Raw genomic sequence first — 72,089 nt, forward strand, 5'->3', positions numbered from 1 at the left:
ACTTACACATGGTCAACAGGCTCTGGACAGCCCAGACACACCACTAGTAGAGAGGATTATTTGATCGGCTGACATGCATGAGCAACTTCTACAGTTTCCTTGTCCACCATTCAGATATAGGTGGTGCTTTCACTACAGCCTCCTGTTTCTTCCAGGCGAATAGGAAATTTGATGTCAGACCCAGCCACTGTCACGTTTGTTTGTAATGGTGTTATGAATAAAATACCTGAACTGCTATGGAATGGAAACATAGTTTTAGTAGCAAATCTAGGTTCTGCTTGGGATCTGACAATGGTCAATTTTGGGTATGGAGTCCTTGTGATAACAGCTTTAATCCTGCTTTTGCTGTGGAGCATCACTTTACCCCAACTGCACGTGTGATGATCTGGAGAGCCATTGCATACATCAGTCAGTCATCCATAGTAGTAATTCAAGAGACACTAACAGTTCAGCAATATGTGCAGGACATGTCTGTGGCCACATGTTGCTTCTCATGCAACATATAAAGGTTTTCCCAGGAAGGTCTCCATCAGAATGCAACACTTCCTTGGCCTATCCAGTCACCAGATTTCTTACCTATCCAGCCATTATGGAACCAGCTGGGATTCCAGTTTCAGCAACCTGTGGGTGCACGGGATCTACAGGTCCAGCTGTAGAATCTGTGGGAAAATTCATAGTTATTCCCAATAAAATTAGTTTTTCATGCTTATAGTGTATTAACTTACGTATACCACCATTACATTCGCACATACTGTAGAAGGTTTCATTTAATTCCAACAACTTCTTGGTGTAAGTTTTTTTTGTCAATTAGTGTAGTATGTCATCCTTATCCAATGTTATAGATAGCAATCCAAGTTTATAGAGTTATTTTTTTCAATACTGATCAAATAAGGCTTTTCTCCACATTAAGCACAGATATAGCAGCTCCCAACATGACTGCTGCAACACACTATACACACCTAAGCTATTTCTGTAGTAAGATGAAAAATATATCTTTGTACCATGACTCTCAATCTTTGTAGTAAGATGTTCATTCAAAGTGAATGTGGGCAACTACACTTCAGAACTAGTGTAGAGTACAGTGGCAGACATAGCTCACGGTCATATTGGCAAATGCTACATTTGTACATGTATACATAAGGCGTTATGACCATCTCAAACTTCCTATAGTATTGGCGATGTTTAACCTTCAAAAATCTAATCTTTCTTATACTGGAGTCCTGGGTTTGAATCCTGCCAAGGACAACATCTCTTAGGAGTATATATTGTCTCCCCATGTTTGCATGGGTTTTCTCCAGGTACTCTGGTTTCTTCCAACATCCCAAAGGTATACAGAGAGGGAATGTAGATAGTGAGCCTTATATGGGACAGTCATTGACAATATCTATAAAGTCCTGTGGGATACGATGGAGCTATATAAATAAGCAAAATAAATAAATAATAGTGTATGGCAGCCAAGTGAAAAAGTTGGGTAGGGCCAGCTCATGCAACTACTATTGGAACTTTTTTTTTTTTTTTAGACAGAAGGCCCAGTCCAAGTTTGTCCTATTTCTTGAATTGGTGGTGAGAACCTGTAGAGAACTCCCCTCTACAAAAACAAACAAACAAACTTGGAACAGGCAGAAAGGTTATGGAAATAATCTATATCTGACCAGTACATGACTTATGTTATACTTTTTAACAAAGGTGACCTGTTTATGAAGAAGGAGAGAACAATGAGCAGAATTATGTTTACACAACAACTGATGCTGGAAAAAAGAAGTTACACTGTCATCATGTAACTTATTGTGAAAGGTGAAAGAAGAATAAAGAAAGACCCTGTGAGAACACAACTATCACTGTTAGAGGGATGGTCTTTCAGGCAATATAATGGGGTAGATTTATTAAGATTGTTTTTTTTTTTTTATAAAGGTCCCAACTGATTTATGACCTCTCTTCATAAACCTGGCTTTTGCTCCAGAATGAAGATCTACACCAATAAGGAACTGACCTAGATTTCCATTATGACTCTACAATAGAGAAAACCACCTTGATTTAATATAATAATAATGATAATAATAAATTTTATTTATATAGCGCCAACATATTCCGCAGCACTGTACAATTTGTAGGGTTCAAATACAGACAGATACATTACAAAGAAAGTCATTTCACACAATGGGACTGAGGGCCCTGCTCGCAAGAGCTTACAATCTATGAGGTAGAGGGGGTGACACAAGAGGTAGCAGGGGCGGCATTGCTTATGCAGAGGTCAGACACTTTTGTAATAGAGGTTACTGTCATTACACAAACAAAACTTTATGAGCCATCACTAGTGGTGTCCTGTAACATGTGGATGGAGCTTGGACCTATAAAGTTAGCCTGAAAAGACATCATATCATGTGGGGAAATGTGGGAGCGGGGACAAAGGAGGGTTAAATTTTGGGAATTCTAATTATAGTACGGATATAAATATAAATATTTTGGGATAAGGCATCTAAGCCCACCCTGCTCTTCCACATTTGTACAATGTGGCAAGTGAGGCACAGAATGATAGCTGTGGTGCACGTTTGGTACAAGAAAGAGTATGTGTACTGAATGTGCACCACAAATATCACCCTTCTACACCAGAAAACTAGCATAGAGGGATTCATAACTTCCCATCATTGAGTCACAAAAACACTGCAAAGTCCCTTTAAAAATATGTACATATTTTTGCGCTCACTCCCATCACATCCTGTCTTTAACCCTTAAGTACTGACATGGTGTCTATCATACCCACTGTCATACACATATCATTATGGTAGACACCATGATAGTACTTAAAGGTTAATAAAACAAGTCATAGTTTTAGGTTCCTCAGGAATTGCATAGATCTGTACGAAGGTGTCACCAAAGTGCTTCATTACAGTGGAACTACTGATGGAATTTGCAGGGCGATGCATATCTGTAATTGCCAGTTGATTTTGGATTATTATATTTTTATACATTATAGTGCAATATATTTTTTACTTAGATGCACAAATTCATTCCATATAATATACTATATAAATGATGCCTGGTCATTTGTCCATCAACATGAATGTATCAGGAACATTTACTGCAGAAATACATGCTTCGTTCATAGCGTAAAGCAATATTCAGTGACAGTTAATGTAAAGTGCACTTTGTATACATAGAAATAGAAATAACTTTATGCTAATTAGCTTCCATTGCTACTGAGAGATTCCCATTTGATACTTTAAATGACAGAACAGTGTAATGTAAATTATCATTAGCGGTTTATTGTCTGTGATGGCTTAAAATCAGATCTCATTTTACTGTGCTTCACCATTATAGAGTCATTGATGAAAGCATATAGTTCACAATGTATAATATGCAAAAGAGTATGTACATGTACAGCTAAATATAAAAACAAGAACAACTAATTTTCTCTATCCATGAATATGAAACAGATGGATTAAACGCTGCAATACTTATGGAAGGTGAGCAAGATGGACTGTAATGACTAAACATGAATAATAAGGACTACTGGTACAGTGGGTGAAAATAACATAGATATAGTTCTAGGAATCTTCCCTTGTACGGTACTTAAGAAAATAAAGTATACTCATATGTTTAAATATATATATTGTCTTATTTAATATTCTTCAAGGCTAATCTCTATTGAAATGAACAGAACTCTCAGTATCTAAGTTTGTACTGTCAGATCCCATATACAGTCTATGTAGAATACAAAGGAAAGGGGAACAAGAGAGAGCATACAAGTGTCTGTATACTGGTTTATAGTTTGACATCAAAAGACTCTCAGCCCCCGTCATAACATTAATATGATAATAAAAATTAAGGAAAAGATCAACAATAAATGATAAAACTACCTCTCGTACTGGATCGTGTCTCGGTAAGAGTGACTATCACCAGACAGGTCTGTAAATGTAAAGGCCACTCATATTGACATTTACATTTATACAAGGCATTACTCCTAGCACACGGCTCCTGTCCAGTAGGGAGGGTTGTAATGATGGAAATATCTATCAGATCTTCACAAGAAACTGAAAACAGCTCTAGACTTCTTTGTTGTATCAAGTTTTGCATCTTTGGTAAAACACATTCAAAATTGCATCTAGATGCTTGGTGTAAATTCTGATAATACAAAAATTGGGCAGCAGGATAATATGATAAAGGGTCCCGTACTTTGTAATGTCTCGCTGTAAACTAGACTGATTAGTTAATATTAGAAAACAGCCATTATAAACTAAACTTTTTCATAATTTTTTTTAAATATACTTTATTGGCTCCTTTATGTGAAATCCTGCAATTCTCTATTCTTTCCCTGCTCCTCTATTGATAACTATTCCCTGCTTCTCATTGTGATGGGCTTGTGTGTAATGGAAGAAATGGTGAAGCTCTGATAGATATTTCCATCATTACGACTCTCAGGCACTATAAAACATAGAACTATGCTTCTTGTGTTGTATGAAAGTGGAGATTCTCACTTCAAGTTTAGTCCGACCTGTATTATTTCCATAGATGTTATCAGATGAAAACGCAGTTACACCACAATAAATAGATCAAGTAGGAATGTAATACACCCGTCAACTGGATTATACAAAAGAAAGAAATAAAATGCACTTTATTTATGTCTTTTTGTTGAAAACGCAGTTACCAATGGCATATTTATATGCAGTTGCTCTCAATCTCAACTATGTTTTCAACTAATGATAAATAAAAAGTTCACAGCCAGATGTGGGGCAGATGTGTTTCGAGACAGATACAACACAAATATTCCAAATTATTTGGGTTTTTAAATAATATCTTCACAAAAAAATGATATGAAGGAAAATATATATATAAAACCTAACTTTTATTGATAATGAATTAAAAAACTACACTAAATATATGGACGTCCATGAATCGACAGCACGAAAACAAACTGAAGGTATAGGCGTATGGGACAGTTGGTAATAACACATATATATATATATATATATGGAGAGGTGGTACCTATTCGTAACCAGCCAACTACCCCCTACAAACCAACTTCAATAACTACAAAAAAAGCCCCCCCAAACATAAGTCCCTTCTCAAGATGTTGAAGAGTGGGACTACAATTGGTGCGTTGCCTCAAAAACATGGTCAAAACCACTCACAATATACACCCAAGACGCGATTGTTAAACCACTCTGGTTTATACATGATTAACAGGTGTAGCTGATGTAATACAATGGCCAACTCCCAAACAATATATTGCAGAAACATATAAAGGGTGAATACATTCAGATTCATTTTGGGCAAGCTAAAATGGTCACCAGAACATACATTGGACAGGGAAATTACAGAGAAGACGTGTGTGACCTTTTTCACATTCAGCCATTTTGTGAAACTGAATTTATGGGACAAACATGTTATTCATCACTGCATGAAAAATGCTCCATTTTCTATTGAAAAAAGGAGCCAAGTTAAAATATAACTACAGAATAATGTTCCCTCATATTTTTCCATACCGTTCTGCCCCACACTCAGTCAGATGTGTCCTGTGGCCTGGTCCATCATAATATTCCAAATTATACTCATACTCACTCATATTGCCACAGCTACCACCACTCAGCCAGACATGTCCCGCAGCCAGGTCCATCATAGTCTAATATACCCTACTGTTGGTTCAGACTGTTGGCATAAAAAAAAGCAGTCATATTGAAAAAGTTCCCCACATCAAAAAAAAACAAAACATGCCATTGCATTTTTCAATGCCAATACCATATTGATGTCCCATAAAGGGATAATTTTTGATGGATTTTTTTTTTTTTTTTAAACTGTTCTTCATCATTTTGTAACTAAGCACAAAGCCACAAATATCTATCCAAAATAACAAGCCTGTAGCACGTACAAGGCATCCAAAACAGGCTATTGTTATATAAAACCATTATTTTTTGTAATATAACTGCAATTTGCTTATACAAAGCACAGGTAAGCATCTTTTGCCAAAAAAGGGTAACTGGAGCATACAGTGGTAGTACAGTGTATAGATAAACTAGAAGTTTGTTTCAACTGCTTACCAATGGTTTTTCCATAGGCTTTGCCTTAGAGAGATAGACATTGGCAAGATAGAGTCCTAGGAGCCCTGACAGTGTTGAGCACTATGTTTTAAGCCAATTTAACAATGGCTTTGTACCAAACTTATTATTTGCTCCTAAACAAATCTTCGGAGAGTCACCCATCTCTAATTAAAAAGGAGTTTGGATATTGTAAGATATACTGTACTGTACCCTTCCAATACATCTTACCATATCCAACCTCTCTTCATTATCTAACTATGCAAGCACGGTGACGTTTTTATCTAATAAGCTTTATGAAATGTATAAGTGTCTGATGCTGTTTGATCTTTCTAGTCTAACATTACACCACTTCTTAGTTGGCTTCAAATTTCTTGGCGGATTTTTAACGCATGGTGATACAACTTAGATTACCCCCCCTTTCCTATGAGACCATGCCCATTTTTCGGGAAACTAAAGAGTGTCTAAAGCACTTGATAAATGTGGTGCACACCACGTTATACAGTTTTTGCCATAAATTATGCCAGAATTCTGGCACATTTTCCTGTTTCTCATGTGAGGACAGGAAGTCAGTTTCTCGTTTCAATAGCCTGAGAGTCCATTTAAGCCTATGGACCCAGAAACTACATGATTTGTCATAACTGTACATAATGGATGTGCAGTAACTGGGAATATCCCTTTATTTGTCTCAGCAGAAACATATATACAAATGAGAATTTTCTGTCCATTTTTAGATGCATTCCACTCTGTTAGCGACTGACACTGATCATTGTACATGTATGTACAGAATATGAAATGCATATTGTGAACTCAGAAGTACAAGATGTGTCTACATTTTCTTCCTCCCTCCTTCTTGCCTTTGTTCTTCTACTCTAAGTGTTTGTACAGGAGTTCCCTGTTAGGAATGCATTGCATTCACTTTATCTGGTATGATATTACACATTGCAAATTTCCCATCTCTACACCTGCACAATGATAATGATTATAAACAATTTGTCAAGCACACAAGTGGCACTTTTTTCCCAAACAAATAGCAATATAAGCAATTAGTACAACTCCTATTTAAATCACTAATTGCTTTTAATGCTTCTGAAGAGGTACTAAATGGATTTACTAATACTTGCTCAAATTATATATTTGTTTTTTTACTCGTCTCAATCATTAGACCTTACAGATTAGAACAATTTGCATAGAAAATAGGCTGATACCCCTGCAGTTTACATATTTTAACCAAATTATTTTTCTGATTGCATAGCCTTTTATTATTTGGATAGCTTCTCTAATTGCCTAATATTGTGTACTATATGTGTGTACGGCATCCTCAAGTGCACTTGTATGTCTTCCTCCACCGTCAACATTCTACCCTATCATCAATTCACCACCTGCTGAAATACACAGTGAAGTGTGATGGAAATGTAAAAATAATACATAATAAATAATATATGACATTTTTAAATGAGCAAAATTCCATATTGGATAACACTTATTAATTTGCAATATCTGTCTTGTAACTTTGTTTTTGGTATATTGTTCACTTGAATTTTTCCTGAGGCCATTGAAAATTTGAAACTGAAATATATGATATGTTGGTCATTTTATTACCATTGTAAGAATTACCAAGGCAAAAAAGGTTTCGAAACAAATTGGTGGAGACAGCAACTTTTTACATGTGGCATTAAATCACATTTTCTTTCAATGAAGGTGACAGTGGTTAAAGTGTTTGTTTGGATTAATGGGAGACATCTTGTATCTAGGGATCTGGGGTAACTAGGCCATATTCACACAAACATAGAAAACGGCCATTTGACCATTTTTGTAATGGCCATCACTTGACTGTTTTTAGAACACATTAATTTCAATGTGTCCATTCGTATGACCTGTTTATGGTTCATTCAAAAATAGAACATGTCATTTTTTGTTTCTTTTCACAGGTCCTTCACACATTTGAGATTATTGATGGATCTGTGAAAATGGATGCCTCCCAGGTACAAAACAGCCATGAATAAAGTGGACTGTTAGTCCATTTTTCATGACCCTTTTTTTCAGTGTCCATATGAATGTTGCCTTAAGGGTTAACAATATTATCCATATACAACATTCCAGTGGAAACTGATAAAGTGCTTAAAATGTGTGTGTAATGTTTTGTTCCTTTATGTATATAGTCGTATTTCCTAACCTGTATGTTTACCCCTTAAGTGGGACTGCACCAATGTGACTGTACCAATGTATTCTAGCTTCCAAGTAGGAAGGTTGCAAGAGTGTGGAGCTAATGCTGAGTTACTAACACAGGAAATTTGGAGAAAATGGAGCTAAAGATAAGTGGAGCAAGGAGCTCAGAGTTTTGACGCTGCCTTAACACCTGATGGACAGGGCATCCTTACTTATAAAGTAAGAGACTGGCTCTTGTTGAGAGAGATTGAGGCTCAAACTTCTAGAACTCAACTGTCAGCCCAAAATCACAGTGGATCTCTGTTAGGACATGTCCAGGGGGAACACTACCACCACCAGGTACATTATAGACCCCCTTATCTCTTTACTAGCTAAGGAGGAGAACTGGAGGATTTGGTTGAGTGAACAAACCACTGTAACTACTACTTCTGCTTCCAGGCTCTGGGTGCCCTCCAACAAGTTGCTTGACATAGTGGTCCTTGATGCTGTTATACATATATAAATTGTTTATTTTTCTTGAAAAGTTGGTTATGTCTTGACACACATTACTACACATATCTAGCCATGAAGTAGGAAAAGAAGAACACATCTGTAAATGACCATACATTATCTTTGCCTAATCTGTTTTATCACCAAGTTTGGTGTTGTACAAAGAGTGAAAAGAAACATAATTATTACAGAATATGCAATAATGTTTTTAAGACTGCTATCTAGAAGAGACCCCTGTTGCTGAGAAAAATGGAAAGCAAAAGATGGCACTCAATATAACTAGGAATCCTTATTGTTTTTACTATTTTGGAGGTTGTGTAGGCTCATTGAGCCTGACATTGTATACATTGGCTGATCCTTTTGGAGTTTATTGTGGTTAGCACTGTACATGATGGAATTGATAACTAGCATTAGATATGTGTGACACAGAATAGTGGGAATCTACAGCTGTCACTGTCTATGGACAAAACAATGTCCTTCACTTTAATAGACGGAACTTTGGTAGTCATTCTTTAAATTGATTCTGACCAGGACTTATGGAGTATTATATGTCTCCACCTCTCATGATAATAACATGACTCTTCTGTCCAATGGGGAGGGGGTATATGAATACAGGTATGACAATTAAAAAAAACATTAAAAAAACAAGTTATCATAAAGGCAATCATAGATTAACACTGTCCAAGGGAAAACAACAGGTGTAAATATCTTACTCCTATACAAGAACTCTTCTTCATTATTCCTTAGATACAATGTACATCAGACTATACAAAAAATGAATATATACTGCATTTACTGATTTGATTTGATTTGATACTGTAGCTCAGTGAGTCTTAATCTGTGGTGATCCTGTTTGGTAAGATGCCAGATTTTGGAGGTACTGACAAACAAATTAAACCCTTAATAATGTATTATGTGGGATTTAAAATAATGGGTGGTTTGTGATATAAATTTCACTCTCCCATATTTCAAGAAAGGTCTGTTTGTGCTATTAAAGGGGTTGTCCCATGTCAAGGATCCCATCTATACTGCTAGTTTATGAAAATTTAAGCCTTTTTCAAAATATATTGCTTTAGAAATTCTGCTTTGTTTGCCTGCTATGTGAATTTATTCCTCCCATTGTTTACACAGCATTGCTATAACCACAGACCTATAGGACAAGTGATGTCATTTACTCAGTGCCAGCAGGACAATCCGTTCAGATAATTACAGTCTGCTGATAAAACCAAGTCTGTTATCTCTCTATGTAAACGCACAGATAACACTGAATCCATTCTGTACAAGAATCTGCATATTATCTGACCTGCAGAAGTGTTGTTTGTCCTGATCAGCAGAAGGGAGGAGGGGGGAAGAAAAATACAGGAAGTGAGAAGCAGACATTGCATATAGCTTGGCTGAAAGACTGAGATGGGAGAACCCCTTTAATAGATTAATAAATGCACCAGAATACCTTTAGCACTGTTTTGAGTGAATTCTGGGTTTCTCTGTGACCTCCTGGCATCTTCTCCATTTGTTTACATGGGCATCTTCATGTTTTGTGTTTTCCCACAACTACCATGATGCCTTGGGCTTTATTCAAAGCTGACTCACATCACCTCCCTTTCTCACTCAACTCACCTCCCTTTCTCCCTCCCCCTCCCTTTCTCACTCACACCCCCTCCCTATGGCCCTAACTATTCCACTCACTACTAGCCCTTCCGAACTAACTTAATGCTCTATTGCGCAAGCAGGACCAGCCAGCCCAGAAGAAGAGATGTATCATGCTAAGAAGGTTCGAAACAGAAGACAGGTAAGTATGATGGAGTGGAGGAGGGTGGGTTAGTATAGGTGAAGTTCCATTTTCCCCATCTGGCTTGGGCGGTCACATGACTACCCTGCCGATCTAGATAAATGAAAATTTTTGGTACACTAAGTAATTTAGATGTTAGGTGGAATGGGGGGACTGGGGATGGTTAGCTTAAATTAACATTGTCAATTTGTCCCAGACAACCCTTTTAAGGGCCCCTTCACATGGCTGATACGCTGGCTGCTTTAGAACGTGTAAACGTTCCGTAGCAGCGGCGTCTAAAGCAGATCGCATTGTTTTCTATGGGAGCCGGCAGACGCGCGCTCGCCATAGAAATGAATGGGCTGCTTTTTCCATTCATTTCTATGGGGAGCGCACGTATGCCAGCTCCCATAGAAAACAATGGGAACTGCTTTAGACGCCGCTGCTACGGAACATTTACACGTTCTAAAGCAGCCAGTGTATCAGCCATGTGAAGGGGCCCTAAGGGTGGTATCTCAATTAAAGTTCTGCATCTTCCCCAGGAACTGTTCAGCTAGTAGTATAATGCAAAATGTGTCTTGGGGGCTTCTTCCATTGCTGATCTATTGCATTATACCTTTTGGGACTACTGCATATGGAAGTGGCACAGTGTATTAGAATAGAATAATGTAGGACACCCTAATTCCAAAGCATATGAGGACCTCCTGAACACCACCTAGGGTCAGCCCACAGCACCACATGAGCTCCTCATGCTAGAAGAGTCAGGAAGACCAACTCCCTCACTTATCTTCCACAAATATGTGCCCCTGTCACAAGTGGCCTCCATCGATGTAAATAGCCTCTAAGAAGCTCTGGAGACAAGGAGACAGGAGGACAGTCCCGGCACTGACCTGAGCAGTGAGACAGATACAGGTTATAGTTCAGAGATCATACATTCTGAGACAAAGGTATACGGGAAAAGAAAACAAATGAAGCAAATTTTATACTTCATTATGCAGCCACCTGTCTGTCTAGACCAGTCTTCCTCAATATTTTCAGATTAGGGGCACACCAGGAAAAAAAACTTTCCTCGGAGTACCCCTGCCAAGTAATTTTTACTAAAGAACAGAAAACGTCGATTTTGATGTTATTAAGACATTTTTTGAATTTACAACTGAAACACATCAAGTAAATTTGCTTTGCATCTAAAATTACAAAATCTCACCAAACACAACAGAACTGCTTGCATTTTTCCAGTGCAGTTTTGGTGCAGATATACCGTAACTTGTAAATACTGTTTTAATTAAAAAAAAAAAAAAACTATATTTCACTTCAAACCACTCACACCCAGCACATATAAAAACTCACCTTTTAATTTCATCATCTTTCCCTAGGGGGCCCCTGAGGGGCATGTTTGTTCATGGTATAAGGAGATGTCTGTGATTCTCTTGGGCTTATCTGGTGCACCCCTCTTTCCTCATGTCTTTTAGCATAGTGATGCAGTTTTTCACTTTAACCCTTTACTATTATATGACTATGTGGTCTTGGTAATACAACTACTCTGTGTTTATATTGCATCTACACATACTGACACATTACCTTTTGTGATACATATTGTTTGTGGACCCTTTTATACATTACTTCCTTCCATGTATCATGCAATTTGGCAGCATTGGCTCCCTTCTTTGTCTTTTCCTTTCTAAATTATGTCTTTTGATGTGATTATATGTTTTTTATGTATTTTCAAATAAAACTTTTTCATAATTTTTATATATTTGGTGTTTCTGCTTTGGTAACGTTTTTCTCACACAGTGGAGGATGTAGAAAACTCCATATTGTTTTTTTCTTTTCTTTTAACGATTTGGGTCAGGTTATCCCCATTATGGATATAGCATTCATTTTCATTTGGTTAGATAAAAATATTTTTTTTAATATACCCAGTAGCCTCACAATACAATATTCTTAACAATGCTCTTCCCTGGGCCAATTTTGCAAGAAAGCACTCTCAACATGGTGACTCCTTACAGTACAGTACTATACTACATGCTCTGCACTGTTCTTTACATGTTTCTAGGTAAGCTGATGGAGTTTTCTCCATTTTATTTTCTGTTACACCCTGTATACAGTACAGAACCCTGAAGAAATTATTTTGCATATTATTTTGCATATTTTATATTCTGCAGTTCTTTTAGACATTTGCATATAAGGATTTGCTATTTCCTTATTAGTTATCTTATTGTCTTATAGCTTTAATTTTTTCCTTATTTCAGAATGACATTTCGGGAGCTTTGCTATCAATTACTAGTTTTACACTTCTGGTTCCAAATTACAATGTTCTTAACTTATAACACCCCGGAACCAATTAATCTTGTACCTTGAGGAGATACTACTGTATACCATCTGTGTATTATCTGTTCTCCCAGAATTACATATATGCCATTGTAGTCTTTATGTATTATAAAGCATGTAGGCATATTTGGAGCACAAGGACAAGTCCCATTGCTCTAAACATAAAACACATAGTAAGGTCAGACTATAAGACCTATTGTAACTAATAAGCAGACATTTCTTCTGTTTAATGTAACAACTATGTATTATCTATACTCCCAGAATTACATACATTCAATTGTAGTCCTTCAGTATTATTAATCACAAATCACTTCTGTTAATATACCATTCATGTATATTATCTGTACTCTCAGAATAACGTACATGCCATTGTAGTCTGTAAGTATAATAAAACATAAAATGTACGAATCTTTGGAGCACAAGGACAAGAAGACCCATTGTTATAAATCTTGTACAAAACACACAGCAAGGTCAAACTACAGGATCTATTATAACTAATAAGCGCAAATCACTTCTGTTTATACAGGATTTACTAAATAGGATTTGCTAAAGAGGAAAATAACACCAAGGGCAAGATCCTGATCATGTAAGTGTAGACCATATAACAGCAGCATATGGTTTATTATTATATTTTATGTTTGGCATCTTGGAGATGAACAATGTAGAGAAAACGTTGCCATTAAAACAGTTTTTTAAATCTGAAGATAGAAAGATAGAAAGATAGATAGATAGATAGATAGATAGATAGATAGATAGATAGATAGATATTAGAAGGACTGAGCAGAGTTGTATCGTATACCTCTTAGCATGGCTGTGAAGTGAAGAAAACAGAGAAGGGTGGAAGCATGGAAGGAAGGAAGGAAGGAAGGAAGGAAGGAAGGAAGGAAGGAAGGAAGGAAGGAAGGAAGGAAGGAAGGAAGGAAGGAAGGAAAGGAGGGAGGGAGGAAGGAAGGAAGGGTTGGAAGTAGAGAAGAGCGAGTAGTACTCGATCGAGTAGGTATTCGATCAAATACTACGGTATTCAAAATACTCCTACTTGATCGAGTACCACTCGCTATTCGAATGGAAAAGTTCGATGCAGAACCAGCATTGATTGGCCAAATGCTATACAGTTGGCCAATCAACGCTGGTTCTTCTCCTAACTTCAGAAGTCTTCTCCGTGCAGCTTCCCCGTGGCGTCTTCCGGCTCTGAATTCACTCTGCCAGGCATCGGGCCTGGGCAGAGCCGACTGCGCATGCCCGCATGTAGTGCGGACATGTGCAGTCGGCTCTGCCCAGGCCCGATGCCTGGCAGAGTGAATTCAGAGCCAGAAGACGCCTCGGGGACGCTGCATGGAGAAAACTTCTCGGAGGATCCAGCCCGACCCTCACTTGTGGACTTGGTAAGTATAATTTGATCGAATGTTGCCTACCCCTGAAAAGAGCATTTTCCCCCCATACACTATAATGGGGTTCGATATTTGATTTGAGTAGTCGAATATTGAGGGGCTACTCGAAATGAATATCGAATCTCGAACATTTTACTGTTCACTCATCTCTAGTTGAAAGGAATGGATGAAGGGAGGGAGGAAGGAAGGGATGAAGGGAAGAAGGAAGGGATGAAGGGAAGGAGGAAGGAAGGGATGAAGCGAGGAAGGAAGGGATGAAGGGAGAGAGGAAGGAAGAGAGGAAGGAAGGAAGGAAGGAAGGAAGGAAGGAGATAAGGAAGGAAGGAAGGAAGTGAGGGACGAATAGAGGAAGAAAGGAAGGGAGGAAGGAATGAGGATGGACTGAAGAAAAAAGCATGCTAATACAACTTGCAACTTTCAGACCCTAAATTCCTTTTTACTAGGTTAGCAGATAAATAATCGTTTGCTAGTTATCAACGTAATTCATTAGAAATGATTTCCTATATGAACTGTTATCCTAAACTCTATTAAATTCACCCATTGTTCATCATTATTTCCTTACCTCCCTATCCTATATCGTCTCTCTTTAGTGCCGCAGGCAATAATGAGCAACAGCCTAAGGTGTCCAAAAAATGTGCCACGTCTGCAGTTAGTCCAAAAGTCCTAAATTTTTGACTGTGAAAAGGTAGACTTTGATGTACATCTGCCTTTAAGTTAAGAACCACCGAATAAAATCCATCAATTCATATTATTAGAGTACTTGTATAAGTAACCTGACTGAGCCGTCACTGTCTGGTACAGTAGAAATCGGAATAGAAGACATAAAGGGGTCTGAATTAATTTCAGATTTTGTCTTTTAATGTTTGTAATTAAATTACATTGAGTAATTGTAAAGAATCGAGTTACATTATTCTTGTTAACAGCCAGTATGGTTTCCCATGAGAAAATATGAATGGGTGAAGAGAGCAAAGGCAGACAGAGTAACACATAACAGGCCAAGGTGAAAGGTGCAAATTAAATTAGTTTACCACAAAAGGGAAATGTTTTCACCTTCTGTTTGGATGTCATGGCAGTGAAGAAACAGTCTGGGGGATGAAAAATGGACACGTGAATTCACAGAAGCTGCCATAAAGCAGACTTATAGATTGCACCGAGAGCGTAAAGAACCAGAACAGTCATCAAAGCCTTCTCTCTTCGATATTGAACTAGAGCATGAAGTTAGCTAAATGCTGTATATGCTGTGCCAGAATGTTTCAGATGCAACCATCAAGGACAAGGCTTAATATAGTACATACTATACAGAAATATTCACTCTATATGGTTATTACTGTATATAATTTGCATATAATTGTGAATGTATCTGTTACATAAGGCCCTGCCTCCTTCCATTCTAAAAGATTTCCCTAATATTCAACAACTCCCGCTTCCTCTCATTGTATACCCTCATTTATTCCATGTAACTAATCTGGCCCCAGATGTCCTAGTAGCTGATATCAAATGACACTGACTAGTGATGTCATTTTGCTTTTGCTGTGACATCATCAGTATCTGATGCTTAGCTGATAAACCTAGTATACGACTAAGGCTAAGGTCCAATATTGTAGAAGAGCAGTCTTTTGTTGGAGATTTTGCTCATTGTTTTTTTTTTTTTAGCCAAACCCAAGATTGGCTGCAAAAGGCATGGAAAATATAAGGACGTGCGCATACCTCTCCCTTTAGCTCAATCCACTCCTTGCTTTGGCTCAAGAAAAAAAAAAAAAAAAAAAAAGCAGCTTTTCCACAATGTGGGGCCATAGGCTAAACTGTTTTTTTTTTTTTGTTTTGGCCTCATATATTTAAAAGGGTTTTGTCACTTATCCCCCTATCTGCAGGTAAGTACGACCCCAATGATAATAAGAACAGGGGTGTTTAGTGTTCCTGTTTTGTTTTAAACAGAGCGGTAGACAATTGTTGTATGTTCTTTATTTAGAATTTGGGTATTGTCTGGGCTGGTTTTGTCCATTACTTGTTACTTTATTTTGTTTGTTTTATCTCCATGTAGCCAGTTGGACTTTAGCCCACATCTATTCTTTATGGACATTTGACACCAGTTTCTCCTGGGGTCTGGCTTTTGTATCAGTTTCCAATCTGTGTCGTATTGGGCGGACCTCGTCCATTTGGACCCCGCGAGGCCATCTATTTTTTGATGTCTTATGCCCTTTCTTTGATCCTTTAATAAAGTTTTGTTGATTTAAAAAAACATAGCGGTAGACAGACAGGAGCATTCATTTCAATGGAGCTGCCTGGAAATAGCCAAAGTATAGTACTTGGCCCTACTCAGTGACCAGAAACTTTTTTTTTTAGAATAGAAGTCCCCCAATCCCCCTCTTGAGGCTATTGTCAATGGGGAGGTGGCTGCATATGAGTTCTCTATTCACTTCTATGAATGTTCTACAAATAAACAAGTAAGTATACTCGGCTACCTTCAGAATCCCTAAAGAAGTGAAAGGAGGAGGCCAAACATGCACACATGCATTTCTTTATTTACAATGGCTGTGAGGCTGGGATGAGAATACTTCCATTCTCTAGATGGGACTACCCTTTAACTAGAGTCTACCACCAAATATATTCAACTATTACTGCTGTGTTACAGAACCTATTACAATGAAAAAATAAACTGTAGGGCGGGTTCACATCTCTGTCCGGTCTCTGCTTTGTGGGTTTCCCTCTTCTGCCCATGACACTGGACAGAAAACAGAAACCTGGCAGTCAGTGTCCACCCGTGAGCGTCTTCTAGTCTCTGCGGCGAAACCGTTTTTTTTGTGACTTTGTGTCCTTTGTGTCCAGTTAAAAATACAGTTTCGCCGCGGAGAGGCAGAAGAAGCTCACAGGCGGACAAATGAATGAGTTTGAAAACTGACTGCTGTTTTCCATCTCCTGTCCAGTTTCTCAGGCATAAGATAGAAAACCACTAAGTGGAGACCGGGCGCAGGAGTGAACCCACCCTTAGGGTGCATTCAGACTACGTAACGCCGGGCGTGTATGAGAGCCGTACACGCCGGCATTACGGCAGACTGCCGAACACTTCCCATTCACTTCAATGGGAGCGCTCGTAACAGCGGCGTTTACGAGCGCTCCCATTGAAGTGAATGGGAAGTGTTCGGCAGTCTGCCGTAATGCCGGCGTGTACGGCTCTCATACACGCCCGGCGTTACGTAGTCTGAATGCACCCTTAAAGTGTTATGCAAATTGGTGCACTGGGTGGTGGGCCTTCAGCTCTTTGGAACACCGCTGTTGACTTTTAGACCCCTACTATCTCCTGCCGGTGCCACCCCATTCAGTGACAGTTAGTCCTCCTACTCCCACTGCTATGACATCACCCACCATACTCGAGCATCAATAACAGTGCTGAAGGCCCACCCCTAGTGCGCTAGTTGCTCAATTTGCATATGTATTCAGAGTAGTTTTTCTTCAAATCTACAAAAGTGACAGAAGCATGTTGTTTATTATTGTAATGTGGTAAGTAACATGGCGGTGACTATGAGTTGACTATGGTTGGGGGTCGTGACACATTCTTTTAATGTCTGGGAAAGTTTTTTTTGTTAACAAAACAATCATGTAATTCCTTGATTACTTATTGAATGGTTTCTATTACCTCATATATTGTATCATCATATTACAACCTGTTATCAATAATATTATTTACAATTCATATTCATGTTTATTCGTCCAGTTTGAGGAACCATTCAAGAAATTAAGCTTTAAAATGTATACATAAGAGAACACAGTTTTTCTTGATCTGTAGCAATCTTTAATGGGATACATACAGCTACTACATACTATACATGTACTAAAGGAAGACCATATGACATAGAGGCTTACCAGTAAATTAAATTTGGTAGAGGGCTGCAGGGTTTTCAAATTAGACTTGGAAGACTGCCCTATAGAGTTAGATGGTGTGAAATTGGAATATTCATTAAGAGTTCTGAATTATTTATAATGGTGCCAAAGAGAAGCTCAGATCTTGTTAGAGACTTTTTCTACGACCACATTTATCATATGTAACATTTAGTGCGCCCAAACCCTTTCCTTCATTTTCTGGATATACAAATCTACATACTTAAAACAGCAACAATGATATACAATGATCAAGAATAATTCTTCGAGTGGTGAAACATTTGAAGACATTTAACCTCTTAAAAAAGGTGTGAGTGTAGAGTGTGTAATAGAGATGAGCGAACAGTAAAATGTTTGAGGTTCAATATTCGTTTCGAGTAGCCCCTCAATATTCGACTACTCGAATCGAATATCGAACCCTATTATAGTCTATGAGGGGAAAATGCTCGTTTCAGGGGTAGGCAACGTTCGATCAAATTATACCTACCAAGTCCACGAGTGAGGATCTGCTGGATCCTCCGAGCAGTCTTCTCCTTGCAGCGTTCCCGCGGCGTCTTCCGGCTCTGAATTTACTCTGCCAGGCATCGGGCCTGGGCAGAGCCGACTGCACATGTCCGCACTACAAGCAGACATGCACAGTCGGCTCTGCCGAGGCCCGATGCCTGGCAGAGTGAATGAAGAGCCAGAAGACGCCGCGGGGAAGCTGCACGGAGAAGACTTCTAAAGGTAGGAGAAGAACCAGCGTTGATTGACCGACTGTATAGCATTCGGCCAATCAATGCTGGTTCTGCATCGAACTTTTCCATTCGACCAGCGAGTGGTACTCGATCGAGTACGAGTATTTCGAATACCGTAGCATTCGATCGAATACCTACTCGATCGAGTACTACTCGTTCATCTCTAGTGTGTAAGTGTATACCGAATATAGTGTATTTTCCCCTTGGTATGCACATGCAGTATATTAGGGAATTGAAAACACAGCATATCACAAATATACTTCCCCTATCAGATGCACCCATTTAAATCAAAATCATATTCCAGTCAGCAGACCAGAAGTAGCCTGTATTCTGCCTATGCCTGAGAAGGTCCTATAAAAGGTTTTGTGCTAGGTAGGTAATTGGTTGGTTAAAAAATTATATTCAGTAATACTATCGAATACAATGTGGAAGAGGTGGACACAGAGAGCTGAGCGCACCAGTACAAAGACTCTTATAGGATGTTTGTTTTCTAATATCTCAGCAAAGAGTGCCCCTCAATTATCAACAAAAGTTATATTTTAGTATTTTTTGGGCGCACCCACTTCACTTTTATTTCATCTCTGGTAGTCCCTTATCCAGTGTATAAACATATAATATGAACATAATTTGTTGTATAACAATTTGGCATATATAAAAACCAAGAAATAAGTTAAAAAAAAATAAATAAATAAAATTATAATTTTATAATAAAATAAATAATATAAAAAATAACAGTAAAACAAAAAGCAAGTTCTCTGAACTGAAGAAAATTATGGAAAGAAAAATCAAGCAGGAAAATGACTCTACTTTAACATTTGGTTGGGGAAATATAGTAGATGATTGTTGCTGTGTATGTGTAAGGAAAAAGTACTTGTCACATCAAGATAAATGGAGGAATTTAAAAGGCTTGATCACTTGAATGGCATGAGCGGCTTTCACTGAAGACGACCATCACCTTCTGACCTCTGGCTTCAGATTTGTCATTTCAGTACAAGCCAGAAGAGCAGAAAGAGAAAAGAAAACAAATCCCATTTTAATAAGAATTGGTTTCATGTAGCGATCACTATTTGTAAGCGTTTTCACTTTGAGAAGCATATATTGTCAGACATGCTATGGAGGTGACTGTACTTATTACCGCTGAACATGTACTTACAGTATTCGCTAGGAGGATTTTCATGATAAAAATGTTTAATGTTTAGAAAAATTATAGAAATGAGGTTTGCAAAAATGCCCTCTTGTGACACAAAGAATAATATCTCAATTTAGGTATATTGTACTCTATGATGTAAAGGAGCTGGAAAATATAGTAGAAAATATTTCATTTTATCTCTCGCCAGGATTTCTTATTGTGAGCCAGTTCAATTTCTTAGCCTGTCACATCCCTGTCAGATTCAATCACATGATTTACCTGAATTATGCAGATACTGATCAGTCGTGTCCTGATCCATTCATTGTTCTCACGTTGGGCAGCTGAATATTTTTAGTCTTCTCTTTTCTTATATTGTGTGATTTCAACACCACTAAGGTCAAGACCTCTTGACCTTGGGGCTTGACTTCTGCCAAAGCCATCTGACAAATCCCTCAAGTCACCACAATAGCTGGTTTGACTTTGGAGCCTCTGCCTTGGACATGTGAGAATTTCACAATCAGTATGTGTTCTCTGTTATGGTATAGCGTAATGCTATTATTTTGTTATAGTTTTGGCCGTTGTATATATTTTGGTTTGAATAAGGGATATACAGGCAAAAATTTCATAAGAACATTCAGTGGTTTACTTCCTTTCTGGTCAAATTTCTTGGAAAAATATGGCATAAACAGTTTTGTTTTATGCTTTGGGTGTAATCCCCTTCATTGCTTACCCCAGCTTTTGATTTTTAAGCTCTGTGTTGCCCTTCCATAGTACAAGTAAATTTTGGCACACTCAGCAATTTAATAGGTGCTATAAAGTAAGATAAAAGAGGCAAAAGATACTCCATATGTGTTATATGAGCGATGGGCAAACTGACTCGTACTGAACCAAGTTTGACCTGAATATTCCAAATTGTTAATTTTTGTGACTAAACTGAAGAAATGGAGATTAGTCCAGGGTGAGCTGAAATAGCTGCCTACACACCCTACTCTACAGACCCCAGAGTAGAATAGGTGGAGGCCCAGGGTAGGTGAGAAAAAAATATATATATCATACTCTCCGTCCTTTACCTCTTTTTCGTCTCCTTGTGGCGTCTGATGCTCTCCTAGTGACATCATGTGCCAAACGTCATCACTGAGGCCTGTGATTTTGGCCATCAGCGGTCACATGGACACACTGAATGTTATGATGTTATGATGCTCGGCATGCCCATTTTCACCAGTGAGGCTGGTAACCCCAGGTGCATGATGTCAAAGCAGAGGCCATGAGAGGCACTGGCCGCTGTGAGGAGGCTCAAAAAAGATAAGAGAAGGCAAGAATGAATGTTTTGTTTTTGTTTTTTCCTTACACCTCCCCTCATTCTCTCTTCAGACTCCAGAGTATAATAATATCCCTTTCACGTTGACATAAATTTGACTGTGTTTGCCTTGATGAGCTAGAAATTGGATGGATAGATAGATAGATAGATAGATAGATAGATAGATAGATAATTATTACTAGCCCTGAGGGAGTTCTACACTATGTTTTAAGCCAATTTAAGGTGTGGTTAATCAAGACCTTGTTCTACCCAAAACTAATCTTGGACCTGAATCTGAAACAAACAAATCCTGAGAGGTTCGCCTCTCTCTAACCTTTAGAATACCTTCTCTAAATGTTAAAGTTACAAGATCATAGTGACAGATTTACCCATGAAATGTCTCCTGTAATAGTCCATTTTTGTGCAGGCAGTTACAAGTGGTTTGCTGCTTGTAGGATAGGTTATCAATATAAGATCTGTAGGGATTTGATAGCCAAGACCCCTGGGTATCTACTGTTCAGGCACTCCATTAACCCTTACCGATGCCTTCATGCAATTATTTTAATAAATCAAAGAAGTTACGGATATTGTACAGTATATGTCTGAATGCAGCTATTCAGTGTTTTATTCAATAAGAATAATATCTTAATTATCTGAATTAAGGAATTATGGTAGAATTGCATAGTTACGCTAGGTTCACACCTGCGTTCTGGTCTCCATTCTGTGCTTTCCGTCTTCTGCATGCCAGAAGACGGAAAGCACAGACCGGGTCCGGCCGTGAGCTTTTATGCTCTCTGCCGCGAAACCAGATTTTTTAATCCGGACACAGAGTACTGCATGTCCGACTCTGTGTCTGGATTAAAAAACCTGGTTTCACAGCGGAGAGCGCAAAACGCTCACCGCAGCTCACGGCCGGACAGCTTTCTCACCCATTCAAATGAATGAGTGAGAAAGACTCCTGCAGGTTTCCGTATCCTGCTCTGTTTTATGCAGGAAACGGAAACCTGCAGAACGGACACCTGGGCGCAGATGTGAACGAGCCCTTACATAGTAGATGAGGTTGGATAAAGACACAGGTCCATCAAGTCTAACTCATAACCCTTCCAATGTCAGGCCAATGCCAGGGGAAAAAAATTATTTCCTGACTCCAATTTGACAATCAGTATAAAACCATGGGTCAACTTCTCCTTACCAAAATCTAAAACCCATAATATGTTTTCCACAGTCCAAAATTTTTCATTTTGCATACCAACCTTTTATGTTGTACAGTATCAAAAGACTTTGAACAATCCACATACACCACGTCTATCGCATTACCCATGTCCAGTCTTGAACTGACCTCCTCATAGAAGCTGATCAGATTAGTCTGACAGGACCGATTCCTCATAAACCCATGCTGATTTGGTGTTATAAGATTAGTTACATTGAGATACTCCAGGATAGCATCTCTTAGAAAGCCCTCAAATATCTTACCACAGAAGTCAAACTTACTGGCCTATAGTTTCCAGGCTCACTTTTAGACCCTTTTATGAAAATTGGCACCACATTTGCTATGCACCAATCCTGTGGAACAGACCCAGTCATTACTGAATCCTTAAATGTTAGATATAATGATCTGTTTATCACCGTGCATAATTCTCTCCTAACTTGTGTGTGTATACTATCTGGACCTGGCGCTTTGTCTATTTTAGTATTTTGAAGGTGGTGCTGCACTTCCACCTGGACTAAATAGCTGACATTTAATGGAGAATTTAAGTTACCCCTAATCATGTCATTGGTCATTGGATTTTCTTGTGTAAGAAGACATTTAAAAGATCTGCCTTTCCTCATCCTTCTCAACCATTACACCCACATTATTTTTGAGAGGGCCCACAGTGTCATTTTTTTTCTTATTATTTATGTATTTGAAGAATAATTTTGGATTAATCTTACTTCCCATGGCAATCTTTGCCTCCTTTATTTGTCTTTTACACAATTTTTTTTCCCTTTATAGTTTTTTAAATGCTGTGTAACTACATTCTGTTTTTTTATATCCAAATTAAAGAGGAATTCAACTTCAAAGTAGCTTAAACAATTTTATTCTGTTCAAACACACGTGATATGGTAGAGCAATAATTCATAAATGAAATTTCAGCCACAATACTGGCCTTTATCAGACTGGTAGTTTTCTATTTGTACCCCTTTAAGAGTTGCCTATGAGAACATGTAGGTATGTAGTCTGCATGGGGGTCCAACTTGCTGAGTATACTTACTCGGGTGTTTAGCAATTCTCAGATACACCAGAAGCTCATATTAGGGTACATATGTATTCAGGAAGATATGTATGTCGCTTGTAAAGCAACAGTAGGAGCTTGTTCCCTGGTGTCCAATGGAACACAGAGGGGCGCCACTGGAAATCGTTGGTGTCCCCTATCTAAAAAGTTTTGTAAGAAAAAAAATGAAATGTAACAATTATGAATAACATGCATGTCTACAATGCATGCAAAATGCAGCATAACGTAAGTCATACAGTGATACAATAACTAGAGTTCACCTGCAAATTGGATGTATCTGACATCTCAGGCCATATTTACATGTCTCCATGTTGAAAATCACAGACAGCATTCCACCCTGCTTATTTTTGGGTTGTGTGCTGTTTGTGGTTGATCTGTTTTTCATGTCCGTCCATCTGAAGAACGTCTTAAAAGAGTTCTACTAATGGATAACCCAAAATGAATAACTCAAAGGAGGCGACTTCTCTTTAGCAGTCATCATCAACTTCAGTGATAGAGATCTTTAGAACTGATAAGGGACAGTCCTAGGTCTAACAGATGTCTCCTGGGCTGTCCTGAATTTTCCTATTGTTAGGAATTATCTGAAAAACTCCATGCACAGGCAGTAATGAATTAGAATTCATAAGTAGAGATGAACGAACAGTAAAATGTTCGAGGTTTGATATTCGTTTCGAGCAGCCCCTCAATATTCGACTACTCGAATCGAATATCAAACCCTATTATAGTCTATGGGGGAAAAATGCTCGTTTCAGGGGTAGGCAACGTTCAATCAAATTATACTTACCAAGTCCACGAGTGAGGGTCGGGCTGGATCCTCCGAGAAGTCTTCTCCTTGCAGAGTCCCCGCAGCATCTTCCGGCTCTGAATTCACTCTGCCAGGCATCGGGAAGAAGGCTCCATTAGCCATCAATCAGAGTGAAGACAATACAATACAGAATTCTAGGATCAAGGACTGGCATCAACAGCCTGGCCACTGCTGCTTGATAGCAGAGGTGTTCTGAAACCTAGGAAGTGAGCTGCATAAACAGTCATATCCTTACCATGTTAAATGTCAGGCTGATCTGCTTAGAACTCCACAAAATAACCAGCTGCAGGGAAATTTTTACAGCCATAGGAAAGAAAAATTAGTTGTTTGTAGAACATACAGAGATGGTGTACTACTGAGCAACACACAAAGCTTTATGAGCGCTCTGCATACAATTCATTGAAAAGCCATGCTAAATCATGTGATCTACAGGTAGATAATGGAACTGCTGGGTCATATCAGAGAAGTTGTATTTATTATAGATACAGAGAAATAAAAAAATAAATGTACTGTTATGAAGGCACAATTTAAAAATAATAATAATAATAATAATAATAATAATATTTTTATTATGCATAATAATAATCCCATATTTAAGAATAATAAAGCAAAACAAAATATAGAAAAATCTCAGAGCCAAGACTCAATCAAAACTATACATCCCCGGTATGAAAAAAAAAAAAAAAAACTGAAATCAAGCGCCACTTCAAAACTACATTTTTCTACAATGTTATGCTTTTTTTTTTTCTTTTTAAAAAAGGTTCAATAGCACTGAGAATAAAAAAAAAATATAATTTGAAAAAGATATAAATATTCAACCTTGTGTAAAATAAAATATATGCATAGTACAGCAAGAAAAAAGTTATAGTTGGTGTGTACATAGAAAAACAGTCTCTGGTTATTGACAGTCTCTGGTCTTGAACTGGTTAACCTATACAGATTAATAACCAATGTAGTATCTGCTGTTTATTTCAGTATTTGTTAAATGAAAAGCTTTAGAAGGGAAACACAGATAGGAACTTTCCCATGTAAATTCACTAGACCACGTAGTCTTATTTGCTTATAAAATACTCCCTAAGGCCTAATACCCTGGTTACATTAAACTTCAGAGTTCCTTTCCAGTGCACGTGAATGCATTTTCTCAGCAAATGGAAGCCATGGGAACTCGCTAAAGTAAAAAGTTTAGCCCACTTGCACATATTATAGTTATTTTATCCAGCAGATTTTGTGGAATAAATGCACAAACACGTTGAAAGACTAGTGAAATATGAGTAGCTCCTCATCCATATCGCATACTCAGCTGTCACCACCATGTTACAGAGCACAGTGACAAATAATATTCCATTGTTATATATGCTACTTTTATAGATTGTTAACATAAACAACTCTGACGTCTTATGCAAATGAATCTGTTGGTGCACAGGAGGCGGGTCTTCAAGTCTAGAAGCTTGGTGCTCAAGTAGGATGAGTGATGTCATAGCAGTAGGATCAAATCCCAAAGTATTTGGTGAGATGGTAGTTGTCAGATTGGCAAAAGGAGTGCACCAAGAAGCTGAAGGCCAACCCCCAGTGCACCAACTTTCTCATCTGTATAGGTCTTCAAAGTTGATTTTGACCAAACCTATAGAAGTAACGTGCTTTTTGACACAATAAGGACAGCTGAATATGCTTGAGGAAGGCGATAAACTTTAAACTCTTTAAAATGTCTTGGCTAGTTCACTTTATTCATAGACCACACTATGCATTTAATAAACCTTAGAGAAATATACTGTAGAATATAAATAGTAATGACCTAAATGTGTTTGGGGGCAAACTACTGTGTTCTGAAGGTTTAGGACAGGCTCAGACTAGTCCACAAGCCTGACAGTGAATCCCATTTTCCTGGCTCACAGAGCTCTGAAGGTCCTGGTGTATAGCAAAAATCAGTCAGCAGGATCCTAAGAGGGCCCACTGGATGAAAACAGTCTGAAGTAAGGCCGGACAGTAGGCTAGAACCATAAAAATATGTATCCTAGACACTGCAGTCCAACACCGGTTTGGGCAATGTCCACAGATTGCAATTCTTTAAAATAATTTTAATTCCTATGTCAGTTGTTGGGGATTCAAACCCCTGAAGATCAATGACTGTAATATTTTTCCTCAGAGGTTCCCATATCTACTGTAATTCCTCATTATACTGTACATATAGTTCTACTGACAGCTTAAAGATGTACAATATATTAAAACAATGAATCCAAGCTAAGCCTTCAGGGAGGAGACTGGTGCTAGAGTATCTAAGAAAACTAATGTACTCAGAGAAGCTGAAGATGGAAAGATTATGTGGGAAGTATATGAAAATCATCCATATAGATGCTGGAAGCTATACATTGAGAAAATAGTTATAGTATAGGATAGACAGGATTTGATTTCAGTGTGTTTGCTTCAAAGGATACCTACTATGTGTTCAGACAATGACTAGGGAAGTACATGTATTGAATTACTAGCGTGAGGCATGGAGGGGACAAGACACCACTACCAGAAGACAACCAGGAACAAATATCAGATGCTGTGAGGGAGCCCAAAAGAGGGGAGGGAAAGATAGTATCACTGTTGATTATTCACACCTCCCATGCTTGATAATTCTGAACTGGGGTGTAATAAGTCCCCAAATTATAATAATGATTTGTGGGTAAGAAATCCCAAAAATGTAGCGCTGGAGTCCTAGGTTCAAATCCCACCAGGAACAACATCTGCAAGGAGTTTGTATGTTCTTCCCGTGTTTGCGTGGATTTCCTCCCATACTACAAAGACATACTGATTAGAGATCAGCGAGTAGTACTCGATCGAGTAGGTATTCGATCAAATACTACGGTATTCGAAATACTCGTACTCGATCGAGTACCACTCGCTATTCGAATGGAAAAGTTTGATGCAGAACCAGCATTGATTGGCCGAATGCTATGCAGTCGGCCAATCAACGCTAGTTCTTCTCCTACCTTTAGAAGTCTTCTCCGTGCAGCTTCCCCGCGGCGTCTTCCAGCTCTGAATTCACTCTGCCAGGCATCGGGCCTGGGCAGAGCCGACTGCGCATGTCCGCTTGTAGTGCGGGCATGCGCAGTTGGCTCTGCCCAGGCCCGATGCCTGGCAGAGTGAATTCAGAGCTGGAAGATGCCGCGGGGACGCTGCATGGAGAAGACTTCTCGGAGGATCCAGCCCGACCCTCACTCGTGGACTTGGTAAGTATAATTTGATCAAATGTTGCCTACCCCTGAAACGAGCATTTTCCCCCCGTAGACTATAATAGGGTTCGATATTCGATTCGAGTAGTTGAATATTGATTGGCTACGCGAAACGAATATCGAATATCGAACATTTTACTCTTCACTCATCTCTAATACTGATAGGAAAAAAAAATGTACATTGTGATCCCCATATGTGGTTCAAAATCTACATAAAAAAAAACATTATTTACTCCAGTGAGCAACTTTTTACTGTTTTACATCTCACTCACTATTTTTCTGACAAGTGGGCCTTGCAAATTTACTAAATTATTGCCAGAAACTAACATAAGTTATAGCTCAAATCTATGCCGGGTCGTACATGGTGTAGGTTTGTGTTTGTGGGTGCAATTTAGGGCCAGAGATGATAGCAATTATGTTCTGAAAGAAAAATCTGCATCAGCTCCATCACCTTTTAAGATGACAAAATCTGTAAGGAGGCGTTCACACTACCATTGGTGACTGTCAGTAGTGTCTAGATTTTAGGACTGGACACTAGTTGAACCGTCAGAAATCCGATTCAATTCAGTGGGATTTTATCTTGTTTTCCGCACACTGTCCGCACGAGTCATGCAGAGAGAAAAGTACCATAAGAACTACTTTTTTCTCCTCATGATTTTTTCAGACACCGCATGGAAAACACACAGACCCCGTTATAGTCCATGGGGTCTGTGTGCTTTCATTGCTCACTGCTTTTTAATGCATTCAGTATTCTGTTTAGGGGGTCCCCAAATAGACTTCCTGAACAGAATACCGAATGCAGATTGTCCTTTTTTTTTTTTTTCTTTTTTTTTTTTTTTTAACGGACACCTTCAGAATGGAATTCGAAGGTAGTGTGATCCCTCCCATCTCTGATTTGATTAGAAGTGAATAGTCTACATTCTGTCATCCATGGTCAATACTTTATGTTCTGTTGTGTTTTTCCTAAGTATTACACACTGTAGATATGTGTGAGTAGATCACTTATCTTTGAAGGTATGGATATGGAGAATGTTACAATTGTGAGTAAGATGCTGGAGAGTTACAGTTGCACAATTGTTTAAGAAAGTGAATAAACCCCAGACCGCTGCAAGGAAGAACACAGACTATCAGTTGGCGTTTAATATTAAAGGTATTATGTATCTTTCAAAAGTTTTCACCCAGCGATCCAGCCATGGTGCTCCCGCTGTCCTCATGGTCATGTTCTACTGGGGTCATTGTCTAGTGATGGGAGAGATGGAAGGCTACTCCTTGTAAAGAGCATTTTCCACTGCAGTTTTGCATCTCACAATTCACACCTGTACATACTGTACATACAGACGGATTCACCCTCAACTTAGCTCAGACTTTTTTAATGTTGACTCTATTTTCTCTTTATACCATTTCAATAAACCATCATAGCATATTAACAAAAAGCTTGAGAGGTCATAATTCACAACAACACCATTGGTGGCCACACATCAAATTTCACATTGTGACCCAAATTATTATTTTCTTGAAAAGCTAATCATCTCATGAGTGTCATCACTAAGATAGTTAGAGAGGATCTTTAAAACTCTTGGAAATGTTTAATTGATAACATTTACATTTCATTGTTTGCAATTTTTACTATGTTTATGTTCATGGAAAATCTCCTATAACATAAGGATACACTTTAAAAAATCCTTCCTCCAAAATTACACAAGGGGCTGCTAATATTTGTATCTATCGCATTGAGATCATTGAGCTCTAGGATTTAACCTTGAGTGTTAATGTGCAGGATTGCATCTCCGATGAGATGTTGGAGACAGTAATACATTATCCCAGAGGTAACAGCAGTTAAATACGGTTGACAAATGCTACATGTACTTGCTTATATAAATAACTATCCAGTGTTATTTTAACCTGAGCCTTGTGTCCATTTACTGAAACTTTGCGGCATAACAATCCTCTTGTTTCCATTTATCTCCGTTTATTGATGTCCCTTTTGGTGTCTGTACAGGCAATCAATTTCTCTGCCACTTTGGAAGCTAAAGGAAATGTTAAGTGAAGTTATGGGAGATAGTGTAATGCCTTGAATGTCAGCTTTCTCCTGAGCTAACTTTCCCAATCACATATTGGCACTGAATCTCATAAATCTTGTTGAGTGACCCCAATGAACTCTGCAGTTTAGACTTCACTAAAAATGTTCTTGCCTCTGGTTAGTTTTATCAGCCTTTCCACTGACAAGTAAAAAGTTCAACGAATGTACAAAGCAGATATACATATAATCACTCTTAACCAAATCGCACAAAGGCAAGGCAAGGCAAAGAGAGATATTGGCTGTCACTTTAGTATGCTGCTTAAGTGTCATTCCATCAATTATCACCATTTTTTAATGGCATGTGAAGAATGTAACTGTTGTGACAGAAAGGATCATTGCAATATGTAGAAGCTATAAAACAAAGATTCAGGGATAATAGGGAACGCAATGTCTATCTTTCCAGTATTATTAATAGTACAGTTGGAGTTGGACGTCTAAAATTTTGATAATATTAACCTTAAGAGATAGTCCCAGATAGGAGAAAAATGACCTTAGAAGATGTAATACCAATGACATAAGACTTTGTCTTCCACCACCTTTGGATCTGTCGGTGCCTAAAGTTTTCATAAGTTGTCATCAGATAGTCTCATCTTATCCCAAAGACCCTCATGCATCACCTACATTATTTCACTTGCTGGTATAGTGTCAATGTATGTCTATAGTATGTGGAAACCATAGTGTCTGGAGGAAACCCAGGCACAGAGGAAACATATTGTAAGTGTGCAAAAAGGTTAACCTTCTTAACTAACAACCCTACGCGGGGATCTGTCGTATGGGGAAAGTCCTTTACTGAATATTGAAAATACAACTATGTCAAAGGGAAAGGAAGAGTGCAAAAATAAATCAGAACTCTAACCAAAATGATTTCCTGCTGTTATATATATATGGAAGTGTACATGCTGGTGAAGTCTGTGATCCTTAACCCCCACCCATTACTATTGTGGAAGGGCTCAACAGAGTGCTCAAAGAGAGTGCAACAGCAATCTGATCAATGCCAAAACAAGTTTAACCCTTTTATTCTGGAAATCGATGATGGCCCTTTTGAGCAAAAATTTCATAAAGGGGGATTTATAAAGTTGTTTATGTCAGGTTTCTGGGGCACTCCCATTGAAATGAATGGAGTGATGCACACACTGCCCACCACTGCTACACCACTGCTACAGTCAAACAGGTCACCCATTTTCTTGATCACTGGGGGTTTAAGCAGTCATAACCCTTTGATGTTCAAGTTATCCTCCATCTTATAGATAGAGGATGACTTGCTTTCGGGGGGAAATCCTTTTAACATCCTAAGTGTGGATTGCCAGTCAGTATCACAATTCCAGTCCCATCCAATAAATAATGAAGTAGTGCATAATAAGCTACCGACACTATAACTATTAGATAATAAAGCAATAATTTCTGTGAGGGCTCCAATAAATACCATGTGGTACACACCATCACAATATGAACAAACAAGCTGACTGGGACCCCATGTATATTGCTACCTCCTAGTGCAGGTTCACCAGGGACAGTTTCAGATTTCTCCTTTTTGACAATAGGGAAACAAGCTCTGTAAAGCAAGGGCAGCACTGTTGTTGCTCCAAAGAGGTAAGTAACAATGCCCTTGTTGCATCAAAGAGCTCATTTACATACTTAAAAAAAACTGTCATAGCTTGGCAACAAACCCACCGATTCACAAGGGGAAAATGCCATTTGATTTAGATGGCCCTAACCTATCTATCTGCTTGATTCTGGTAGCAAGCTCCCATTAATCTGCCTAACTGTAACATCTCTGCCTGTTCGGGTCACTGCACCACCCTCTGCTCGCATGCTGCGGCGCAGGAGGCGTGTGCAGTTTGAGAATCTGCTTAAAGTTTTTAGTTGCACTGTGTGAACACGGCTCTAGTCCTTAATTGGATTTGCACCACACCCGTCTTCTGCCAAGGTTGCCTCTGTCCATTAAGTGGTTAATCTGGCCTTGCCCTGTGATTGACAGCTGCCTTTCTGTGAACTCCATGGGCGGGTTCTTCCTCCCTATTTAGCCTTGGTTCCCATTCACACCAGTGCTTGTTATTGCCGTGCGCATACCTGCTCTTACTGTCCCTGTTTGCTTATACTATTATACTTGACCTTTGGCTTTTCTCATTGACTATTCTCTTGACTCCGATTTGGCACTGCATTGCTCTCCTGTTACCGAACCCTGGCTACCTGACCTCCCTTTGTTGTTGTTCGTCTTGTCTGCGTTTTGTGTTTCACATATTCAGGGAGGGATTGTCCTCATGGTTGTCGCCTATTACCTAGGATAGGGCCTGGCAATAGGAAGGGAAAGCGGGGGGCTTCAGCTTAGGGCTCACTGTCTCTTGTGCCCCTCCCAGGGTTTAACAGTTCTGGGAATTGCTGTCTTAGCAATTCCCTTACATAATAACAAGCCCAAAAACCTACATCCATTGCTTCCCTACAGACAGCATGGATCCTATTCAGTGCTTTGCAGCCAAGTTGGAGGGACTGACAGGCCTGGTAGCTGAGCTTGCTAAACAGGTTCAGACCCTAACTGAGGCTGCTGCATCATCCCCAGCTGTTTTGGCACCTTACAAGGTCAAGATGTTACTCCCGGATCGTTTCTCAGGGGACCGTGACAAATTTGAGACGTTCAGGGAGTCTTGTCGCTTGTATTTTCGGATTAATCCACATGTGACTCAGGCCCAAATGGTGGGAGTGGTTATATCTCTGCTACAGGGGGATCCACAAGCTTGGGCCCTTAAACTCCCTCCTGATGCTGATGAGTGGTCTGATGTGGAAAAAATTTTTAAGTCCCTGGGCTCTATCTATGCTGAGCCAGACCACATTGCGCTTGCGGAATCTCAACTCCTCACCATGCGGCAGGGAAAACGCTCTGCAGAGGAGTATTGCGCAGAGTTCCGTAAGTACAGTGTAACTGCAGGTTGGTGTGAGTCAGCTCTAAAGGCTCACTTTAAAAAAGGTTTGTGTGACCGTGTTAAGGAGCTCTGGGTTGGTCACCCAGATCCCCCAACGCTTGAGAAAGCCATGACTTTGGCGGTCCGTATTGACCGCAAGATCCGAGAAAATTTAAAAGAGAGAGTAGGGTCTGTTGCCTCCAAGTTTTCTGTCTCTTCTTCTCTCTCCTCTGAAAAACCTACCTTTCTTCCCATCACTTCTGGTGAGGAACCCATGCAACTGGGAGCTGTGGACGCCAAGACACGACGAGAGCATCGTCTCAGGAATAACCTGTGCCTGTACTGTGGTTCCTCTGGTCATGTCATCCGAGACTGCTCTATCAGACCCTTGTCACCTGCACAAAGACTTCAGTGCCTGAGTGGTAATCAGAAGAACCACTCAGGCAACCAGGTATTTGGTGGGAATAACAATAAGATGATGTTATCTGTGCCTCTGTCCTCTGGGGACAGATCTGTTTCTGGCAAGGCCCTAGTTGACTCTGGGTCTGCAGCAAATTTTATTAAATATTCAGTTGTTGAATCTTTGGGCATTGAGCTTTTGCCACTTGATACACCTATGTCTGTTACTGGAGCGGATTCTACTCCACTGGCCAGGGGTAAAGTCAGGTTTAAAACCCCCTTGATCTCTTCGCAAGTGGGTTCTACACATTCAGAGGTCATAAGCATTTTTGTTATGGAGAATCTCTCTGCTGATGTTATTTTGGGGTTCCCCTGGCTGAAGCTCCATAACCCTATTTTGGATTGGGGTAAAAAGGAGTTGGTAAAGTGGGGAGATCAGTGCTCATCCCACTGTATTGCTTTACATTCTGTAGATTGTGTCAGTGAGGAGAAGGCCTCAGCTACTAAAAGTTGGGAGCGCTCCTCCGGTATTAAAACCTGGTGGTATCAGAAACGCCGGATGAATAAAAAATGTTTGCCTGGTTCTCAAGCGTCTGTGGTTCAAGCAGAACCAAAATACAAGGCAGGGAAAACTCAGAATCCCTCTAGAACTGGTTTGTCTGGTGAGGGTCCGGTGGCCCCTCATAAAAGGGGGGGTACTGTAACATCTCTGCCTGTTCGGGTCACTGCACCACCCTCTGCTCGCATGCTGCGGCGCAGGAGGCGTGTGCAGTTTGAGAATCTGCTTAAAGTTTTTAGTTGCACTGTGTGAACACGGCTCTAGTCCTTAATTGGATTTGCACCACACCCGTCTTCTGCCAAGGTTGCCTCTGTCCATTAAGTGGTTAATCTGGCCTTGCCCTGTGATTGACAGCTGCCTTTCTGTGAACTCCATGGGCGGGTTCTTCCTCCCTATTTAGCCTTGGTTCCCATTCACACCAGTGCTTGTTATTGCCGTGTGCATACCTGCTCTTACTGTCCCTGTTTGCTTATACTATTATACTTGACCTTTGGTTTTCTCATTGACTATTCTCTTGACTCCGATTTGGCACTGCATCGCTCTCCTGTTACCGAACCCTGGCTACCTGACCTCCCTTTGTTGTTGTTCGTCTTGTCTGCGTTTTGTGTTTCACATATTCAGGGAGGGATTGTCCTCGTGGTTGTCGCCTATTACCTAGGATAGGGCCTGGCAATAGGAAGGGAAAGCGGGGGGCTTCAGCTTAGGGCTCACTGTCTCTTGTGCCCCTCCCAGGGTTTAACAGTTCTGGGAATTGCTGTCTTAGCAATTCCCTTACACTAACTCTCTCATTTTGCCTTTGGGACCTTTTGTCCCCACAGCTCACCTCTCTCATTGCCCAGCAAATCCCTACTGACTGCCAGTCTGTCTGCCTTGTTCTGGCCATGATTGCTTACATAGCTTCTAAAAGGGCCAGTGCATGCCAATTTCTTCTTACTTCTGCCAATGCCAAGTGTCTGAGGCTTCATAAGCATTTTTGAGCAATTGTATCTGCTATATTATGTTTGTTCTTTCTCTATATGGTTCCAACCTGGCTTGTGTTGTTAACCTGTCTGCTACATGCCCTGACCTCAGCCTGTTCTCTGCTTATGATCATACTCTGTTGGCCTCTACTCATGCTCGGTCTGAATGAAATTCTTTCCTTCTTACTTATAATGAAAAAAACTAAAAGAAAGTTTACCTCATCCATCTGTTAACCATGACTAATGGAGACCTGGAGATTCCTAGTGAGAAAGTCTACACCCCCTTGTGGGCAATGAGGGTAAGGAATACACAATCCTTTATCTTCTGCTCCATAGTTCAGGCAAAATCGATTAGTGACCCAATAGGTCCATGTCTCTAGTTGAGCATCATTAAAATGGCCATATCAGGTCTTTTTTTCCAGACCTTGTCTTTTTTTTCATCTATTAAAAATAAAGCAAATAGGTTGAAAATAATGATTAGATTTTTTGTGCCATTTTCATTGATCTTATTGTTATTAATTTGACATATTGTTACAGTTAATGCAATATCAAATATGTATTTGTATTTTGTTAAGTGGTGTTTTCCAATGAATATTTAATAAAATATATTTGCAATAAAATACTTACTTTTGGAACTTTTTTTATAACATAAAAGATTTATTTTATTGATCATTTTTTTTTACTTTTGACTTGACTTTGGATTAGAAGGCACACATTCGTTTCTAGGACCTATTCTAAGGCTTTTGGTCCCCATATGCTTTGGTCTAACTTTTGGTCCCCGTACTCTTCTCTTCTATGGGATTTAGATCACTTTAAATAATTTTGTCTAAAGATAAATTGCCCCTAAAACTGCTTGATATAAATGGTCAAACGTCAATCTACTCATCTTGCTTTCATATAGAGTGTGTGTGTGTATATAATATATATATATATATATATATATATATATATATATATATATATATATACTGTATATCTATCTATATGTATATATATATATATATATATATATATATATATATATATATATATATATATAAAAATCAATAACTGTATATTCCATATTGTAAGTTAAAGTATTAATTATGTACTAGGGAATATGAAATGCATTAACAAAAAAGAAAAAGATGCAATAATCCACATAAGAAAAAAACTTGTCTTTCAACAAAGTCTTGTCTTTCACTTGAATTTTTGCTATGCATGTAGTAAAAGAGATCTTTCCAATATATGATACAAAACACAATAGGTTGAAGGTATTGCAATGTGTTTTTCATTCCCTGATAATACACATATAATCCTTATACAGAAAGTGAGATTTCCAACATTCTGAAATCAAAGAAAGAAAAAAGAGGTGTCTGATCTTCCAGTTTATAGGTAAAAGTTAAAGGTTGCTGGTGCCAGATGTTTCCCCAAATTAGTTTGCGCTCCCTTACATGGGCATGTACCTGTTATGCATTTTTGACCTTGCAATCAAACTGGAGTTAAACTGGCTCAACAACTGCCCTCGGTGACCTGCTATTGACTGCATGAACTTCTAGACTAGGGTCATTTGGGGCCCAGAATAAGAGGTCAAAAACTGGTCAGCACTCTGCAGCCCTGGTATGAAAGACTTTACTGCTGTGATTTATACAATTTGTACAGACAGGTTAAAGAGACCTTAAAACACAGCACAATGTTCAGCTTACACTCCATGCTCTATTCACTTGAAAAATAAATTTTGTCTGACCAGTTAAGTCTCTAGAGGAAAGCTTAACTGTACTCTATCCTGCCTGCTCTGTTTATTAACCCTTCCACTCACAAATATTTTAACCCACAGAATATAAGAAACATTTTTATATAATTTTAGATCAAATGGGAATTATTAGATTCATTTTAACCAAGGACAACATCTGCATGGAGTTTGTATCTGAATTTGTGTGTGTTTCCTCTGGGTATTTTCATTACCCCCCGCATTCCAGAAACATACTAAAATCATAATTGGCTGCTCGTGTGCGTGTGTGTTCATATGTGTACTCTGCATTACACTACATGCTTGTCTGGGATTGTATGTTTGTGTCTGCGATCAAACATAAGAGCATAACCTTTTTGTAGATACACAATAGACTTTATTATTTTATACAAAGGTATATAGAAAAAAGGTATATCCAGAAATATACAGTTTTACTATTGGAACCTAGGCAACATCTATACCCATACAGTGGGATATGTTACAGCCTACTGTCAGAGGTGTACAACAGGATATCCTCTTTCCAACGTATACCTCTGGAGTAAGGGCCCCTTCACACTACTGATACGCTGCCTGATTCTGAACGTTAAAACACGGTCAGAATCAGCGCGTATAAAGCAGATCCCATTCATTTCAATGGGGAGCCGGCATACGAGCGCTCCCCATTGAAATGAATGGGCTGCTTTTTACTCTACGAGCGCTCCCATTGAAGTGAATGGGAAGCGCTCATGTGTATGGCTCGGACTGAGCCGAGCGCCGGGCCCCTTCACATGGCGAGCCATACATGTGAGCATTTCCCATTCACTTCAATGGGAGCGCTCGTAGAGTAAAAAGCAGCCCATTCATTTCAATGGGGAGCACTCGTATGCCGGCTCCTCATTGAAATGAATGGGATCTGCTTTATACGCGCTGATTCTAACCATGTTTTAACGTTCAGAATCAGGCAGCATATCAGTAATGTGAAGGGGCCCTAAGGCTTTAGTCTAATGCCCCACATTGCGTAAATGCAGCTTTTTTTGTTGCAAATTTTGCTGCGTTTTTTTGAGTCAAAGCCAGGAGTGGATTGAGCAGAAGGGAGACATATAAGAACTTCCTATATACTTCACATTCCTTTGGTAGCCACTCTTGGCTTTAGCTCAAGAAACCGCAGCAAAATCTGCAACATAAAAAGCATCTTTTCTAACATAGGAATCTCCATCTTAGAGGAGTTTCCCAATCAATGACACGTATACGTTATACAGGGATATAGGAAGTAAGTGTCTGATTCCTGGGTGTCTGAACATTGGGAATCTGAACAATCATGAGACTGGGGGTCTCCAAGTGCCCTGTGCTCAACTAAGGTTCCATTCAATCCAATAAGAATCTTAGAGGAATTTCCCAATTAATGATACTACTTATCTGTTATCCAGGGACATAGGAAATAAGTTTCTGATTGCCGGGTGTCTGAACATTGGAAATCCAAGCAATCAATCCAAGTACCCCATGCTCAACTGAAGTTCCATTCAATCCAATAAGTCCCATAAAATTTACTTTAGGGGGACAAATTGATTTTTTTTTTCAAAATAGACTTGATATACTACGGTGTAATCTTACACAGATAAACGAAACACCTCTGCACCTTTACAGAACTAAAAGTAAGTTCTTTAATCTCAAAAATCTCATTAGCTATTTATGGATGGTTTTACAGAATTTCTAAAAAAAAAAAATGTTCTTGTTTAACTGACAAGCTACAGTAGAGGGAAGTGTGGTCTGCGTTGTTTTTCCCAATTGTCAGGCGCTCTAATCTCAGTCATTGTAGTGAGATCTGCCATCCTGCTCGGTGACATCACTGATGTTATACAGGCGCCCCCACTTCAAAGCTGCTGCGGCCAGGTGTTCTTTAAATAAATGGTTTCAATTAGTCTGCTTGACATAGCGGTCATCATCAATAACTCGGCTCGCAGGATGAAACTGTTCACATTATAATTAGAGAGCCGGCTAAGATTCACCTACATAGACGTCATCTGTGTTAATTAGCAATCTACAATTATTATCCCATAATTAGTCTTAATTGGAGCATTTCTATTATATTATCATTACACCATACTTAAAGGTGATGCGGTGTTCATTTGAATGTTCTCCAGTATCGGTAAGTAGTAAAATAACAATTAGTATTCTGATAACAAGATAGGATGTGCCCTTAAAAAGACCTTTAAAAAAATACCATTTTGTTGAATTTTGCAATGACGCTATAGTGGAGGTGGCATATGAATAATCATGGCACGCTGGCTTGTATGGACAGAAAAGCACCAGCAGGATTATTATTGGCAATTGCTTTAGTGTCCAGACAGCAGTGGATTTTAAGCAGTGCCTTCTTACTAAATGGGGGCAAATATAAGAATGTCTATTGGACCACCTCTACTGAATAGTCATTATGGTACAATGACATCCCAATCATACTATTCTAATCAGGGAAACTTTTCTTCAAACACTGTTTTGCTGAACTTTAAAGGGGTTGTCCCATAATAGACTCATATCCCCTATCCACAGCAGGATAAGTGTGATATACAGTAAAGACCAAAAGTTTGGACACACCTTCTCATTCAAAGAGTTTTCTGTATTTTCATGACTATGAAAATTGTAGATTCACACTGAAGGCATCAAAACTATGAATTAACACATGTGGAATTATATACTTTAACAAAAAAGTGTGAAACAACTGAAAATATGTCTTCTATTCTAGGTTCTTCTAAGTAGCCACCTTTTGCTTTGATTCCTGCTTTGCACACTCTTGGAATTCTCTTGATGAGCGTCAAGAGGTAGTCACTGGAAATGGTCTTCCAACAGTCTTGAAGGAGTTCCCAGAGATGCTTAGCACATGTTGGCCCTTTTGCCTTTACTCTGCAGTCCAGCTCACCCCAAACCATCTTGATTGAGTTCAGGTCTGGTGACTGTGGAGGCCAGGTCATCTGGTGTAGCACCCCATCACTGTCCTTCTTGGTCAAATAGCCCGTACACAGCCTGGAGGTGTGTTTGGGATCATTGTCCTGTTGAAAAATAAATGATGGTCCAACTAAACGCAAACTGGATGGAATAGCATGCCGCTGCAAGATGCTGTGGTAGCCATGCTGGTTCAGATTTTGAATAAATCCCCAACAGTGTCATCAGCAAAGCACCCCCACAACATCACACCTGCTCCTCCATGCTTCACGGTGGGAACCAGGCATGTAGAGTCCATGTGTTCACCTTTTCTGCGTCGCACAAAGACACGGTGGTTGGAACCAGAGATCTCAAATTTGGACTCATCAGACCAAAGCACAGATTTCCACTGCTTGTTGCCTGTCCTTAGCAGTGGTTTTCTAGCAGCTATTTTACCATGAAGGCCTGCTGCACCAAGTCTCCTCTTAACAGTTGTTGTAGAGATGTGTCTGCTGCTAGAACTCTGTGTGGCATTGACCTGGTCTCTAATCTGAGCTGCTGTTAACCTTTGATTTCTGAGGCCGGTGACTCGGATGAACTTGTCCTCCGCAGCAGAGGTGACTCTTGATCTTCCTTTCCTGGGGTGGTCCTCATGTGAGCCAGTTTCTTTGTAGCGCTTGATGGTTTTTGCAACTGCACTTGGGGACACTTTCAAAGTTTTCCCAATTTTTCAGACTGACTGACCTTCATTTCTTAAAGCAATGATGGCCACTCATTTTTCTTTACTTAGCTGCTTTTTTCTTGCCATAATACAAATTCTAACAGTCTATTCAATAGGACTATCAGCTGTGTATCCACCTGACTTCTGTACAACACAACTGATGGTCCCAACCCCATTTATAAGCAAGAATCCCACTTATTAAACCTGACAGGGCACACCTGTGAAGTGAAAACCATTTCCGGTGACTACCTCTTGAAGCTCATCAATAGAATGCCAAGAGTGTGCAAAGCAGGAATCAAAGCAAAAGGTGGCTACTTAGAAGAACCTAGAATATAAGACAGATTTTCAGTTATGTCACATTTTTTTGTTAAGTATATAATTCCACATGTGTTAATTCATAGTTTTGATGCCTTCAGTGTGAATCTACAATTTTCATAGTTATGAAAATACAGAAAACTCTTTGAATGAGAAGGTGCGTCCAAACTTTTAGTCTTTACTGTATCTAATAGTCCGAGTCCCTGAGAGATCAAAAGCATTGGGACCAAAAGTCCTCCTGCATACCTAATGTGACTGAAGCCCCAGTGCAGTTGAGTAACCAATACACCTTTTACTGCAGGGGTAGGGAACCTTCGGCTCTCCAGCTGCTGTGAAACTACAACTCCCATCATGATCCATTCACTTCCATGGGAGTTCCAAGAACAACAGAGCAAGTATGCATACTGGGAGTTGTAGTTTTGCAACAGCTGGAGAGCCGTACGTTCCCTACCCCTCTTTTACTGTGATTGAGCAGCAGGACTACAATCTTCACCAGCCCCAGCAGCTCCATATAAACGAATGAAGCGCCAGTCATGCAAGCACATGGGCACTTCATTCACAAGACGAATATGTGCTCCTGATTGAGGGACAGGATGGGGAACAGGAATGGGGGAAGGGAAGTGGGGAGGCAGCAGGTGGATCCCCTGCTGCCACTTGTGATGTGACACTTATCTCCTTTTAGGGACAACTCCTTTAAGGCTGCTTAAACAGAGAGCGCGGATTCCCTGTTTTGGACCGTTGGTCCCCCTGCTGTCCATTATATTCTCCTGTGTCTACAGGCCGAACCACTGCCACCCTCACCTGGAATTTGATGATTGTAACTAATTTTTGCCCATTTATTTTCCCATGTAAAAGGATCCTAAGGTCGGATGCAGACGACAGTGCCAAACAGCTGGGCGTGATATCACCCATGTGCCACCCATGCACACGCTGTGCTTCTGTGGCCCCCTTTCATTCAATGAATAGGAGCCACAGAAGCAGGGTCAAAAAATAAGACAGGAATAGGACGTATTCTGTATTTTTCAGCCCGGACTATTAGAGAGGAACACTCACGATCCCTTGGAAGAAGAAACTGCCCGGACCTCCAAAGAATTTCCTCCGATCCAGGAAATGATCCTTATAGGAAAATTTGACAAAAGGAAGGAGAGTCCAGCATCTTTCTTCTGAATAAAAAATGTATTCTCTTTATTTAAATAAACATATTAAAAATGTATATCCAACGGGATGATTAGATGAAAAACATAGTAGTTATACAGTATGTCAGAGACTATAACACTGATATATAACTACTATGTTTTTCATCTTATCATCCTGTTGGCTATACATTTTTAATATGTTTATTTAAATAAAGAGAAGAAATTTTTTATTCAGAAGAAAGATGCTGGGCTCTCCTCTCAAATTTTCATGTATATGGGCCCATAGAAATGAATGAGTCAGTGTGCTATCCGAGAAAAACACAGATAACACACTGATCTCACCCACGATCGTCTGCAAGAGGTCTAAGGCCTTATTCACATGTCAGTTTTTCAAGGAAGTTTGCTGTCAGTAGTTTCCGTTTGACAACACGTGGATAGTTTTATTTTATGATCGTGTTGTATCAATGGTCCATCCATTCATATCAATGAAAAATGGATCAACCATTTTTAGATGGTGAGAAGGGATACTATGTCTCTAAGTGTATACAGGGATACAGTAGCTGTTCCAAGCTGTGGAGTTAGGGTCCAAACCCATCTTGCAATTATAGAGATGGGTTTGGACTTCACACTAGGTAGTGTCAATCAATCACCATTTTATTGTAAAGTCAACGTGAATGTTTTCGGTCCTTAGACCTTCCTCAGACTCTGATAAATGTCGGGTTTCCACGGAGGCAGACTGGGACATAACAGACATTACCTTGGATTTACACCATTTCTTCTACATTTATTAAAGTCTGAGGAAGGTCTAAGGACCGAAAACGTTCACATTGAGTTTACAATAAAATGGTGAATGATTGACACTACCTAGTGTGAAGTTCATCTCTATAATATGTCTCATTATGGAAGTACTGTCTCAAAGAGGCCACTTTGAAATGTACAGCAACTTATTAGAGCATGCATGCAGGTTAGGAATTCGGAAAAAGGAATATACAAATAATGCCTTGGTGAAAAAAGGAAAGTTGGTCTAGTGTCATCCAATGGAAGGCAGCTCCCTATAGATAAATGCCTGGCTTTGATAAAACCTAGTCCTATATTCTGGAAATAAAGACAAGGCAGAATATTCTGTATCCTCCAAAAGGAACGGAAAAAGGATCCCGCCAGTACACTATTTCACACTGGTGAGAGGCAGTAACCTCGAAACAGCTGTCCATGGATGGGTTCCTCTTCTGTTTGGAGTAGTTATTCTCACTCGGCTTTATTCCTAAATTATGAAACTACATTCCAAAAGATGGCGCTAGAGCAAGTTCCCCTTCTCAACCAAGGAGGACATATTTGTATATTCCTTGTATTCTGTATATTTCACACACAGACACACAGACACACACACACACACACACACACATACACACACTTAGCAGTAGTCAATAGTAGTCAAATATCTGTGACCACATGGACAACATGAATATCCATTATAAAGCAATGGGTTGCAGACTGGATGAAGCAATTGATATTGATTATGACATGGAAATCCATGTGAATACTGCCCTAATGCCCTAAAATGGGTTATGTAAAAAAAAAAAAAAAAATTCTAAGAGGCAAATAAAAAAACCTTCCCAAAGTAAAATAACCTGAGGCTAGCCAATGTCATTCCCATAGATGTGAAGTAATTGCAAGATGTTATCAATGTACTGTATGAGGGTCAGGTGGGCTTACCTCAGTGCATAGTGGATTAAGTGACAGAATGACCATGGATTACCATAAACCCTAAAATAAAATAAAGTTACATTTTAACTCAACCTACACTTTATCATATTTTATTACATAATGTGTCAGAACTTTCTAAAGGATGACTCCAGGCGAAACACTACACAGTATTATGTCTCATACAAAGACTAACAGCGTCAGTTCATAACTCAAGGATTCAAGAAAACTAAATGAGACCCCCTGTGGCCCCCTCCCATTATAGCCTGCACTAGGCACAATACAGTGTATCTAGATTGGACAAAGTGTTTCTTTAACTTATGACTATCACACATTAAATACATAAACTCTTGACTATACACCACACTGAGGATTTCATTGATCTTGTTGGTTCTTAAACCCTCATTGCATAAATGAAATTATAAAGCAGAAAATACAGATAACGTTATCTAATAATAACCTTGGTGATTCAGTGACTTTATTTATTTATTTATTTATTTTTATTCTATGTATTCCTAATGCTGACATAATGCATCATTTCTGTTTAACATTACATTATATACTGTATGTATCTATGTGTTGCTTACTTTTCTTACCACATTTTAGACTACAGCATGCCTGTGGCTAAGTCCTATGCACTTGGTCAGCCACAGCAGATTGTGAACTGATTTGAATACATTTATTTAGTTTTTAACTTGTTAATACTCTGTATTTATTTATTTATATATAATATGTGTTCCTTTATTTTACTATTTATTATGTTACTTTATTTAGCTTACTTATATAGCGCCATCATATTCTGCAGCGCTTTTACAGACATTCTGGTCACTGTCCCATATAGGGCTCACAATCTACAATCCCTATCAGAGTACAGCATAGTCATCATTACTGTACTGTGTTAAATGGCTGGAACTTTTAATGTGTTTAATGGGCTATGCAAGCTATTTTTTTCCATATATTTGTATTGAATTAGAAAAACAGGATTTTTTGTTAAAAAATATGGTATTGTAGATGATGTCTATTCTCTACATTGGAACTAAGCTGCAACCCATGGGTAGATGTGACGCTGTTTTGGAGAAAAGGCTGTTTTTCTAATCCAGCTCCTCCAAGTAGGTCAAAATAAGGACCAAATAAGAATAATAGTTCAGATCTTTACCATTTATCAATTTGGTCCTGCAAGAATTTTTATAGGCTTCTATCACATACAGATTGCCTTGTAGTAGTTCCATAAGCCACCAGTAATGTGAAGGCTGCAATCCAGTGGTGCTCCAGAGAAGACTTTGCACATTTAATTTATATAAGATATTAGCAGGAGGACCCGGCTTTCCATAGGTATATTTCATTTTTTGTTTGTGTAGTAGCCCCCATAAGAATTGTCCAGTTTTGCACTGGTGTATTTTGTATGTCATTTGTTTGTTTGTCCATAAGCATCATTTGATTATGTATATCTCAGTTTGGATATCAGTGAAAAACCTGCGATCGGTTGTTATGGATACCTGCAGTAAAGCTGTGTGAATGTGACCTTATGTAACAGTGTCCGGCCCCTTTAAATCTGGCATAAAGCAGTGAAGAAAAATGGCTGGGTTGCTATGTAAATCTGGAGTAAAGCTTTCATGTGTGGTTCTGTGTGCTGAGGCACATATCTAATTCTCCAGCGTGTGGTACTGTGTGCAGAACCACATATCTAATCCTCTGGAATGTGGTACTGTGTGCACAGCCACGTATCTAATCCTCCGGCATCTGGTACTGTGTGCAGAGCCGCGTATCTAATCCTCCAGTGTGTGGTACTTTGTGCTGAGACACGTATCTATTCCTCTGATGTGTGAATCTCAGTTTGGATATTAGTGTTGGATTGTCCTGGACTTTCTCCATACACCCAGAAGTGCACCTTTCTATGCATCCGTTATACTGATGAAGGTCATATTTTGACCAAAACGTTTATGTTTGGATGCCCTCAATAAATACGTGATTTCTCTTCATCCTATTGAGTGCAATTTTTTCTATCTTCTTTCTAATAGTAACAGCAGGATTATTTTTTTCCAGTACTCACAGCAGGTTGTTCTTACAGTAGTAATAGCGATACTTCTCAGAAGTAACAATAAGGTCCATGTTGCCTTGTAGCTACAGTAGCTTCTTTACCTAGTAAAGCTACAGTACCTTCTTTACCCCATATTAGTCACAGTAGTTTTGCATCCTTCCCTGATTTCTCTCAGCATGCCTCCTCCATCCCTGAAAAGATGGAAAATACAAGTAGTACACAAAGCACTTGTACCATCTTCAGTGATAACATTCACTATTCCATCCTTTTGTGAGTACTTTTGATCTCATATAGTGTTGGCCAAAAGTATTGGAACCCCTGCAATTCTGTCAGATAATACTCATTTTCTTCCAGAAAATTATTTCAATCACAAATTCTTTGGTATTATTATCTTCATTTAATTTGTCTTCAATGGAAAACCACAAAAAGAATTGTCAAAAAGCCAAATTGGATATAATTCCACACCAAACATAAAAAGGGGGTGGACAAAAGTATTGGCACTGTTTGAAAAATCATGTGATGCTTCTCTAATTTGTGTAATTAACAGCACCTGTTACTTACCTGAGGCACCTAACAGGTGGTAGCAATAACTAAATCACACTTGTAACCAGTTGAAATGGATTAAAGTTGACTCAACCTCTGTCCTGTGTCCTTGTGTGTACCACATTGAGCATGAAGAAAAGAAAAAAGACCAAAGAACTGTCTGAGGACTTGAGAAGCAAAATTGTGAGGAGGCATGAGCAATCTCAAGGCTACAAGTCCATCTCCAAAGACCTGAATGTTCCTGTGTCTACTGTGCACAGTGTCATCAAGAAATTTAAAGCCCATGGCACTGTGGCTAACCTCCCTGGATGTGGATGGAAAAGAAAAATTGACGAGCGATTTCAACGCAAGATTGTGCGGATGGTGGATAAAGAACCTCGACTAACATCCAAACAAGTTCAAGCTGCCCTGCAGTCCGAGGGTACAGCAGTGTCAAACCATACTATCCATCGGCGTCTGAATGAAAAGGGACTGTATGGTAGGAGACCCAGGAAGACCCCACTTCTTATCCAGAGACATAAAAAAGCCAAGCTGGAGTTTGCAAAACTTACCTGAGAAAGCCAAAAACATTTTGGAAGAATGTTATCTGGTCAGATGAGACAAAAGTGGAGCTTTTTGGGTAAAGGCATCAACATAGAGTTTACAGGAAAAAAAAAAGAAAAGAACACGGTCCCTACAGTCAAACATGGCCGAGGTTCTCTGATGTTTTGGGGTTACTTTTCTACCTTTGGCACTGGACTGCTTGACCGTGTGCATGGCATTATGAAGTCTGAAGACTACCAACAAATTTTGCAGCATAATGTAGGGCCCAGTGTGAGAAAGCTGGGTCTCTCTCAGAGGTCATGGGTCTTCCAGCAGGACAATGACCCAAAACACACTTCAAAAAGCACTAGAAAATGGTTTGAGAGAAAGCACTGGAGACTTCTAAAGTGGCCAGCAATGAGTCCAGACCTGAATGCCATAGAACACCTGTGGAGAGATCTCTTGATGGCAGTTTGGAGAAGGCCCCCTTCAAATCTCAGGGACCTGGAGCAGTTTGCCAAAGAAGAATGGTCTAAAATTCCACCAGAAACTCATTGATGGTTACCGGAAGTGGTTGTGCGCAGTTATTTTGTCTAAAGGTTGTGCTACCAAGTATTAGGCTGAGGGTGCCAATACTTTTGTCCGGCCCATTTTTGGAGTTTTGTGTAAAATGATCAATGATTTGACTTTTTTTTCATTCTCTTTTGTGTTTTTTCATTGCAAGCAAAATAAATGAAGATATTAATACCAAAGAGTTTGTGCTTGCAATCATTTTCTGGAAGAAACTAAGTGTTATCTGACAGAATTGCAGGGGTACCAATACTTTTGGCCAACACTGTATGTTCTACTATATTCAGATAATTCAGTGATATCAGAAATATTCAGAAAGAAAGAATAGCCCCAAATTTCTTTTAGTGACAGCTAAAATATGACCACTCCTTCAGCTGTTCCTGGAGGTATGAGCAGTAAGTTGGAAAAATGATGAGACTATTGCTTATTGGGAAACTATGATGGACACAAGTTAGTGGTCATTATTTTATGACACTACATTGTGGAATTACAGTAATGTAACTGCTGTAGACAGTCTTTAGAAGAAAACTTCTTTTTGAATGATTTTTTTTTGTTCCAGTGCAAAGCTAGCAGAAAACACCTTGTAGATTGTACTGCTACAAGAACTAAGGCCAAGGTTTCAGCAACCTATGATAACATTTTGCCTCTGATCTAGGTGGACTTATGTTTTTAATGATGTGCTGGCAGCATAGACAGCAGAGGGACATATAAACTGTGATTATTTGGGTAGAATCATACTTCTGTCAGTACATGTTGGAATTTGTACAGAAGGCTGAATAAGATTATAACATAGCCAAAAAGATCCCAAGATAGGTAGCACTGTCTTAGTGTGAGGCAGTATAATATCAGTCATTGGTTGTAAGCCAAGAAATAATAATGTGTACATTGCAAATATTGTCAATGCTATCATTTACAGACACAAAAGCATGATTTATTGTGGACAATATGGACAAAAGGATATCCATAGGCATTAATATTGAGTTGCTGCCTCCCCCCCCCCTTTCCCTTTACAGAGGAAACAGCTTCCACTATTCATCCACAATTGTATTTGTAAGCAGGGGCATAACTACTGGGGTAGCAGCGATAGTGGGTGTCACAGGGCCAAGGACATCAGGCTGCTCAGCGGTAGCCGCCACCACTGCTGATTTTTTTTTATTTTTTAAATAGGCCCTTACCTGCTGCAGTAACTCCAGGAGGTAACAGGCCCTATTTACTTACCGATCCTGGCTCCTGCTCATGGCCGCCGGCGCTTCCCCTTCTGTGGAGGCGGCTGTGAGCAGGAAGGGGATTGGTAAAACCGCTGGACCGTGAACCCCACAAATACCTCTATCATTATACCCAGGGGTCTAATCAGATCCCCAGTATAATGATTGAAGGGCTAGGAAAGGTGAGGGAACATAAAAAAACACTTTTACTTATCTCTCCTACGCTCCAGAAGGCTTCTGGCCTACTTGGTGACGTCCCAGACATCACAGGCTTGTACCATTATGCGTCGGAACGCAAGCCCGGCTCAAGTGTTGTCTCTTCCATCATTGAAAATGGCCAACATCAACAGGGAGTGTGCTGGAGCGCAGTGTTTTTCTTTTTTGTTTGTATCCTCCCCTTCAAGCATTATACTTTGGGGTCTGAAAAATAATTGTGTATGGGTGGTCCACAATGGGAGTCCCCATTGTGGTCCTATATTAGACTTCGCCTCCTCACAGACGAGCCTCCGGCAAAACCAGCATTGATTGGCCAAATGCTGTACACTGACCAATCAACGCTGGTCAATGCATTCTTTTGAGAAAAAGTCAGCTCCCACATAAACGCAAGCTGCCAGCTCTCCCGACTAGTAAGGACGAGCCTGCTACAGAACCAGCGTTGATTTGCCGAATGCTATACACTGTATAGCATTTGGCCAATCAATGCTGGTTCTGCAGGACGAGTAAGGGCCGTTTCACATTAGCGCTTGCCTCCCGTCTGGAAGGAGTCCACAGAAGGACCCCCCGAACGGAATATCAGTGCAACTGCAAGCACTGTGCAGTTAAAGCGCACAGACCCCTTAGACCCCATATAATGGGGTCCGTGCGCTTTAACTGCACAGCGCTCCTCCTAAACACTCTCCTCCTGCTACTTGTGGACTTGGTGACTCTCCTTTAGTCGAATACTGGTTTCCCCTGAAACGAGCATTTTTTCCCATAGACTATAATGGGATTCAATATTCGATCGAGTAGTCGAATATTGAGGCTCTACTTGAAATGAATATCGAATCTTGAATATTTAACTACTCGCTCATCTCTACCTATCAATATTAGAACATGGTTAAAAACGTTAAGATTTTCCTTCACTGGAACTAATGGGCCTAGGTCAACCTCTGAAAAAACCTCATAGCATTATCCCTCTTCCACTAAACTTTACAGTTGGCACAATATAGTCAGGTATATAATGTTCTCTTGGTATTTACCAAATCATTGTGTTCAACATTTTGCCAGATGAGCACAATTCATCCACAGAATACAATTCCACTGCTCCAGAGTTCAACAAAGACATACTTTTTGGGGGGGGTTCCATTCCAATTTCAATTTTCGCTTAGGGCAGCATAAAGGCTAAGTGCACCCCTGCTGTCAATGGTCAAATTTTGGTTACTAGACCACTTGTTCAGAGGATCTACATAACAGCATGTTTTTACTTTGTTCCTAGTTACAAAGGTCAATACATCTACCAAAGATCCAAGGAAGGGCAAATGGTGAAGCAGTGCAGGAATGTGGGAGCCCCTTACTTATTCTTCATGTAGTCTAGCCTTCTGGGTTCTATCTAGTGGAGAGACTAGAATATTACTGATGCTATATGTATCATTCTACTGTTCTCATTGTTTCAGTGATAAAGAATATTGTAACACTGCATTTTCTATTTGAATTAAGAATGAAAAGAAAAAAATATATAATCGAAAAGATTACCCCAAACTATAGAGCATTATGTAAGCAGTAGGTCTGCTTTATTATATGTAACTATGATTTACAAGAGATCTACTTTGCTCTGCAGATATATTACAAAGTGTGGTTAATTTTAATTATATCTCTCTAAATTATAAAAATGAATTCTTGTCTGTCTGTCTGTCTGTTCTCTGTGCGCGACCAAACGACTTTACCAATCTTCACCAAATTTGGCACACAGATACTTTAGGTGTCCGGGAAGGTTTAAGACGAGGCCCCAACTCACTCAGACGTACTGTTCCGGAGATACAGCTTTCCCAAAACCCTCACCCCCCATTAGCCAAAACAAACCTGCAAATCTGTCACTCATATTCCAACTGCCATACACACGGTCACTCCACACTGATATCCAAGCTGAGATACATGCATCAGAGGATTAGATACACAGGTCAGCACACAGTATCGCACGCCAGAGGATTAGATGCGCACGTCTGCACACAGTTCCAAACGCCAGAGGATGAAATATTTGTGTCTGCACACAGTTCCACAAGCCAAAGGATTAGATATGCGCATCTGCACTCAGTTTCACATGCCAGAGGATTAGATACACAGGTCAGCACACAGTATCACATGGCAGAGGATTAGATACACGCGTCTGCAAAGTACCACACGCCGAAAGATTAGAAACGTGCGTCTGCACACAGTTCCACATGCCAGAGGATTAGATAGGTGCATCTGCACAACATACCACACGCTGAAAGATTAGATACACAGGTCAGCACACATAATCACACGTCGGAGGATTAGATACACGCGTCTGCACACAGTTCCACATGCCAAAGGATTAGATACGCGTGTCTGCACACAGTTCCACATGCCAGAGGAATAGATACACGCATCTTCACAAAGTACAACATGCTAGAGGATTAGATACACAAGTCAGCACACAGTATCACATGCCAAAGGATTAGATACACGCTGCTGCGCACAATACCACATGGGGAGAGCTAGATACATGTGTCTGCACACAGTACCACACACCAAAGGATTAGATACGCAAGTCTGCACACAGTACCTCACACTGGAGGATTAGATATTCGTGTCTGCACACAGTACCACATGTTGGAGGATTAGATACACAAGTCAGCACACAGTATCACACATGGGAGGATTAAATACACATGTCTGCACACAGTACCACAAGGCGGAGGATTAGATACGCACATATTCACAAAGTACCAGGTGCTAGAGGATTAGATACACGTGTCTTCACACAATTCCACACGCCAGAGGATTAGATATGCACCATTGCACATAATACCACACGCCGGAGGATTAGATACACGGCTCTGCACAGAGTACCACATATTAGAGTTATTACTCCAGGTTTCCATAGTAACCCAGCCATTTTTCTTCACTGCTTCATGTCAGCTTTAAAGGGGCAGGGTGCTGTGGATGACACTGTTACACAAGGTCTCATACACACAGCTTTACTCCAGGTCTCCATAACAACTGATCACAGGTTTTCCACTGACATCCGAAATGAGATGCTTATGGACACACACAAACGACATACAAAATACACCAATACAAAAGTGGACAATTCTTATGGGGCCACTACACAAACAAAAAATGAAATATACCCGTGTGAAGCCGGGTCCTCCTGCTAGTATTACATATAATGGTTATTAAAAGAGTTAATAAGACTTAATAATGTGATTTGCATAGTTTGCAAAATATGAGCTTATTGGAGTAGAGAAAATGTATAATCTTGAGTCCACTAGAGACCGACTCAGCAAACAAACCGCTATGTCTCTGGTGCAGAGGGATCAGTCACTTTGGGCTCCTGGAACCTGAAAGATTCCTCTATCGTATAAAATATACATCTATTTTCAATGGCACAAAGTACAAGTCCCCATTATACATTATGAATTTGGGTCCAGGAGCTTCAAAAAAACGTCTCTAGTCCCCTGTGCATTAGACATTAAGATGTGCCATATTGCATCATATAGGATAATCTGAGAAAATAAAATATTTATCTTTCCTGTTACTGTCTATGGTAAGCATGGTTGCCTTGCAATGCTGGAGTCTTAGGTTCAAATCCAGCCAACATCTGCAGGGAGTTTGTATGTTCTCCCTGTGTTTGCATGGGTTTCCTCCGGGTGCTCCAGTTTCCTCCTACACTCCAAAGACATATTAATAAGGACTTTAGATTGTGGTATAAAGGTATAAAGCACTGCAGAACATGATGGTGCTATATAAGTAAGCTAATAAATCTGTTTATCTCCTTACCTTTAATTATTTTCTGTGCTGTGATAAAATGCGAATATCAAACAGCGCTATATAACTGGGGAAAGCCTCATCTGTCATATGGTTTATGGCAACAGACAACAAGCAGCCATAACGTGAACCAGCCCCAGTGACGGCTCAGAGCCCATGTGAGTAGGCAGGCACATGGGTAGAAACTGAAGTCTTAGCCTTTGTATATTTAACACAATCCTTGTGAATGACATATTCTTGGAATCCATCCAGAGACCTTGATCACAGGATGAACTTTTCTTGACTTTGTGAAACATTAACATCCAGTGCACCCAGGGACATGGGCATGCATATAAATCTGTGGCACAAGTCTGTCTGTGTATTTTTTTTAATGACGGGCTTTAAATATGCCCTGACAACACAATCCAGTTGTCCACGACTTTGCTGGTAACAGCTGAATCTCTATTAAAACATTTACTTTCAACATTTTTAATGCATTTAATGAACTCATTTGTTGCAGCGTCTACATTAGTTGTTTTCTTTGCAATAAAAACTTAAGAAGGAGCAGTAACTGCCAAATCTCTTTTCTCCAAGAGCACGAGGAAACATTGCAGAGCATTTAACAAGGTGACCTACAATTATCTATTAATATTATATCTTCTTAAGCGTTGTGTTAATTGATGTGTAAGTTCAGGAACAGTTCACGTTAGGAGGTCTGTGAAGTGTGAGGTCTTTTCATATACTAGAACAGATGCTGTACAGTTTAATGAAAGTCAACTTTATATAGACTGTATCCCTAGAAGTCATCGCTGTAAATCTTTGTGTGAAATAATAATTTTATTTCTTATGTCCATAAGTAAAAGCAGACAAAAACCTAAGAATTGTTTTCTCTCTCTATCTGCATTGATTATAGAATATGCATTATATATGTCCCCCAAAAAACTGTATTGTGCAAAGGTTTTAGGCAGGTGTGGTGAAAATGCTGCAAATTGAGAATACTTTCCAAAATTGTATTGTAAAAGGGTTTGTCCGGTTTCAGATATTATTAGGAGATAAAAGTTGTTTGTATAATAAAAAGTTGTACAATTTTCCAATATACTTTATGAATCAATTTCTCAACATTTTCTACATCTCTGATTCCAGACATTCATTCTCCTTGTTTCCACTGGATTAGTCCATGGTCATGTGACATACAGTCCATGGTCATGTGATATACAGTCCATGGTCATGTGATACACAGTCCGTGGTCATGTGATATACAATCCATGGTCATGTGATATACAGTCCACGATCATGTGGTATACAGTCTATGGTCATGTGATGAGCACACAGGTGCACAGCTCGTTATAGTCACAGCACAGTAATCAGACAACTGCCTGGTAACTAGCTGTGCACCAGTGTGTCCATCACATGACCAAGGACTATATATTACATGACTATGGACTGTATATCACATTACATGGACTGTATATCACATGACTATGGACTGTATATCACATGACTATGGACTGTATATCACATGACTATGGACTGTATATCACATGACTATGGACTGTATATCACATTACATGGACTGTATATCACATGACCATAGACTGTATATCACATGACTATGGACTGTATATTACATTACATGGACTGTATATCACATTACATGGACTGTATATCACATGGCTATGGACTGTATATCACATTACCATGGACTGTATGTCACATGACCATAGACTGTATATCACATGACCATGGACTGATTTTTATCCACTGGAAGTAAGCAGAATGAATGAAAGCAAGAAAAGATCTAGATCTATTGATTGATACAGAAGATATATTTGAATATTGTATAATTTTTCTCTCTACAAAAATAACATTTGTCTCCAAGCATTTTTCTGAAACTGGACAACCCCTTTAAGTATCGCCATTATAGATTCCTGATGCTCATATGGATATTATTTCACCAGAACCTTCTGTTTTGGGCACATAACATATTCATTATGACTGTGATTGCTTCAATCTATTCACTGTGTTGCCAGTTAACGTCTTATTTTATAGTCTACCTTTTCCATGTAATGGTTTCCACACTGTAATTTTAGTTGAATGGTAGGTTTGATTTGATCAGTTATCTCTTATTGGTTTCTCTGGCTTTATAATGACATGATTACCTATGAAGATCTTTTATGGGTCTTTCATCCTTGGTGTACAACATGTCAGTCTGTGTTATTTCTGCACTGCTGGAAACTTTGTTGTTAATAATTGATCCAAACATGCAAAAGCTATCTACTACTTCTATGACTTCATCCTCATATGTTGTCAAACTCAAAGCTAACTTTTTCACTGTTTTGGTTAAATGTGCTTATGCAAGTACTGAGGTGAACATAGTAAGCATCATATTAGTACATTACACAGCATATTAAAGATGACAGGTTCCCTTTAAGTTGTTACTCTCCAGCAAGTCATCAGATTCAGGTTGAACTTTGCTACATCTCTATATATCTTACAATTTTGACTATGTCAGAACACAAAACTGTCTAAATCAAAAAGCCGAGCTGTGACTTTGTGATATAAGGAAGTCTCTTACAACTAAGCAATGAACTTGATCTATTGCTTAAGTGGCATCTACTTCGAGAATATGACCTTTATAGATAGGACCATAATGTTTTATCAATCCAGTAAAACACCTGATATCTTTGGCTATCATATGATTACTTTTCATAAATGCAACTATTAATGATTTTCTACACTGTTAGTTCGGTAATGGAAATTTACACCCACTATGTTGAAGTGTCTCCAGTGAAGTTTCGCGCATATACCTGTGCTGCTAACTATCTGTAATCTCCCCTTCATCTTTTAAGATATATTCGCACAGATCACTTCCCTGTCAGCCATTTTTTTAACAACTGTCACCTGGTTGCATGAAAACCTAGCCATTTAAATTGAGTTATTCACATGACCATTTTTTTGACGATCCATGTCCTATTTTTATCTCTTTTAAGATAAGATGATCCTTTAATAGTCCCATCATGGGGAAATTTAGTGTGTTGCAGCAGCATGGATAATACAGTAATATATTCAAGAAAGAACACATAGAAGCTCATAGAAGATCAAAAGGATACTAGGAATCATAGCAACTAAGAAGAAAAAGAAAGACTTCAGGACCATTTAGTTCTCTGTGTGGAGTGATCTCCGCTTAGCCTGATGTTGATTATACAGCCTGACCATGGTTGGGAGGAAGGACCTCTGATAGTGCTACTTCTCACACTTGGGGTGAAGCAGTTGGTTAGGAAACCAGCATAGCTAAATGTGTTAAGATATTTCCGTAGTTCTCATTCACTTTTGTTGAAGTTACAGAAACATCATAGAGCAGTGCTAGGAGTTGGGAATTGCAGCCAGTTATTCCATCTTGGCAATGATTTGCCAGTTGGAATAACCCCATTAAAGATACTACTCTTACTTGGTTTTCTTCCTACCTTTCTGAGAGTTTGTTCAGTGTATCATTTACTAACTCTGCTTCTTCTCCTCTTCTGATCTATTATATTCCTCAGAGATTGATTCCATGGTTCCTTTTCTCCCCACAAAGCACTATCAGACGATTTGGCTTTCATCGCCATCTTGGCACTGCTTGCACCCTTTATATGCTTCATCCTGTTAATTCTAATGCTAATTCTACTTTGAATCTTTCAAAAATTTAGTTTCTTGTGTTTCCAACACCTTTACCTAATCCTGATATTTCCATTTTCCATGGGGTACTGTCATGTGCCTCTGTCATCAGTTGGTTTGACTCAGATCCACCCTTTATTCCCAATTACTCTCAGGCACTTGCACATTCATGTACCTGAGAGAACTTCTCCAGAATCCACCATTTCTTTAATGTGTGTAACAATGACTCTCCTTTGTGTCAGTCAGTCCACTGGTCACCCTCTAACTTTCATGTTAATTTTTTCACTCAACCACAGTTCTGCACTTTCTTTCATCCTCTCCCCCATATCCACGTACCACCCTATGTATGTTGCATATTGTATAAATGATCTAACATCCTTAAAGTCTCTCATTACTTTCTATTAGACTTTTCTTGAGCTGTACCAGTTCCCTGGAGTGCTCTACCCCAGACAATCCCATAGATTCCCAATATTCACTAAGCAATTTCTTTAGACAGCCCTATTACATTCTCTAATCTGACTATTTAACATTTACCACCACTCTTCTATATTATTACTTAGAACTTCTGGTGTTAGTTTCTCCCACATTCTTGTACCCTAATCCACAATATCTGTGCAGACATGCTTTATATGTTCTGCCCTACTTTGTTTTTTTTGAAATGGCTGAACCACTGTACCAAAGCACCTTTGCAACACTCATTTCCTCATAGTCTACAAGGTCTTGAATTTATTTCCTTTACTTCTTGTGTCTGAATTGTTATGTAATTCTAATTTTGTCTGTACATGTCCAGAATTATGAAGGGAAGCAGAATGTGTTTGTGCTGCATATACAATATTATTATTATTATTATTATTATTATTATTATTATTATTATTATTATTATTATTATTATTCACCACAGGGCCCCACGAAAAGTTCACCATGGTGCCCCACCATTCCTAGTTACACTGCTGCTCCCTGTATGTAAGTTCACGTAGAGGTTTGGCACACAATATAGCATCTTAAGATAATTCCTTTTCCATTAACAACACTCCTATTTACAAAGCCACGCTGACACTCAAAAAAAATAATAAATGTGAATAAATATTTTTTCCAGACTTGAGTATTGCTTATACCAATAATAATAGTTCACTTGTGAATTCAGCACCTTTCTATATTAGTAATGGATTAAAATGTGCATATTTTGCGGTTATAGAGTTGACCATAATCAGTTAATAATTCTGTCTTATACTACATATTATTTAAAGTGATCGTTCTTGCTTTAACCAACTCATATCATATGCAAAGAAAAGAAGATTTTCTTTTGCAACGACACTAAATGAAGGCCCCACTGTCATCATCCACAATAATCACATATATACTATGTAAACGATATAAACAGTAACATAAATGAAACGTTGCGGTAAAAGCTATACTGTACGATGTTTCCACATTGTTGCTTTTATTTCATTCTCAGATCCAAGTCCACATAGAGCTGAACCATACATTATCTTATTCTGCTAAAGTGCATGTTAAATATTTAATATCGATTAGTCCATGTACATACATAAGCTAAAGATGTTTTTTTATTGCTGCATGTCTTTCAAGTTCATTGCACAGCCACCATTCTGATGGAACATTTCACACATCTATGGAAAATAAGGCATTTTGCAGTAAAGTCAGCAAGTGTGAGAAATTGTGTTGTATCTGCCTTACTTACCATGTTTATGAGATGCTTACCCGCAAAGTAAATTGACAAGTTGTCAATGAACAATAGGCTGTGCCATAGCTAGGCTTTTCACAGGTTAAGATGCCTTTGGGCTAAAGGGGCTAGAGCTACAATTTCCCATCTAGCATATGGAGCAGTAAAGCGATGCCAACTTGGTGAGAAACCTACTTGGGTCTTTGTTTTTTCTCTAGACAATTTATTCTTGTAAAGTGAATAGTTAATAATAATAATAATAATAATAATAATAATACATTTTATTTATATAGCGCCAACATATTCCGCAGCGCTGTACAATTTGTAGGGTTCAAATACAGACAGAAAGATACATTACAAAGAAAATTATTTCACACAATCGCAAGAGCTTACAATCTATGAGGTAGAGGGGGTGACACAAGAGGTAGCAGGGGCGGCATTGCTTATACAGTATTCAGACACTTTTGTAATAGAGGTTACTGTCATTACACAAACATAAAACTTTATGAGCCATCACTAGTGGTGTCCTGTAACATGTGGATGGAGCTTGGACATATAAAGTTAGCCTGAAATGCCATCATATCATGTGGGGAAATGTGGGAGCGGGGACAGAGGAGGGTTACATTTTGGGGATTCTAATTATGGTACGGAAGGGTTTACGTTAGAAATTGTGATAGGCCTGTCTGAAAAGATGTGTCTTTAGTTTGCGTCAAATCTCTGGTTAAGCAAATAAAACCCATATGAAATATCACCATAATAATTATAATCTAAAATGTTAATCAATGCTCAAGGAATAAAATAGAAAGCTGTAATCCCAATAGACATTGGTAAAAATAGATCAACTGGTCATATGGAGTCATATAAAGACAGAATGCACATGGCAGATTGGTTTGCAAAAACCTTTACAATAGCAAACTATGGAGTTATCAGTCATCCAATATGTGGGATTGGTCACATGGCATGCTGCAGCTCAGTCCCATTCAATTGGAGGGGCTGAGCACAGTCGCTATACAAGCTAAAGCGCTTGGAATATAATGATGAAACCACAGGAATCAGTATCATAGTCTACACAACCCCTTTAAAGTTACACCTCTGACTTTGTGTACTAACATAATGATGCCCCTTTTGGGCTAAAGCCCCACGGGACGACCCGCAGCAATAAAGTGCTGCAGGAAAAAAACACAGCTGCAACACATCGCAGTTCTTCCTGCAGCACTTTAATTAGAAAGTTCACATACTTTCTGTTACAATTATATCTATGCAGAAGGGGCAACATGTTGACTCAGTGGTTAACACTGCAGCCTTGCAGCGCTGGAGTCCTGGGTTCAAATCTCGCTAGGAACAACATCTGCAAGGCATTTGTATGCTCTCCCCATGTTTGCATGGATTTTCTCCAATTTTACAAAGACATACTGATAGAAAAAAAAAAAGTACATTGTGATCCCTCTATGGGGCATACAATCTACATTAAAAAAAAAATACATCTATGCAGAAACCACTGTTTCCATAGATATAATTGACATGCTGCGATTTCCTAAACTGCATCTGTTTTGGAAATCACGGTGTGTCAGATCGACGGTTTTTAACACAAAGTGAGCTCGGGATTTGTTTGAATCCCATCTACTTTGCTTGTACTATAAAACGCCACAATTTTTTTCATGGTGTTTCCGCCATTGGCAAATCGCATCATTTCCGGCCTGCCCCACAGTCTCATAGTCTAGACAACTTTTTTAAAGTTACAAAATTACACCTCTGACTTTGTGTACTGACATAATGATGCCCCTTTTGAACACTTTATAAGTTGTATATAACACACTGCTTTTGGCAAAAATGCCAGAACAGTTTTTTTATATATATATATATATATATATATATATATATATATATATATATATATTTTTTATTATTTTTTTTTTTAACAGAAGCCAGGAGTGGATCGAGCTTGAAGTAGAGAGCCCTCTTTTATATTTTCGGTGATAGCTGTATTTTATATTACATTCGTGACACAATTACAGCCATCACTATTAGCAAAAGTTACAGGTTCTTTATTACTGACCTGCTCCAAAAAAGAACAGATGCATGAACCATGTAAGGGCTCGTTCACATCTGCGCCCAGTCTCCGTTCTGCAGGTTTCCGTTTCCTGCACAAAACAGAGGCAGGATACAGAAACTTGCAGGACTGTTTCTCACCCATTCATTTGAATGGGTTTGAAAGCTGTCCAGCCATGAGCGGCGGTGAGCGTTTTATGCTCTCCGCCGCAAAACCGTTTTTTTTTTAATCTGGACACAGAGTCGGACATGCAGTACTCTGTGTCTGGTTTTAAAAAAAAAACGTTTCGCGGCGGAGAGCATAAAACGCTCACTGTCGCTCACGGCCGGACCCGATGTGTGATTTCCGTCTTCTTGCATGCAGAAGACGGAAACCACAGAACGGAGACCCGAACGCAGGTGTGAACGTAGCATTAGACTGTTTTAAATAATAATCATTTTACTTAGCACCAACATATTCCACAGCACATTACAAACCAGGCTGGGTTACAAATACACACATTACAAATCTGTGCTTCGTTTCCACTCTTCTCGTCCATCAGGTATCCGTCACATTGTCATTTTTAATTAAATTTGCCAGATGAAAAGTCGGGCTTGCAGGACTTTTTTGTCTAGCGATTCCTGACGGATCTGCAATCTGGACACCTAGTACAGAGGTGAATATACTATCAAGGGCTACATGTACAGATAATATCTGACCTTACAGTGTAACAGCATAATTAGCATATCAAATAATAGGACTGAAGGCCTGGCTCACATGAGTTGGCAATCTATGAGCGAATATGGGTGACAAGATGCACAAAGTTTATCATGCAGTGCAGCACTGTGATGAATTTGGTGTCCACTGTCTAAGGCCTCATACACACCAACTTAGTTTGGTTTGAGTGCTATCTGTTATTAAGAATCCGTAATAAAATATAGAATACAGCCCAATGTATTCCTATGGTACCAAGCACTGCTATATTTTTTACTAATTCACATAAGAACCATAAGACAGATTTGCAAAATATGGAGCAGCTCCTATTCATGTCCATTTTTGTAGCTTTCCTAACTATTCTACTGATAATGACGGCAAACAGTCATATAAATAGAGTCTAACATAGTCTAGCATTAGTAAATGTAAATGAGTAAATGAAGCTTGGACACGGTTGAATGGGTATGTAACAGGTTGGATTTAACATAAACATCTCGAATAGTTTGGTTTTTAATGGAAGCAAATTGAGATTCATCTCAGACAAGCTAAAATGGCCGCTGTGACAAACACTGCAGTAAATTATTATACTTAGAGCTCTGCCAGGGTAAAATAGATGGAGGCGCAGGGGAGGGCACAAAAACAAAAACTATTTATACTCACCTTCTGGTATTTCTTTTGGGCCTTCTCGAGACATCTGTTGCTCTGTCTCTTGCCTCTCGTGACATCTTGCACTCTCCTGTGAAGACATGCACTCGGGGTCACCACTGAGACCTGTGATTGGGCCACAGCGGTAACACGGGCAGCTGACACTCGGCATGACCATGTCATTTTTCTACATAGGGCCTTAGCTTTAGGCTGGGGCCAAACGGAATGAAAACGCCACAATTTGCCTGCAGCGGAAAAATTTTACAGTAAGGGCAATGTGCCCACTTTGAGGTAAAAACTGTGGTGCGGACAAACTGCAGATTCCAAAACTGGTTTTTGGGAATTGCAGCATGTCAATCATACCTATGGAAACACTGGTGGTTTCCCCATAGGTATAATTGTAACAGAAAGTCAGCGGAGGAAAACTTGGCAAACTTTCTGTCTAAAGCACTGTGGGAAGAATCTCGATGCGTTGCCGCTGTGGTTTTTCCTGCAGCGCTTTTTTGCTGCAGGATGTCCCGTGGGGCCTTAGCCTTTGGCAGTTTTCTGGTGGAAATGACTGAAATCTGTTCCAGCTACAAGCTGGTGTAGATATCAGCAATGGTACATGGACTGCTGGAATTAGGAATATATTATCTGGTGACAGAGGGGTTAGTAAGACCAACATCAAACGGTACTCTTGATGAATTATCCCTACACCAAATATTTTGTCTTATTTGTGGTATTTACCTTTCTTTTATCTTTTTTTCTCTGTTTTATATAGTATATTGTGGATATCTGTGACAATGTGGGTAACAAGTAGATTATGAAGTTGTTATAGAATTGTGTGTAACAAGCCACAAGCCGCAGCTGCTTCTATGCCACCAGTGTCCAATCCAATGTCCTATGGATACGTGTAATGCTCCTGCATTCCTTCTCTACAGTAGTTGTGGCTCGTTTTCATAATTACAGAGGAGATTTCTCTATGAACATTCCAAGTCCTGAATCTTGACATTGTTAGATGAAATCTGTGGAAAGCTTCTTTAAGGCTATGTACACATATGTGCGCTTTGATTTGTGGCAGTGATTATCTAAGTCTAAGTGAGACAATAAATTCCTCACTTCAATAGGATATGAGTTGTAAAACCTGGACTTCATCTCAGGTCTCAGATGACATCCAGCAGTCTGGTACATTTTAAAGTGAAGTCTAACATGCTTTGACTTGTGAACTTCCAGAAGGCAGTGAGAAGGCCAGCTGTAGGAGATTACCTTCTACTTTCCCTATTACATTTTCTCCCCCATCCCTCTTATACATGCACACACAAATACAGCCCTGTATATAGTCATTCATACACATACCCCCTTTTCTCACATACATACATACATCACTTTGTTCTCAACAACTCTGTTCCACCACTAGCTCTAAGGAGGTACTGGATATCATTGAAGAGATCCAGGAAGTGTATGGGGATTGTATTATGGGCAAAGCATGATGGGGAAAAAATACAAATTAAATATGTTCCTTAAAAGGAAAGTATTGCCTATTTTTTAATCAAATTTTATGTTAAAAATATTTTTAAAGAATTTCTGTTGAGGTATTTAAATTTGTTTTATATTATTATCTATGTTTTTTTTAAAATAAATAAATAAATAAATAAATAAATAATAATAATAACAATAAATAAATAAAAAATCCTAAAAAAAACCCCTAAATATTCAACTAATATCTCTGCCAAACCAGTATACAAATGCATCTACCTTGTGCCAGTCACTGCACTGGTTGCCCATTCACCAAATAATACTTTACAAAATTATCATACCCACTTATAAATCCATCCATAGCACTGCAACTCCCTACATCTCCTCCCTCATCACTGTTTAGCACCATAACCCTCCTCTCCTTTCTGCCAATGACCTTAGACTTGTATTCTCTGTTATCTGAACATCCCACTCCTGTCTCCAAGACTTTCCTTGAGCTGTATCGGTGCTCTGAAATGTGCTACCCAGGACAATCTAAATAATACCCAATTAAAGCAGCTTTAAACATGCCATAAAGTCTCATCTGTATAACTAGACTTACACATGACTGGATCACATTGTTTTACACTTCCTCACACTTAGATAACATTTCTTTCTAAGCTATCATCCCTATTCTATTCCTCAGATCCTGACCCCTCCATCTAGAACAGACCTGGGCATTGTATGGCCCATGGGCCACCTCCGGCGTTCTAACTGTCTCTGACCGGCCCGCATAGGATGTAGGAAAAAGGTAGATGTCAAATGGCAAGTCAGCTAAAGGACCTTTGATGACATCATCAAAGGTCCTTTAGCTCACTTGGATATGATCAGACACATTATTGGACCCATGAGGATACCTGGAGGGGGACATATCTGCCTCTAGTTGCCTCCAGTTTAATGTCTCCCTCCAACTATCCCCACTGTTTAATGTCCCCCTCCAGGTGCCCCAGTTTCATGTCACCTCTAGTTTCTGCTAGTTTAAACTGGGGCACCAGGAGAGCGACATCATACTGTGGGGCAGTTGGAAGGGAACATTATAATGTGGGGGCATATAATGTTAGGGTGACTGTAGGAGCATTATATTTTGTGGGGGCACATGAAAAATGGATGAGAAGGGACGGAGTCAACGTAGAAGTGGGTGGAGCTAAATTTGCCATAGCCCTCTAGAACCATTTCAATTTCTCATGTGGCCCCATGAGAACATTAATTGTCCAACCCTGATCTAGAAGTTACTTCATGCACAGATACTGGCTGGTGACGGCCTTATGCAGCTTCAGTTATATGAGCTTGTCTAATAATAGATGGCTGGACCTTTGTACCAAACAAGTCCTCTTACTTGTTACTAAGTCCTCTTGTATCACCCTATTTCCTCATAGATTGTAAGATCTTGCAAACAAGACTTTCACTCCTATTGTTTGATATGTTATTTTTGCACATTGTAATGTCTCATATTGTCTTTTCTTGTGGTCTCTGATTTGTAAAGTGCTGCAGAATATGTTGGCACTATATAAATAAAGTTATTATTATTATCCTTCAGTTTTGACTTTGTTCACTGGACCATGTAATATGAGACTTCCTATATTATGAACTGGATTTCTTGCTTTGCAGCATCCACCTCACTTATCAGCACAATGATGATCTCAGCTATCATGTAGATAAAGATAAGACATAGAATCCACTAGTCACAATACAGGGTTTCACAGCTTATCTACTCCCGTCCTCTGTCAATGACCTCTGGACAGGTCACAGAACATGCCTAGAAAACTCTCTCCTACAAGTGAATAGGGTTTGCTCCAGACCATTGTGTTTATGGCCTATGGTTCTTCTATAGGAAACAGGAAGTAATGGAATTGCAATATTTTTAGGATTTTTTAAAAAAAATATAGCTATTATTTTGGAAAATTATAAACATCACCAAAAATTCTTAAAAAATAAGTCTAACATATCCTGGCGACACATTCTCTTTAATTAAGAACTTTCCACTTTCATTATACCTATAGGGAAAACGCTGACTTTTCCGAAGATATCACTGACATGCTGCGATTTCCAAAACTGCAATGGTGTGTCCGCTGTGCATATTTTTTTGCAAGGTTCGGATAAGATTCTCTATGAGATTTATGCCACTACCCAGCGACTGTAAAACTCAACGTTTTTTTCCACATGGGCCCTGGAATAAATCCCTCTTTTTCAGACAATCCACACCCATATGTCTTGCAAATTGAAAAATTATAGGGCGAACTAGATGTACAGTCAGAAATGCACCCAGCTTACTCCAGTGTATAGTTACACCCTCAATAGTAAATCTGGGCCATTGTAGAGGGACAGACCATTTCAAAGGGAATGGAAACACCAAGTTGTGAAATTATTACCAACATTGGAGCGACACATTGCAGAGTTGTAAGAAAAGATGGTCCAGAAATATTACATATCTGAAAGGTAACATCTTAGATATTTGTGTCTCACGATACAAATGAAGATGTCTCGTATCCACACGATAGAAATGAAGACGTCTTGTATTCAAAATCACAAATCACACATTGACTATAATACCCACTAGTAACATTATGTACGACAAGAGAAAGTGGATGCTTAGAAAGTGATATTAAGTTGTTTTCTTGCTCTAGGCCTGCACTTTTTGAACTAGTTCTTCATCTCTGTCAACAGTGTCATTGCCCTAGTAGTTTAAAGGTTAAACAAAGCACCAAGTGTGTCAAAGTGAGTGGAACCAACTGGTTCTTGGCTTTTAGGAGATAATCAGTGCTTAATAGGTACATAATAGCTAACAGCAGAGCTGTTAACACAGAGATACATCACAGGAGACAGAACGCAGGCTTCACTGCAGTCACAACTTAATCAAAACAATGAAGGCCTTGAGTGTCTACCGGCTAAAACAAACTAAAAAACAGAAAGCAGAATTTCAAGATGAGAATCATTTCTTGTCAAATTAAACATGGTTCTTAATGTCCTTAGGATGTGCTTCCACATTCAGGTTTTCTGATACAGTTCTTGAAGCCAAAGCCAGGTGTGGATCATAAAGAGAGAGTACTTTCCTTATTCAATCCACTTTGTATAAAAAAAAACCTGAGCACGTATCACAGGCCCAGTTCACATCTGCGTTCGGTAATCCATCTGGGGAGTCCGCATGGGCACCCCCCGAACGGACTACCGAACACATTGACAAGCGGTGTACAGTGAAAGCACATGGTCCCCATAGACTATAATAGGGTCCGTGTGCTTTCCGTGCGGTACAGAACATGTGGACAGAAAAGTACTTCACGATCTACTTTCCTGTCCGCATGGCTCATGTGGAGACCGTGCGGAAAGCACACGGATCCAATTATAGTCTATGTGGTCCACGTGCTTTCACTGCAGACCACTTGCCAATGCATTCAGTAGTCCGTTCGGGGGGTTGCCATTTGAATTACAGCTCAGGGCAGCAGCCCACATTATGAGGCAGACTTGGCTCTGGAGACCTCATACCTGAGGGCCTCTTAGGGAAAGCACCAGCTGGTTAGCATACACTTTGGGCTGATTCCTAGGTTGCCCATGTGCTATCATATGAGGGTGTAGCTCTGTTATATCATAGAGCTGGACTCCTCTGGTAGTTTTACCTTTTTGTGGTTGATTCTGACACTTTTCTTTTGAGCACATATTATATTTATGTTTTTTTGTCTAATTTTAAAAAAAGTTAGATTTTAGGTTTTTTCTTTTTGGTTCATTTGATACCTATCTATTATGTTCATGATTGTATTTTGACTCTGCTGCTTCAGAGTATTGTGTTGTTCCCCTCATCCCCCTTTCCTGCCCCTTTCTCTGTCCCTGTTACCCTATTTGCCAGTTCCCCTCCCTCATCTCCTGCTCCAGGTTATGCCCCCTCCTCCCCCCCAATTTCTCTGTGTTATGTATCCCCACATATGTGTTAATCAAAAATTTTCAATAAAACTTTTAATGACGAAAAAGCTAGATTTTATTATTTTGGGACCTAGCATTCTATTCAGTGAACTTTTGTTCTATTCAGTGAACTTTCAATTAGGTTAAATTCATCTGGAACGATTGAAATTGTCAGATACAAAGGCTCAAAAAGCTGTTCTAACTAGAATAATCAGTGAACAAGTGTTGGAGTGTTTGTCTCTACTGAAAAAAGGTGGGCACAACATATTGGGCACAGAAATGGCATGTAGCTGGAAAAATTGCAGATGCACATTCATTTCTGGAAAATAAAATATTGCAACTCTCAAGGGTAAAAATGTTTGCTAAACCCCTTTATACCTTAAGGATATAGTTTCCAAAATAAGGTCATTTGTTAAAGGTTTCCACTGTGCTGGTACCTCAGGGGCTCTGTAAATTTGACATGGCACCTGATACCAATAACAACAAAACCTGCCCACTGAAAAAAGCTGAATTTTGCTCCTTCGCTGCTGTGCCTTTCTGTGTGCCAATATAGAAATTTAATTCCACATGTGGGGCATTTCCATAGTTGGCAAAAATTGCTTAACGCACTTTGGGATGCATTTTCTTCCTTAACCCCTTTCAAAAATAAAAAAAAGAATTGGCATAAATTATCATTTTATAGATAATTTTGTCATTTGCTATTTTCATGGTCCAAAAATTTTCCAAAATGGTTACTTTTGGGGGTTTCCACTGTTTTGGCACTTGAGGGCTCTGCAAATGGGATATGGTACCTGAAAACTATTCCAGTAAAATCTGCCCTCCAAAAGCTCATTGGCACTCCTTCACTTCTACGTCTTACTGTTTGTCTATACATTAGTTTACATTCACAGGAAAGATATTGTGGTAGTTGGGAGAACTTGCATAACAAATTGTGGGAGGCATTTTCTCCTTTAACTCCTTATGAATGTCTAAATTCTTAAGCTAAATGAATCTAGTAAAAGAAATGTTTAACAAACTTCCTATATGCTATTTTGACTTATTTAAGGGGCAAAGTTTTGAAAATGGGGTGATTTATGGGGTTTCTAATACAGAGTTTCTTCAAAGACCCTTCAGAATTGAATTAGTCCCTTGAAAAATAGGTTTTGGAAATGGTCTTGAAAATTTTGAAAATTTCTGTTCTACTTATAAGCCTTATGATGTCTAAGCCAACATAAAGCAAAGATATGCTACATTGATTCATGAACTAATGACTACCTGTATTAAAACAGTTCATTTCAAACTTTTAAAATTGCAAATTTTTTAGCATAAGCATCAAAGTTGCTATTATTTCATAATTAAAAAAAAACATAGTGGCCAAAATTTACCACTAACACAAAGTAGAATGTATCATGAAAAAACAATCTCAAAATCACTGCTTTTAAAGAGTTCCAAAGATGATGTTGTTGTTGTTATTATTATTATTATTATTAATAATAATAATAATAATAATAATAATAATAATATTATTATATTTATATAGCACCATTAATTCCATAGTGCTGTAAATTTAAGGGTTTACATACGATACACAAAATATACAAAACAAATATAATACTAACAGTAACTAAGTTACCACTGCAAAGAGTTACCACTGTCAGATTTGAAAAATGGAACTCAGGAAGTCAAATCTGGCTGCGGGAAGCAGATATCTTCTTCTTAGAAAGGGCTACCTCAAAGAGGTTTCACTTTGTTTTAGGTGTTTTTTTAATATTTAAAATAAAAAAATACATTATCTGTTTAATTTTTACAACCCATGCAATATAGTCAATATTAGAGATGAGTGAGTACTATTCGAAATGGTAATTTCAAATAGCATGCTCCCATAGGAATAAATGGGAGAGGCCGGAGTGCAGGGGGTTACGCGGCAGGACGTTGGCCCTGGCTGTGTGCCGGCTGCATCCATTCATTCCTATGGGAGCCTGCTATTCGAAACGGTACTCGCTCATCTCTAGTCAATATATGTAAAAGTGTTCAGAGAACAATACAAAAAGATTTAGAAAACCAATAAAAATATATAAAAAAAACAAACATTAGTACATTTGATTTACTGTATATACTCAAGTATAAGCCGACCCGAATATAAGCCGAGGCCCCTAATTTTACCACAAAAAACTGGGAAAATGTATTGACTCGAGTATAACTGTGCTGAAAAATTCGGCTTATATTCCAGTATATACGGATTCAGCTAAAAAAGACTATAAATGGTATACTATATGGCATATGGCAAAGCATACCAAATGCACTTTGAAATGTATAGATCACGGTATTACAGTCAAAAAAAAATGCTGAATCCTTCAGGCCAAAATTAGATATGTCCTTACGGTGTTAATAAACAAAACAGACATTGTTGTTGTTTTTACTGGTTTGTGTTTTTTCTTCTATTTTTTTCTATTTAATTCAATGAATATTATCTTGAGTTACATTTCTGTTCCTGCCTGTTTGTCACCCATGAAAACGACAGGTGATGTACATTAACAGGATTAGTGGAAATAGATAGGCATATATATTTAACCAATGAGATGCGCACAGTGGCAATTATTTTTTAAAACTGATCAAATGTCATGTCGGATGAATATCTGGGCTATGATTCAATTTAACATGAATCCCTTTTACAAGTAAAAAAAATTTTTGTGCATGGTTATATTTTCCAGTCACTGACAGAGATTTTAAACTAAGGTGAGGTAGACAAAAAAAGAAAGAACAAATCATATTTGTTACCTACATATCACATTTAGAAATCATCGCCAAGTCTCGCAATTAAGCAAATAAGGTCAACACAGTTAACCTACATACTGCTACAAATTAGATTTAGCAAATTGTCCTGATCTCTATTTATGGTATGTCCATGCCAATTTACATATTTAATTGTACATGACCAAGATTCAGATAAGAATATAGTTCTTTATTACTTTTCTTGACCTTTTCTAATACCATCAGCTTAAGACTTTGCATGTTCATTTGGGTACAAGTGGTGGATAGTGTTTTAGATTTTTTTTTTTCATATACTGTTAGGTTGTACATTTATTTATTTTTATTTTTTTTTAACCTCCCAAATACTACATTTTTAATATACATCTATTTGTATCTACTATTACTACCCTAGTGATTATATCGCCAGTAGAATTCTACCATATATGTTTTAAGGCTCCTGAACATATACATTTTTGTTTTTTTGTGGTGATTTTTTTATTTTGTGACATTTTATATGGATGATTATAAAGTTCCCTAAATATCCTTTTGGAATGCCCAAAGCTTGTAGACATTTTCTTGTTTCACTAAAAATTGTAAACCAACATCTGGCCATAGTGTTTGTGTTCCAAAGAAATGCAAAAAATACCTTCAAACAAAAATAACAAAAAAATTCAAAATACTATGCGTGATTCCAAAAAAGACACTTGAATAGGGCTGGAGTCCATGAAATGACCAATGAACCTGTCTGCAGTGGCGTAAATACTGGGGTAGCAGTGGTAGCGGCTGCCACAGGGCCCAGGAACATAGTGTGTGCAGGTGCCACTATGGCGCATAATAGTGTGTGCAGGGGCCAAGGTGGGACATAATACTGTATGGGATATTATACTGTTTGGAAGGTGTGTTATGAGACATTACAACGTGTGGAGGGGCCATTGTGGGACATCATAATGTCTTGTCTTTCACATTGGGACATTATAGTGTGTGTAAATGGGACGTTATACTGTGTTGGTGCCAGGAAAGGGGGCAATATGTCGTGGGTGGGGCCCAAGTCAAAAGTTTGCTGGGGAGGCCAAACTTTGCTAGTTGCGCCACTGCCTAACTGTGTTTTTTTAATCTTATAAATCCCTTTAAAGACCTTGTGACAATTTAATAGGGATTAAGCTATAAGGCAGAAGGATGTTGATAGCTGGGACCCCAGGAGAATGTGGCCCCTTGTACCCCTGTCTCAATGGAGCAGTGGTTGCACAGGCAAACTCTTGCACCTTTAACTCTATGGCACTGTACTTGTAACGTCTCTGCCTGTTCGGGTAACTGCACCACCCTCTGCTCACGTTCTGCGGCACAGGAGGTGGGTGCAGTTTGGTTTTGGGTCACACTGTGTGAATTTGGCTCTAGTTCTGTGATTGTATTTGCACCACACCTGTCTTCTGCCCTTGTTGCCTCTGTCCATTAAGTGGTTAATTTTGTCTTGCCTGTGATTGACAGCCTGCCTTCCTGTCAACTCCAGGGTGGGTTCTTCCTTCCCTATTTAGCCTTGGCTCTCATTCACACCAGTGCTTGCCATTGCCTTGTGCATACTCGCTCCGTACTGTCACTATTTTGCTTGCTTTCTTATCCTTGACCTTTGGCTTTCCTCACTGACCATTCTTTGGACTCTGATTTGGCACTGCATCGCTCGACTGTTACTGACCCTTGGCTAGCTGACCTCTCTTTGTTGTTGTCTGTCTTGTCTGCGTTTTGTGTCTCACCTATACAGGAAGGGATTGTCTTCGTGGTTGCCGCCTATTACGTAGGATAGGGCCTGGCAATAGGAAGGGAAAGCGGGGGGCTTCAGCTTTGGGCTCACTGTCTCTTGTGTCCCATTCCAGGGTTCAAACAGTTACTGGGGAATTGCTGTCCTAGCAATTACCTAACAGTACTGCACTCTGTTTCTATTTGGTCGTCGAATAGACATATATGGAGCACCAATGCGTCTTTGTGAATACTACTCCTTTTAAACAGAAGTATGACTGACAAATTTCACTTGAACTGAAAGGGTTTAAGAAGTCAAACCCCCACCAATCTACAACTTATCTACTGGTTGCACATACTGTGACTGATATAAGCTGGTTTTCCTTTTCTTTTGTACAACGCTGTATAATAATAGGAAAATAGTAATAATTATTAACAATTGTTATTTTATTATCATCATTAGTAGTAGCAAAAATAATCCTAAGAATTATTTATAATATTAATTAATATAATTAATATTAATTCCTAATAATTCTAACAATCAGTAACAATAACAATAATAATTATCATGTTTATGCTTATATAAAGAAAACATTCTAATTTATATTATAATCTTGAGCAAGCTTTACACATGACTTATACCATGTTAGTCACCTTGTACTATATCTGGCTGTCACAAAATAAGGGAAAAAGGCTTTGGGGTCAGTCCTGTCTTGTCTTTGAAGAGGTTACAATGCTTCACCCTGAAAGCAATACCAATCCCCAGTCAATCGGAAATCCCAGAGGTCCTGTAGTCAAACAGTTTCAAATGGCTGAAAGTGATAAGTGACACTGCTGAATGTCATATCATGTAAAGGTTTATGACAAAACATCACAAGTATTTGTCCTTTCCAGAAGTCTATCTTTTCACACAAAGACATTGAAGGAGCAATAAACAGACCACCAGGGATATAAATGACAGGGTGTTCCTACAATGTTGGGAATGCAAAAATAGAAATTGCAAACTGGAAATAATTTTTTTTTAAAATTCTGGTTACTTTATTGCAATATTATATTACGACAAAGGTAAATAATAAAAATGCTAGGTATTGAAACCATATTTGTCTATATGTTAGATAACATATACAGTATATCCACTCATTTCCAATTTGGTTAAAGATTCTAATTTCTTTTATCCTTTATTCACACTTGCGCCCGGTGCGTTGTGTGTATTCCGCTAGGTTTCCATCTTCAACCCCAGCGAAACTGGACAGGGGATGGAAAACTGGCGGACAGCTTTAAAACCCATTCACTTCACAAGGAAACTATTTTTTTAGCTGGACACAAAGTCAGACATGCAGGACTTTGTGAACAGCTAAAAAAAAAAAAACAGTTTCCCCACGGACAGGATCAGGCAAACACAGGCGGTGACCTTTACAAACCCATTCATGTGAATGGGTTTTAAAGCTGACTGCCGGGTTTCCGCCCCCTGTCCAGTTTCGCTGGGGCTGGAGACGGAAACCTGGCAGAATGCACACACCGGACATCAGGTGCAAGTGCAGGTGCATTACATAGTCAACATACTAACAAAAGCCTTGAAAGATTGTAATTTACCATTACCTACTGGTTGGTTCCGCTAGTAGAATAGGTAGCATATCAGTTTGTGATGATATAACATATCACAAAAAGTTATGCTGAGAAAAGCAGCTTAAAGTTTACCTAAATGTTTGAACAACTTTTGAATCATTCATATTTCATCATTTAATCATAATATCATTAATCATCATATTGTAA

Source organism: Leptodactylus fuscus, chromosome 1, assembly GCF_031893055.1.
Source record: "Leptodactylus fuscus isolate aLepFus1 chromosome 1, aLepFus1.hap2, whole genome shotgun sequence".
Lineage (NCBI taxonomy): Eukaryota > Metazoa > Chordata > Amphibia > Anura > Leptodactylidae > Leptodactylus > Leptodactylus fuscus.